Here is a 72,089-nt window from a genome sequence, read left to right on the forward strand (position 1 = left end):
CGAAACAAGTGAGCCGGTCAGCCCAAAGAGGACACCTGCAGAAGACCCAGGGGAGACTGGTGGAGGCAAAAGTCTTCCCCCCGATCCCCGCCCACCAGCGCTTCTTACGGCTGACTGAGGCTGTGTGACCGAGTGGAAGGCGGCGGTGACAGCGGCTTTTAATTATCCGGGACTCGACGCCGCCTGAGTGTAACGATTTATTTTAATTGACCCTCTGAGGACCACTTCAGCCCCAAGCCACGGCAAGCCACGTGAACACAATAATAATAATAATTGAGTTAAATCTGTGATAAGTGAATAAACATCGGACATTTCTACAGCTTGCCGATGAAAAGAAAAAAACAAGTGAAGGCGCAGGTTACTTCTGGCGTTGGTGAGGCGGAAGGAACAAGGTTGTGAGTGGGGAGGAAGTTTTGTCTAGCGGAGCCAAGAGATAAGATCCTTTGGCTTTATCCTATTCCGTGGTGATGACGCCCCTGACCCTGCCCAAACATGAGGGTATTTATTCAAACAAGCGGATAATAATTGTCCAGATATTTCTTTTTTACAGCAAAGGCGTCAGTTCAAGGGCATAAAAAAAAAAATATATATATGAAAAAAAAGCCCGCTAATCATTGCTCCCAAAAAGAGTTAGAGGAGTATATTATTATTATTATTATCACACAATAAGTTTTAAAACATTTAGGTCTATAGGCTTATGTACAACAACAACAACGGCAAAATTTGAGTCCCACTTTAGTTTATTAGCTTCTGATGGTCATGAAAAAAGATTAAGACTGCCACTGAAGTCTTAACGCGATACGTTCTCCCTCTCAAACTAAACAAGGCGCACTCATGAATACCTCACACGCAATTAAAACACACACACACACACACACACACACACACACACACACACACACACACACACACACACACACACACACCACCACCACCACACACACACACACACACACACACACACACACACACACACACACACACACACACACACACACACACTCACACCACCCACCTCACTCTCATACTCACACACTGTCACTGTCACCTCACTCACTCACTCATTCACTCTCACACTCACTCTCTTCTCTCTCTTACCCCCCCCCCCCCACTGTCAACAGAAAAATACTTAGAATCAAACAATAAACTCATCTCCAGTCCTCCACTTCTCACCTTAAAAGTCATGAGAAAGAAATCTGAGGTCCTTTGTCTAGCTCGCGCGGCGCCTCCACCAGCCACCTCTAACTAAAGGTGTGCTACAAACCTCCGCATAAAAGTTCCACGTAGGCGGCGCCGACTAAGTCACCTGGCCATGGTATTTAACTTTTCGCGACACTCCAGACAGGAATTTCTCGCCTTTCCGCCGGCCTCGCTATCCAACTGACAGGCTCGCTTGTTTTTTTTTCTCATGCGTTCATATTTTCTCATCCCCTTTCTCACTTTTCCCTCGCCCTTTCCTCACTATTTTATTCATTCTTTTACTCACTGATTCCTCCTTTATTTCCCTCTGCATAATCTCCCTTCCTATTTATACCTTACTCCCTCCCTCTCCTACCTATTCTCCCTTCCTTCTTCCGTTCGTCCCTCCCTCATTTTTTTCCTTCATTCTCTTCCTCACTTCCTTGCTGATTTTCCTCATTTTCTTTTTCTTCCTCACTTTCTTTCTTCATTCCGTGTTACCTTATATTCTCTCCCTCATTTCCTCACTTATTTTCTTCATCCTCTGTTTCCTCATTCTCTCCCTCGGTTTCTTACTCATTTTCTTCTTTCTCTGTTTCCTCATTGCCTCCCACACATATTTTCTTCATTCTCTGTTGCCTCTTATTCACTCCCTCCCTTCCTCATTTATTTCCTTCTCTCTCTGTTACCTCATTCTTTTCCTCCCTTCCACATTTATTTCCTTCATTTTCTGTTATCTCATTCTCTCACTTCCTCACTTATTTTCTTCATTCTGTGTCACCTCATTCTCTCCCTCACTTCTTTTTTTCATTCTCCGTTGCCTCGTTCCTTCTCTCACTTCCTCCCCGGTCTTTCCTCACTAACTTATTAATTCACTAACTCACTGACTCATTTATTTCCTTTTGCATTATTTCCTTTCCTCTCCTTTGATTCCTTCCTTCCTTCCTTCCTTTCCTTCCTTCCTTCATTCATTCATTCATTTCTTTCCTCCCTCTCTCGCTTCCTTTCTTCCTTTCCTTTCCTTTTCTCCCTCTCTCCCTTCTTTCCTTTCCTTTTCTTTCCTTCCTCCCTTCTTCCCTCGCTTCCTTCCTTCCTTCTTTCCTTTCTTTCTTTCTTTCTTTCTTTCTTTCTTTCTTCCTTCCTTTCTTCCCCTCTCATTCACCCAATGCTTTTCTTTATATATATTATTTTCATCCCTCCGCACATACCTCTCTCACGCACTCACTCTCTTCTATCCTTCTCTCCCTCTCCCTTCAAACAATCCGTCCCTCCCTTCCTCTCTACCCCCACTCAACCCCCCCCACCCCCACCCCTGCCCTGCATGACCCGCCCGGCACTCTTAACGCGGCGCCGGGACGGGTTTCTGTTTGTCTCTTCATCATCTGGAAATTAATATTCAACCTCAACAATGGCGGTGTTTGCGTGACGCTAAAGGGAAGCGACCCGCCCATCACGGCCCCGACACACACACACACACACACACACACACACACACACACAAACAAAAACACAAAAAAAAAACAGAAAGAATGAAAGAAACAAAGAGACAATGAGAGAGAGAGAGAGAGAGAGAGAGAGAGAGAGAGAGAGAGAGAGAGAGAGAGAGAGAGAGAGAGAGAGAGAGAGAGAGAGAGAGAGAGAGAGAGAGAATACACAATACATGTCACTGCCTCAGGGTCCTTTTAAAGACAGAAGCACACGTCACAACTTTCCTGGAGGGGGTGCAAGCAGAAAGCGGACTTCACCAAGACACCTCGACACGTCAGTGGCCCCCCGGAGCACGTGACAGCCGCCCGCACCAAGCCGGACAAAGCAACACTCACCTTCACTGTCAAGTTGGTCTCCCTCATCCGCTGAATCGTCGCCTGGATGCCCTGCAGCTGGCGGATGTTCTCGTCTGTGGGGACAACACCAAAGCGTCAGCAAAATAATACTGGACACACACACGGTTGGCAACACATAACAAGTAAACTAAATTAAAATATTCCACACACACACACAATGCACCGCCAAAACAGTGGCCAAAACTACAACAAACTCGTCTTTTGCGGGTCCTTCACACGCCCACACACCCGAAACGTGGGCTCGCACCTACCAACACACACCCATGCACAAACCTACCTACCTACCCACTCAGCCACCGCTCACCCACACACTCACCCCCTCCACACACACCGAAAAACGATTAGATAACCATTATGACGATGGTGATGTGATGCCAGGGAGGCGGTGGCAGAGTGGAAAGCGTGGAATTTTTCAGTCACCGCCCACATGCACTGCCCACACGCTGTCCTGCAAACCACCCATCAACCTGGACTCTTAGATTCTCTCTCTAAAGAGAGGCTCAAAGATGAGCTCCAGGGGGCAGTATAAGCTAAGCAAGATGGCGCCACTATACACACTAGCCTGCGCCATAACGGGCTGGGGCCGACCATCAGGTCCCATCAAAAAAGCTTACCGGCGCCATAAGCCGCAACGTAAAAATTAAAAAATAATAATAATAATAAAAAAGTAGTAGTGGCAGTAGAAGACGAGGAGAAGAAGAAGAAGAAGAAGAAGAAGAAGAAGAAGAAGAAGAAGAAGAAGAAGAAGAAGAAGAAGAAGAAGAAGAAGAAGAAGAAGACGAGAAGAAAAAGAAAAAAGAAGATGATGAAGAAGAAGAAGAAGAAGAAGAAGAAGAAGAAGAAAACAACAAGAAAACATCATCTAAACACCACCACCACAACCACCACCACCACCACCACCACCACCAACAACAACAACAACAACAACAACAACAACAACAACAACCAGGAAAAAGAAAAGAAGAAAAAATGATCGAGGGCCAGGACGTAGACGAAGACGAGGACAAGAAAACGAACCTCGAGCACACACACACACACAGCAAACGGGTGACTCCAAACACACGACCAAGGACACGGGAGACAAAAACGAAGTAAAAAAAAAAAAAATAGAGAAAGCTGCAGTGACGTAATGAGCCGAGGAACACAAGGAAGGAAAGTGACCTGAAAGTGTCCTGGCGCCCTCGATGTACCCGCCGTCTTTATTGCAGCGGCTCGAGACGAACATCACAAAAGTGTCTGCCGCGATGGAAGCAGAGCCGGAGGGTGAAGTGGCAGTGGGGGAAAGAAGGGAGGGGAGAGGCAGTGAAAGGTGTTGTAGCCAAGTTCACGTTCAGAGATGAGCAACACGAGGCAGAAAGACACCTTGAAGACAACATAAAGACAAGACAAAGAATATGCATGATTCACTTAAAGCAGCAAATGCCGGTGCAGTGAGGGGAGGGTATGAGGCTCAGGGGTGGGTGGGTGGGAGGGTGCTCGGTGTGGCGAGGCAGGCGGCGGGTCAAGGTCCGGGGCGGGGGATTACGGCATGCTTGCTGTTTGGGAAGGCCATTGTCACCGCTGAGCCCAAGGACGTCTGTGGCGACACCCTCAGCACAAGCAGGCATGGGAGGCCGGAGGAGGCTGCAGAAGGACACAGAACAAACTATTGACCGCGGGGGCACGATATGCGCCAATATCTCCTTGCTCCTGCTGCAGTTAAAGGGAATGTACCCACCGTGTGTCGGAAGTACCCGGACCTCGGCAAAATCTGAAGGCAGTTGTTGTCGTTGCTGCCTTGTTTGCTAACCCCCTCCCCTGCCTCTCCCTCTACCCCTGCTTCACACTCCGGGCTGGTGACCGTCGCCTTGCCACGAGGACGTAAGAAAGCGAGGAACGGGGCTGGCACGGGAGGGAGGGAATGGAGCCTTTGCCCAGAGGGGCTGGCTTGGCAGGCGCTGTGTGGCAACTACACCGTAAAATCTGAGCTTAAAAGTGTCGGAAAGACTGCCTCGACGCCGGTGTCTCTGCCAAACATTCGTTATTAGAAAAAGAGGAAATTGCGAAGTCCCTGAAAGAAACATCAAAGTAGTTCTCATGGCAGGCTGTCAAACGAATATCTATTTTCACAAATCTCTGCCGCATCATCTCTTGGCAAGAATGATTTATTCTGTCGCATTTCCCCAACAATAGCGCCGCCAAATACTGTGAACACATACTCGCGTCTTTTTGACATGACTTAAGAAATTCGATAAGAGGATTAAGCAGCAGGAAATGATGCCACGCGACAACACAACACATGAGCTTTGCCACGTGGAGTCGTCGGTCGAGGGGCAGGGAGGCTTGGGGGAGGGGGGAGCAACGTGAAGCAAAAACCGACACACACACACACACACACACATACACACACACACACACACACACACACGCGCGCGCGCGCGCGCGTTGCTCAAGAAAGTTTTGCCTTGAGGATGCTTGACATGAAAACTCATTTACGGAACGGCCTTTTGACTTCATTTACTGAACGCTCCTGTGATGTAACCAAGGCTAATCATACACATTCAGTAGCTTAAATAGACGTTGTGGCGCCATTCACTGATAATACGCGTCAGCACCACAAAGAGGCGCACTTTGGCGGAAGTTTGGAAGAAGCAAAAGTATGTTAACTATTCTTACGTGAATGCTGTACACGCAGACTCATCGTTGCCACTAAAAAAGCGTGGTATTTTTCCTCATGTGGTCGGATAAGCTGCCCTGCCTTGCCCTGACAAATTACTCAAAGCGTTTTCATCATTGCGTAACTTTTGCTTCATTATTGAAACTTTAAAAACAGCATGCGAGACAAAATGGTAATTGTTTGACTCACACATTTGTGTATGTGTCGAAGTGCATTCCCGTACACTACCGGCCATCCGTACAAATAACAACAAAATGTAAAAGCCAATACCACTCCCATAACAGAAAAGTTAGTTGTTGTTTTGGCTGAGCCCAAAAAGGCGGCCTTCCAACGCTGGGGCTGAGTGGGTGACCCTGACGGCGGCGAGCACTGACCTGCCGCCGCCACGGACACAATCGACAAGAGGGCGGAGATTAATGCTTTTCACCAAGGAGATGCCTCCCATTACAACTTGCCGCACACTCAGTCGCGGCCGTCCCTCGCCAGGCAGCGTCACCTGATAGGTAATTACAGTAATTTCTCTGGGAGGAAGTTTAAGGAACATCAACCTCCAGGAGTAAGGGCAGACCGGCGGCCCCTCGCTGAGCATGTTTAGTGTGCAGCTTTACAAGTTGGCCGAGAAGAGACACCACTCCACGCCGCCGCAAACCATCGCCATTACCGCCGCCAAGAGGTAATGGCCGCCACGGGTCTGAGTCTGCCGATCGCCTGCCTCGCCTCGCGTCCGCTACACTACGCAACATACGTAGTATGTGCTCATCCATTTTTCTTTCATCGTCCTAAATGAAAAGTTTAATTTAGACTTCAAAAGTAGAGCATCAACTCGCATCTAAGGGAGATTTTCGTTTCATCTTTTGTTTTGTATTTGTCTGAAACAAGAGATACACGCGGTCCCCGGGCGGCTGTATAAGTGTGTATGTGCACAGACAAACAAGAGCACCCCACCGCAGCTGTAGCTGTAGGCCTCGGATGCCAACCAGGATGGTGTGGGGGTGTTGCAGGAGTGTAGCAGGGCGTCCACAAATTATTATCCTGAGTCATGACACCACACTAAACCCATTACACACTAAACCCATTACACTAAACACATTACACACAAAAAAAAGTACGTTCATTACGTCTTTTAGATACGACATTAAAAATTAATATTCATTTTTTTCATGGTCGCAGCCACACACTCAACGCTGCAACCACACAAAACCACCCCGCAAACCCTGCCAGGCCGCCCAACAACCTCAAATATTTAAATGTGTATATAAGTTCCCAAAATATAGCGGGACTTTGAAGCATCGTCGTAATTACCTTTTGAGTTATGCCTCGCTGGCCACAGGCTGTTGGGGCGAAGGGAGGGGGGTCGGTCGGCCTTGGCCCCACTACACCTGCTCGGGAAGTCCTGATTATAGAATCTCCATCTAATTAACTTTGTCAATACTGCAACGCAAAGCAACAAACTCTGCCAGGGGCTGAGGGAGTGGCCGGGGTGCAGCGGCCGCCCCCACAGGCCAGGCAACCCTCGCCCAGGACCATCGTCATCGTCATCGCCCGCAAGTACCGGAGGCTGTTCAAATGAAGTGCTCCTGTAGGCCTCCTGACTGGCTTGATTCCTCTCCCGCTCTCATGCAGTTTGTCTGTTAATCAAACATGAACTCGTGATGTCCGTTTGTACATTATTTGCCATCGCTCACGGCTTATACAAGGCTGAGCTGTGCTTGGCGCCACAGACTCAGCAGTGATTAGAAAACTCAAACAAGTTTATAAAACCTCGGTAAAACTAAATATTAAGAAAAATGACGAGTATGTTTGAAAAAAAAACATCTACCAAATGTTTAAAACACTTTTACGAATCATAGCCATTCGCAAATTATTGAAACATTACTGGAATAACCATTTTATCTTATAAAGAGCCTCCTGAACGCTATGGAACAGCAAAATTAAAGACTGGATATAATACATGCGTTGAACAATAATATACAAGTTCATATCGCATCCCCTCCAGAGCAGCGTACATGCAGCAGGACGGGGGCACGCTGGCGCTGCCTGCTGGTGTGCGTGTAGCGCCAGAGATTCATGCTTTCAGGATGCTCATCGTGGCTTCTTTCATTCTATTACTAATAAAGACGCAGATCATCATATAACGGCAAAGTCAGATGAGTATGAGCAGAGAGAGAAGAAAAAGCTCATAATGATAACAAGAAGAATTAGCGAGCTTATTACTCATCCTGCTAACATGCGATTAATATATTGATGGAGAGTAAATATGTTGTGGACGGCGGATGCATCTGGGGAATCCGCAGGCTAGCGGGAGGTGGAGGTGGTGGAGTAGGGAGCTCCTGGGCCGCTCACCCGCGGGTTTTAACAAACATCGATTTTACGGCCAGCGGGAGAGGAACCAGAGTGGAAGGGGAGGCCAACAAGGGAAGGACCTGCACCAACACCCCCAGCTTAGCCCGGCAACCGCAGGAAGCTCAGCAACACACCCGCCGACGGCCCAGCAACACTATTACCCCCTTCTCCTGTAAGCCCCCTAACACGAGAGTGAGTAGCGGTGCGGGCAACAAGATAGCAACACAGACGCCAGCAACACCAAGCAGCAGCAACATCAACAAACACGACCACCCACCAGCCTCGAGTGTGTGTGTGTGTGTGTGTGTGTGTGTGCGCGTGTGTGTGTGTGTGCGTGTGTGTGTGTGTGTGTGTGTGTGTGTGTGAGTGCGTGCTAGTGTAATATAAATTTCGTAATACCTCGTTAATTACCCCCCATGTGTTTCCTCTAATACCACACTTCATTATTTCCCCGCCTGTCCGCACGTCTGCCCGCCTCCCACATGCACTCAATACGCCTTCCTACCTTACTTTCCTTTCTTTTCTTCTCCTCTTCATTCATTTTTAATTTCCTCACTTTTCCATCCACTGCTTTCCTTTCCCTTTCCTTCTTCCATCCCTCTGTTCTTCCTCATCTAATCAACCTTCATCTTACACCTTCCTTTCCCTTCCTTCTCCTTTCTTCCTTGTTTCTCGATTCGTTCACTTTGTCCCCTTCTCTACACCCCTTTTCCGCAAGCCTTCCTCATCTAGTTAGTCTTCCCAACTCTCACCTTCTTTTTCTTTCCTCCTCCTCCTCCTCATCATCATCATCATCATCATCATCATCATCATTTCATCATCGTTTAACGTCCATTTATTCCCTATGGTGGGGTCGGACGGGATATGAGCCTCCTCCTCCGCTACTCTTTTTTTACTTTTTCGCACAATTTATGTCTCCCTTCTTCTCTACACGATTTCCTTACCCGCTTTCTTCTTCTTCCTCTATTCCTTCCATCCTCACTTAATCCGCCTTCCTACCTACCTCTAACCCTCATTTCCTTTCTTCCTCCTTCCTGTGACCTCCTTCACTCTCCCCTTTATCCTTTTTCTTGCTTTACTTGTACTTCTTCGTCCCTTCCTTCTTCCTCCTTCGTTCCATCCTTCCCTCCTTTCTTTCCTGTCTCCTTCCCTTCCTCCCTCTTCTTCTCTATCTCCTGTTCCTTCTACTTTTACGTCTTCTCCCTCTCCCTCTCTCTCTCTCTCTCTCTCTCTCTCTCTCTCTCGGCGCCGTGGAGACAAACACCTCTCAATGACTCAATCATCAGCCTCGCCTATGCGGGTATTAGGTGAAAATTTGATTTCCGAGAAGCGTAATCAAAGGAAGGAAGGAGGAGAAGGAAGAGGAGGAGGAGGAGGAGGGGGAGGAGGAGGAGGAAGAGGAGGAGGAGGAGGAGGAGGAGGAGGAGGAGGAGGAGGAGGAGGAGGAGGAGAACGACGACGAGGAGAAGCAAAACATGAAAAGGAGGAGGAAGAGGAAGTAGAAAAAAAAGGCAAAGGAAGAGAAGGTGGAGCAAGAAAAACAAAAGAAAAACGAGAAAGAGAAGGAGGAAGAAGAAGAAAGAGAAGAACAAGAACAAGAACAAGAACGCCTAGTGACCTACCCATATAATACAAAAAGAGGGTTCCCTGCCTTAGAGTCCTGCCTTACCCAACACAGCTTAGCCACAAGTACGCGTCTGAGGAGTCAAAAGGATGGAAGGAAGGTTTACCCCCTCCCTCCCCAGCCACCATCAGCTTACGTAACCCCCCCCCTCCCCTCAGCTGCCAGAAATACGTTACATCAAATCTGTCGCGGAGGACGAATGTAACAAATTTCGTTGGAACGTGAAAGTTTTCCAAGCTTAACATTATCATAAGTAGCAGGGAAAAGAGGAGGAGGAGGAGGAGGAGGAGGAGGAGGAAACATGGAAACATGGACCAGTAGCAGGCAGCAGAAAGCCTGTTGGCTCATTACTAGGTTGCCTGCGTTCAGTGATTTAATCAATCCGTTTGCCAAAGGAGTGGCTTGCAGGGAAGGATTAAAGCACTTGTGTACCTACTCTTGGGAACGTTCAGTTCACTCCCGATGCAGCAAAGTGGCGATCAATGCGTTTCTTGAAGGAGTTGATGGTTTCTGCGCTTACCACTTCTGCAGGAAGGCTGTTCCAGTGGCGGGAGGAAGAGGAGGAGGAGGAGGAGGAGGAGGAGGAGCGAAAAGACGGGTATAGAGAAATGGAAGAGGAAATAGACTGGAGTGGAATAGCAAAGGAAAAAAAGAGGAAGGGGAAGGGGAGAATGAGAACAAGGATGAGGAAAAATAAAAGATGACTACGATAATGGAGAGGACCACAACGATGATGACAGTAATGAAGAAGATCAGAACAACAACAACAACAATACACACACACACACACACACACACACACACACACACACACACACACACACACACACACCTGACACTCCTCTCCCACCCCCCACACACCTGCCGAGATCAATATTCCCTTCGTAGTAATGAAGAAGACGTGGCTGGTTCTTCTTCGCCTTCGTGGACGTAGAGGCGCCCCCTAGAGGTCCCCCCCCACGCCCCCCTTCCTTCTCTTATCACACACTCATCAACATGTCCATTAGAGGAATTGCCTGCCCAGGAGGGAGTGTAATGAGGCGGCCGCGTGTATCACCTGAGGATGGGGTGCGTATGGAGAGGAGCCTCGGCAGGTGTTCTTTCCGCTGAGGTGAGGTTATGTGGGAAGGGAAGGAAAGTCACCTGATCTAACGTAACCTAACCTAATGCAGCCTTGTTTTATCTTACTTAACTTAATCTTTTAATCTCTGCTGTGCATGATGAGAGGAGGGTGAGGAGGGACATGGAGAGGAACATTGGCAGGTGTTTCTTTCGGGTGAGGTGAGGTTTTATGGGGGAAGTAAAGTGATCTGACCTGACTTAATTTATTCTAGCTTTGTTTTATCTGAGGATGCAGAGCGTGGTGAGAGGAGGGTGAGGAGTGAGACGGTGAGGAGTACTTTGCAGGTGTTTTTCCAAGTGAGGTGAGGTGTAATGAAAAGGAAAGTGACCTAACCTAACTTTGTCTAAAGCGGCTCGCACACATTCCCGGTCCCGGTCCCGATAAGCCAGTCGGCGGTTGACCGGCTGTAAGATCGGGGATGGTCGGCGACAGACCGCCGGTGCACCGCCGGTAGACCCTGATGACCGTAGACGCCGCCGACCACAGACGACCAACTTCAAAATTTTCAAAGATATCGGGGATACTTCCGGTCGACTGGCGGTATCGAAAAATACCGGCGGCTGACCAGCGGTAGACCGGCGGTCAACCGCCAGCAACCGACTGCAGATCGGCGGTAGACCGCGAGTGAACACAGTGTTTGACCTGGAGATTAGGGAGGAGTGGCATGCGACTGGGCGGTCAGACCCCATTAAAACAACACTTGGTGCGACACATTTCAGTACATCCTGGAACATGTCCCTGTCCACCCACATTAGTTTTTTTCTTCTCTGCATCCATGTTCTCACCCACGTTGCCCCACGTCTCTTCTTTATTCTTTTCAATCGTCTATATTCTAGCATCAACAAAATTTGGTCACTATCCACGTCAAAAGTAAGGAGTTTAATCCCATGTTCACGAGAGCTGAGGAAAACCATGGCGAGGTCAGACACATGAATGATCAAAACCACCTGGAAGGGCGTTTATTATACACACCGATCCTATACACCCGATCTACAGCCGGTCAACCGCCGACTGGCTTATCGGGAGTGATCGGGACCGGGACCGGGAATGTGTGCGAGCCGCTTTACCTTACCTAACTTGATGGGAGAAGGTTTAGGAGGGAGATGGAAAGGAACATTGATTGGCAGGTGTTCTTCCAGGTGATGTGAGGTGTAATAAAGAAAGTGACCTGACTTAACCTAATCTAGCTTTGCGTTACCTTACCAAACTTTCCCCCCCCCCCCAACCCCCACCCGTGCGACACACTGCGAGTCCTACCACCCACTCCCTTTCCTTGCAGCGTCGCGTCCTCTCCCCGAGTTTCGCTTTGAATACACCTTCAATTGTTTCCTTTACGCCCGCAAGGCATTTCTCCCTCCCATTCTCTCTTCTTCACTTCTTTCCTTGACTTTCAACCTCACCCTCTCCTCTTCGCCCTCTACTTCTCTCCTCTCCTCCATCTCTTCTTCCCTCCATCCATCTCTTTCTTCCTGCCTTTCTGCCTCACCCTATCCTCCCCTCCTTCTACTCCCCTTTCTACATCTGTGCCTCCCTCCCTCCCTTTCTTCTTGACCTTCTCTCTCCCCCCTCTCCTTTCTTTCCTCTACTTCTCCCCTCCTCCATCTCTTCTTTCCTCCATCCATCCCTTTCTTCCTGCCTTTCTGCCTCACCCTATCCTCCCCTCCTTCTACTCCCCTTTCTACATCTGTGCCTCCCTCCCTCCCTTCCTTTCTTCTTGACTTTCTCTCTCCCCTTCTCCTTTCTTTCCTCTACTTCTCCCCTCCTACAGCTCCTCTTCCCTCCCTCCCTTTCTTCCTGCCTTTCTGCTTCACCTCTCCGTCCCTCTCTACTTCTCCCATACTGCCTACTCCCGAACTCTCTTCCTCCCACCCTACCTCTCTCCCTCCCTCTCATATTCCTCTCCTTCCATTTCTCAAGCCTCTCCTCCCTCCCTACCGCCTCAGCCTTTCTCGCGCTCACTTCATTAGGCTACTCACTTTACTATACGCCCTCTGTGGGTAAATATGAAAGGAGGAGGAGGAGAAACGTGCCACCGGGCCAGTAAACAGGTAATAAGCGGTGTGGGTATGGAACATTAATGGCGGCTACCTTCCCTTCCCTCCTTCCCTTCCCTTGTCTTTCCTTCCTTTCCCTTCCCTTGCTTTTCTTTTCCTTTCATTTACATTTTCTTTCCTTTCTTTTCCTTTCAATGTCTTCCCTTTCCTTTTCTTTTCTTTTCTTGCATTTCAGTTCATTTCATTTCCCTTTCTTTCCTTACCTTACTTTCCCTTTCCTTTCCTTAATTTCCTTTTCCTTTAATTTCCCTTCCCTTCCTTTTCCTTCCCTTTCCATTTTCTTCCCTTCCATTTCCTTTTCCTTTCCTTCCCTTTCCTTTCCCTTACTTTCCTTTCCTTTCCCTCCTCATCTTTTCCTTTCTTTTCCTTTTCTTTCCTTTCCAATTCATTCCTTTCGTTTCCGTTCCTTTTCTTGTCTTTCCTTGCCTCTTCATTCCTCTTCATTTTACGACTTTTCCCTCCCTTCCCTTCCTAAGTCTCTTCGCTACCTTTCTTTTCCTTCTTCACTCCTCCACTCTGCTCCCTCCTACGCCTTTCCCTTCGCTATCGTTCTCCGTCCTCTTCTTACCTTCTGTTATTTGGGGCTTAAATGTTATATGATTTCAGATTTCATAAGGACATCAGTAAAAGCAAAAAAATAAAGGAAGGAAAGGAAGAGAAGGGAAGGGAAGGGAAGGGAAGGGAAGGGAAAGGAAAGGAGAGGAAAGGAAAGGAAAGGAGAGGAGAGGAAAGGAAAGGAAAGGAAGGGAAGGGAAGGGAAAGGAAAGGGAAGGGAAGAAAATGGAACGGGAAAGAAAAGGAAGGCAAGGGAAATTAAAAGAAAGGAAAGGGAAAGTATGGAAAGGAAAGGGAAAGGATGGAAAGGAAAGGAACGGAAGGGAAATGATATTAAATGAACGGAAAGGAAAGGAAAAAAAGAATAGGAAAGGAAAGGGAAGGAACTGAAAGGAAAGGAAAGAAAATGTAAAGAAAAGGAAAGGAAAAGCAAGTGAAAGGAAGGCAAGGCAAGGGAAGGAGGGAAGGGAAGGTAGACGCCGGGTGATGAGTGCCAACACGAGATCCTTTCAGGGCTGGATGAATTCATGAAGAGCGAGGATAACGATGTTAGATTCACTGTTGGCGCCTTGTGTTTCAGACTTGCAGACTCCGCTACCCGAATTATTAAACATCTCCTTCGCCGAAAATTGTCTTCGTGTAGGATGGAGTATTATTAAAAATTCCACGAGCCTCCTTCTGCAGCGCATGAATTCCTAACGCTGGGCCGAGAACACCCTCTCCATGCGCGCTCTTCCCGGAAATTGTGGACTTTCATTAATAATATTCCAGCTTGTTTCTCCCCCACTCTCTTCCTTTTCCTTCCCTTCTTTTCATCCCAACCATTCCTCCCTTCTTTATATTTTCCGACTCTTTCATTTCTCTTCACCTCACTCCCCCTTCTTTATTTTCCTTCCCTCTGTTTCATCCCTACCCTCTTCCTCTCTTCCTTTTCCTTCCCTTCTTTTCATCCCTACCCTCCCTTCCTTATATTTTCCGATTCAATCATTTCTTTATCTCACTTCCTCTTCTTTACTTCCCTTCCCTTCTTTTTCATCCTTACCCTCTTCCTCTCTTCCTTTTCCTTAGCTTCTTTTCATCCATACCCTCCCTTCCTTATATTTTCCGATTCAATCATTTCTTTACCTCACTTCCTCTTCTTTACTTCCCTTCCCTTCTTTTTCATCCTTACCCTCCCTTCCCTCTCTTTTCCAACTCTTTCGTTCCTTTTCCATTTTATTTTATTTTTCTGCCTCTCCCTATCCAGCTAATCTCCTTTCATAATACAAGTACCCTTTTTTTTCTACTCTACATACACCTTGAGTTGAGTTTCCATTTGTTTCATTTACTCCTCATTCTCTGTACCTGCAATTTTGTGCGTATCTTGCTACCAACATTTTACCTTCCCTATATCATCTCTGTTTACTGATGTTCTCCTCACACTGAGCTTAAGACGTAGTGTGTGTGTGTGTGTGTGTGTGTGTGTGTGTGTGTGTGTGTGTGTGTGTGTGTGTGTGTGTGTGTGTGTGTGTGTGTGTGTGTGTGTGTGTGTGAGGATGAAGACAAGCTTGATGCACAGGCAGAACAGGGGACGGGTAGGTGGGAGGGAGCAGGCAGGGCAGGAGCAACGCAGGTAAGGCGGACAAATGACAGGTGCAACAGGGTAAAGGTCGCCCAAACAAAGGTCTACCTGCCGGGCCTCCCACCTGTCATGACCCACATATTGATTTCCAGTAATTAAAAGGAGGAAGAGCAGGAGGAGCAGGAGGAGAAAGAGGAGGAGGAGGAGGAAAAGGAGGGGGAGGGGGAGGAGAAGGAGGAGGAGGCACTCTTCCTTCCAGCCTCTTGACTCACCTGTAGGAGTACGTAATAAGGAAGGGGAGACTATAGGATGACATGGACAGCAGGTCTCAGGTAGGTATATATTTTCCCCCAACTAATTAACCGGTTCAATATTTACCGTATCCATCACTCCACAAATAAATAACCATCTAACTCACTAAATCACTTGCTCTCAAACAAACACAGTAAAAATTAAATATACGTTCGGTAATCTCAACTTTTCATGTATTGTTTTGGTATGGCAAGTGGAGGTATTTAATTGGTTTCGCATACCACAAAAAAACAAAATAATAGCACTACAAAAAATTAATATAGGTAAATAAATAAGTAAATAAATGTAAATAAATAAAGAGTAAATGGCAGAACTATAATTATCACCCTTCCTCGTTCTACTCTTCCTCACCCTTTTTAACTTTCTGACCCTTCCTTACCCTTCTTCACCCTTCTTCACCCTTCCTCACTCTTCCTTACTCTTCTTCACCCTTCCTTACTCTTCTTCACCCTTCCTTACTCTTCTTCACCCTTCTTCACCCTTCCTCACCCTTCTTCACCCTTCTCCACGCTACTTTACTCTTCTTCACCCTTCGTTACCCTTCCTCACCCTTCTTTTCCTCACCTTCTTTTCTCTTTCTCACACTTCCACACCCTTCTCACCCTATTTACTCTTCCTCACCCTTCCACACCCTTCCTCATCCTTCCAAACCTCTCCTTACTTCTCCTCGCCCTTCACACTCCTGTAATTACCTAACCGTCAAGTCCTAACGAAAGCCGGAGTCATTAGAAGCGTCCAGCCACTCTTGCACGGGGGTTCGATTCCCTTCCGCCTCTCCATACTCCAGCAATATTACTTCCAAACATCACCGCAATCCACGCACGGGAAAAAGAGCAGAACAAACAAACGTATGAATCCATCTTCCCCAACTAAATTGCTACCGTTGCCGAGCGTAACTGATGCAATGTGTGTTCTGGAATATTTATTTTATTCCTATTGTATAACAGCCTGTTCCAGCCGGGCCAGAGTGACCTGCCTCAGCTGGTGTGTGTGTGTGTGTGTGTGTGTGTGTGTGTGTGTGTGTGTGTGTGTGTGTGTGTGTGTGTGTGTGTGCGCGTCAAGGGCGTACAGAACAGCGTCCCCCCAACCCCACCCTTTGCAGCCTCCATCCGTCATCATTTGTTGAAGACGATAGTGATGTTAATGACGAAGATGGTGATGGTGGTGGTGGTGGTGGTGGTGACAAGGGTGATATCAAATCCACGCCTAGCAAGAAATCACTGCACCATCACTGCAAACCTAACTTTGCCACGAGGGACAAGGCTGGCCATGGTGAGCTAAGGAGAAAGGAGGTGGGGAAGTGATGACCAAAGTGACGTAGCATCAGAAAAGAAAAAAAAAAGTGGGAAATTTTCCTACAAATGTGACGACGTATATAAGGAAAGAACTGTCGGAGGAATAGGTGTAGAAAGAATACTAAATAGAAAACCCGAGCCCGCCGTGTAACGGACGAGGAGAGGATGATGGTGCAGGAAGTGGAGCCTGGTAACGACAACCATGACGACGTGAACGGGAAAGAGGAGGCCGCCGCGGGGGAAAAGGAAGAAAACTAAACTGGGGAAGCGAGTCTGCCCTGCGACGTGTGGGAGAGGGCGGCAGGGGAGCCGTTTTGGACGGGCGGAGGAGAGGTGAGGAAGGGGGGAAGGGAAGGTGCTAAGCTGAGGCTTCCGGCAGTTCTTCTTTAGTCGGCCGCTGCCCCACGCCGCCGCCCGCCCACCAGGGAGCATCGGCGGGTCACCACGGGCACCGCCACGCAGAACGTGCCTCCCGCGAGACGTGGTGGAAGGGAACAGCTTTCAGGGGTAGTTTACACGGGATGAAAAAGTATATATGAAGGATATATATATATATATATATATATATATATATATATATATATATATATATATATATATATATATATATATATATATATATATATATATATATATATATATATATATATATATATATACTGTAGCCCTACGGTGATTCTGACTAAATGGAAATCTTTAACCTACAAGAAGGGAGAACAACTGTCTATAGCAGTCTTGGAGTTGGGAAAATCACTATACCCTGCAAGACTGGAATGGTTGCCTTGACATGTGTTGATATGAATGAGATGATGCAGTTACCTCATGTGGACTCCCCTCCCTCTCATGCTATATAGTAATAGGTAACAACTTTAGTTTTTTACGCCACTAAGACAAAGTATACAAGAAGGAAGGACTGCCCTGAACGATGGCGATACAAATAACGCGAGAAGCAGTTAACAGCAGCGCCCGCCCCTTCCTCCGTCACGGTCAGCCGGTGAGGCACGTACCTACACTCGAAAGAAAATAAAAATAAAAAGAGGAGGAAAAATGCTGATTATAATACCAATCCTTTGACTATGAATGAGTTAATAATCAGAAGACGGAGAATCTAATTACCTGGCTCGGCAAATTAAGGCACAATGCAGGCGGCAGTCCCCCAGATCTCCCCAACGTTGATAAGTGAGCACGTTACTCATGGCCTGCGCTGGGGGAGGTGAGAGCCGGGCCAACACTCCCCAGTCGGCACCCCTTACATGCTGCCCCCATACTTCTCTAACAGACGTTCCTCACTCCTTCCCCTTAACACGACACGCATAGCAGACAGCGGCCACTCCTCTCCTTACCCGTCACAGGTTACGTATTCAAAAATATCCTACACCAAGAAAACAAACACTTGAGAACGCAGCTTCCCGCATGAACCCACGAACACGAGTTATAATGAGCTGGAGCGCATTTTTTTAAGTTCTGCGTAATTTTTGTCTGCCTTTCATTAGCAGGGTCCCACAGTCCTTGCTATATCGAATTCAAAAGGAGTTTACTACCTTCAACATCAAGAGCCGCTACAACGACACACGAATATTGAATCTCTACGTATACAATCCTTGCGTTTCACACGGGCCAGATGAAGGTGTCGACCGAGATAGCGTGTAGGCATCAATAGGCAGAACACCGTCAGCCTTTTCCATTAGTCTGCCCTGCCATGCTTTTTTCTTTCTTATCTAGCTTCTTACCAACCTTTTTTCTGAATCAAGGGTATGGCAAGAAGAGGAAGTGGGTTAATGGAAAGGCTACAGTTGGGGGAAGAGAAAGACAAGAGGAATATACAGTTGTAGGGTGAAGGTTCCCTAATTGTTCTGATGTAGTTCTTGATCTCTTCCTTTTTCCCTCCCTTCATACAGGCACACACATAGTCCAGCTCACCGGTCAGTCTGCCCCCCCCCCCACCCCCACCTTCCCCCACACCTCCCACAACATCCACTCGCCAGGCACCGCCCATACGTATCCTTCGTTCTAATTTAAGGGGAATCTTTCCGACCCAAGAACCACACATTTCTCTTGGTTGTCTTTCTGCTCGACCATGCGAAGGAAAACAACTTGAGCCTCCCCTACCCCACCTCCTCCATTCCTCAAGACTAACGTTCATCCCTCTTTCCCTTCCTTCCTCTCTACCCCCTAACCTTAAATATTTCCTTACTAAGTTCCTTTATATATCCCTCTTTCCCTTAAGCCTATTCACATCACTCCCTCTTTCAAGATCTACCTAACGGCTGACCTACTTACCAACCTACCTTCCTACTAACTTACTTACCTACCTACCTAACAAATCCCCTATCGACTTAAATACTTATCTATACCTCCCTCACTCTCTACCTACTTACATTCCTGTCCACCCACCTCTCTAAACCTTCCAAGCATTCCTTCCTACCTACCAATTTACCTACCTCTTTCCTTACTTACATCCCCATCCCTACCTCCATCTCCCACCCTCAGCCTTCCTAGTCCCGCGGCGCCCACCCCCCCTCCCTCCTCCCCCAGCCGCTGGTTGTCGCCTTAAAATGATCAGGGTCAAGAGCCCGGCGGTGCCAACTCTCGACCATTACTCACCGAACGAGCGCTTACCGAACGACTTAATTGCGTTAGGCACTTAGGACGACTCTCTCTCTCTCTCTCTCTCTCTCTCTCTCTCTGTGAGAGAGAGAGAGAGAGAGAGAGAGAGAGAGAGAGAGAGAGAGAGAGAGAGGGGGGGATAGTGATGGAATCAAAGCTCACCTGGCCACGTCATTCCAGGTGACGGGCGCCCACACAGCCGGCGGCACCAAATTAAATAAAAATCAAATGCCTTCCTAATTATCGGCCTAATCTAAAGCTGATAATTAGCATCGACTGTACACTCAAACCTGGCTGGCGTGGCGCAACTCTCTCTCTCTCTCTCTCTCTCTCTCTCTCTCTCTCTCTCTCTCTCTCTCTCTCTCTCTCTCTCTCTCTCTCTCACACACAGCAGGATTTTATGGTATTTAGTTACTTTCATCACACCTTTCCTTCAAAATAATTAACATGTGTATGTACGTGTGTGTGTGTGTGTGTGTGTGTGGGTGTGGGTGTGTGTGTGTGTGTGTGTGTGTGTGTGTGTGTGTGTGTGTGTGTGTAAAACTAATTTATTCTACCTGAAGTTGGCCACTTCTCCCTGCCGTGAATTAAAATTACAGTCTTAACTTGGGTCGCTCCTGCGCAACACCCGTCTTCACTCTGGCCTTGCTTACAGCGTTGAGAGGTGCGGACGAGGACGAAGACGAAGAAGAGGAGGAATTAGGAAAAGAAAAGAAGAGAACACGAAGAAGCAAAAAATAGAATAAACAGCAAGACCTAGTACGAAAAAAATGAGACTAACAAGTAGCAAAGTATTAGACGAGGAAGACGAAGAAGAAGAAAAAGACGAAGAAAAAAAAGGAATAAAATATAAGTCGAAGAAACTATAAAAAGCAAACCATAACAAACCACGAACAGGTACGAAAAGAATGGAAATAATCAGCAAAAAAAAAAAAATAGCGAAGACGTAAAGAAACAGGGGGAAGAAAACAAAAATAAAAATGGATCAGACGAAGAATAAACTAGAAACGAAACCATAACTAAACAAGAAAAACTAAGGGGATGAATAATAATAAGAAAAAAAAAAGACGAATAAAAAAAGACGAAATCACAGCATAACAGGAACAAAAACAACATAAAGAGTCCCACGCAGCATCCAGCACCCTCATCCCGTGACAGGAGCATCACATCAGACTGGGAGACGAGCACAACAGGACAGGCAGACGGGGAAGCACAAGGAAGGGCGTGGGTGATGGGTGAGTGGGTGGGTGGGTCGATGCACGCTGCCGGGACGTTCTCTGTGCAAGGGAGAGCGACTGCGTGCGTGCGAGATAGATTGATAGATATACATAGATAGACAGGTATGGATAGATAGATAGTGAGTGAGTGCGTGAGCGAAACGAGGTGAAAAAGTTTGCGATATAGAAATATGATTAGATAAATAAATAGACATATAGGTTGTGAGCGTAGAGCGAGATGAAAAAAGGTTGCGAGATAGATAACAGGATGAGAGAATGACATATAGAGAGAGTGAGCGTAAAGAGAGGTAAAAGAGGTTGTCAGATAGATAAATAGAAAGATAGATAGGTACATAGATAGATAGATAGATAGATAGATAGATAGAGGAGGGTATCTGGACCCCTCTCCTCCCGAAATTGACCTCTCTTTCGGCCACCTCTATGGATTTTTTTTAGGAGCAGCAAGTAGCGGTTATTTTTGTATTATTGTTTCCTTTTTTATGCCCTTGAGTGTCTCCTTTGTTAGATAGACAGATAGACAGATAAAGGCAGATAGACAGTGACAGTTAAAATAAATGCTTGCGAGAAATAAGAGAGAGAGAAACACCGCGCATGAGACTTTCAGAGGCAAAAAAAAAACACACACACACGGACAGCGATACACAAATTAAGGAGAGTGGTGTGGCGATCGCAACGAGTTCATATAATTTGCATGGAAGGGGACCGGGCGAGGCGGGGCGTGCAGCTGCTTTGCGAGAAATGATTCGGCATATGATTAAAAACAGCTGCAAATGACATAGCTTATCGGGTTGAACTAACACCCATAATAGTAAAGCTAATGGTCGTACAGTTTACTTGGAAAGGGAGAGAGAGAGAGAGAGAGGCGGGTTGAAAAAAATATTGTATTGTGAGAAGTAATGGATTGCCGGATGATTTTTTTTTCTTTCAGTGATACACTAAAAGCCAGGCAGAACGGATCAACAGGGATACAAAGAGGGATAAAGCGGCTTGGTGGTGAATCACTCGTGCAGTTTCTATGTGAAGAGGGAGTGAGTGAAGCTTGACTGTGTAGGAAATAATATATGTCTAACACAGCAAATGATAGAAGCTTGAGTTTGTAGGAAATAATATAAAAGTCTAACACAGCAAATAACAGAAGCTTGAGTTTGTAGGGAATAAAATCGTCTGAAACAGAAAATGATAGAAGCTTGAGTTTGTAGGAAATAATATAAAAGTCTAACACAGCAAATAACAGAAGCTTGAGTTTGTAGGGAATAAAATAGTCTGAAATAGAAAATAATTTGAAATAATATAAAAGTCTAACACAGCAAATAACAGAAGCTTGAGTTTGTAGGGAATAAAATAAAGTCTAAAACAGCAAATTATAGAAGCTTGAGTTTGTAGGAAATAAAATAAAAAGTCTAACACAGCAAATGATGGAAGCTTGAGTTTGTAGGAAATAATGTATAGGAGGTCAACACTAGCGAATGATACTCCTAAGTGAAAGAAGCAAAGTGGAAAGATAGTAAAATATTCATAATACATACTTACGAAGAGCGTTGGCGAGGAAAAAAGAAAAAAAATGAGTCAGCGAGAAAGAAAAATATGGTAAAATAAAAATAACGAAGCTAAACGATAACCCGAAGCGAAAGATAAAAGAAAAAGGAACTCAGAGGATTACACAAACTACACCACGAGGAGTAATTACAAAATGTTTCTACGATGCACTTCGAAAAAAAGAACTGTGCGTGTGTGTGTGTGTGTGTGTGTGTGTGTGTGTGTGTGTGTGTGTGTGTGTGTGTGTGTGTGTGTGTGTGTGTGTGTGCTGTGTGGGTGTGTGTGCTGTGTGGGTGTGGCTGAGTAAAGAAAAATGAGTGTGCAAGAAACAATGGAAAGGACGCATGAGGGAAAGCCGCGCAAAAGTTATGAAGAGGCAACGCAAAACTGACAGGGAACCAGAATTGGGCGGAGGGAGTGTTGTGTACGCGCCCAAGATTCGCTGACTTGCATCCCTTTGTGGTGTTGCAGTCGAATAGATTGCGGCTCGCGGCTAAAGAGGAGGAGGAGGAGGAGGAGGAGGAGGAGGAGGAGGAGGAGGGAAGTCAGTCACGTCCCACCGCCTCTATCTAGTCTGACGGGACAAACAAATGTGGTTGGATAGGAAGGTGAGCGATGATATGGGTGTAACCTTGACCGTCGTGTGCGTGTGTGTGTGTGTGTGTGTGTGTGTGTGTGTGTGTGTGTGTGTGTGTGTGTGTGTTTACGGTGCATGGAAAAAAAATCGTGACCTGAATACCGCTATGCACTGACTGACGTATGGTTTGCACAGAGCGGCTTAATCCATGCTGGCAGTGCTGGGCGGCGGCTCCACACACATCCCCACGGTCACCTGTCCACCACGATTACCGTCAAAAGCAGATGTGGGAGTGTATGAATGTGTCTCTATTATTCGGTGATACACGGATACCACGAGTCTTTTTGTGTGTGTGTGTGTGTGTTTGTGCGGGTTTGTGCTTTTTGGTTCGTGTTTGTTATTTGTGGTATATTTTGTTTGTGTTTGTGTCTTTGTTCTTTTATTTTTTGTTTGTTATTTGTTTGCTTGTTTTTGTTGGTCTCCTTTGTGCTGCTTTTTTTGTTTGCTATTTGTATATTAGTTTGCTTGCTTCTGTTCTTTTATCTTTTTGTTTGCTTGTTATTTGTTTGTTTGTTTGTTTCCTTTTTTTTTGTATTAGTTTGCTCTCCTTTGCTTCTGTCCTCTGTTCTTATTTTATGTTTGTTTTTCTTACTTTTGTCTGTGTCGTTTGTGGTATTCTCTTTTCTTTATTTCTTTATTTGTATTAGTTTCCTTGTATTTTGGTATGCGTAATCTCCATCTGACGGCGTTTCCACCACACTGAGAAGCCACGACAGTATTTTCTAATCCACGAGCGCCGTAATGAACACAAGCTCTTCCCTTAACACGCGGGGAAGGGGCGAGCTGCGATATTAAAGACGCGGAGGTGACGAGGGAGGGAGAGGGACGCAAAGGGCACGTCAGTCTTGGCTGGCGACGACAAGGCGACACAGTGACAACAATAAAGGTGTGTGTGTGTGTGTGTGTGTGTGTGTGTGTGTGTGTGTGTGTGTGTGTGTGTTATTTTCTGGTGTCTGCTAACCTACCTATTAACCTACCTACCTACCTACGCACACACACACACACACACACACACAGTTCCGTTTTTCCGATAGTAGTTACGTTTCGCAAAACACATCATTAGTGGAGTAATTATTTCTGAAACCTGCTGCAATTAAGTACGAATATAACGATGCACAACACACAATAATTCTGCTTTTGTTCATAAAAGCTACGAGAATAAAAGAGAGAGAGAGAGAGAGAGAGAGACGGGGGGTGGGAGGGGGGGGGGGAGATTTTTCCGAATAACAAAGCAAAATAAACCACAAAGAACCTGCAACAAAAATATAATAATAATGGGAGATAAAATAAAATAATGGTCGGAGCAAGAACGACGCGACTCCCTAAAAACAGCGAACACTGGATGACGTAAACGGAAAAAAGGAGAACGAAAAAAGGCGGACGCACACAAGAGAAAAATATTGATCCAGGCGAAAAAATGAAGGAGAAATAGAGGGAGGAAAGAGAAAAAGGGAACCAGGAGGGCGAAGTAGAAGGGGAGGAGAAGGGGAGGAGGACGAGGAGGGGGAGGTGACGGGGTGGAGAGTTGTTGACACGTTTCATACATGTATACAATCACACATATCAGAGGAGAAGAACAAGAACAAGAACAAGAACAAGAACAAGAACAAGAACAAGAAGAAAATAAGAGGAAGACGAAGAAGAAGCAGAACCAGAAGAAGAAGAAGAAGAAGAAGAAGAAGAAGAAGAAGAAGAAAAAGAAGGGAAAAAAATGCCGCAGAAACAGAGGCAGCAGAAGAAGAAAAAAAAGAAAAGAAGAAAAGAAGAAGAAAGAGGAAAGAAAGAAGAAAAATGAAGATCAAGAGGAAAGAGGAGAAGGATGAAAATTGGCAGGGCTGAAAACTCGACCTCGCCTAACATACTTTGCAAGAGGAAGAGGCTTAATAAAAAAGGAAAGAAAGGAAGGAAGAGAGAGAGGGAGGAGCCGGTGTTATGGGATAAAGAGGAAAGACAATTATATAGGTCTGGAAAGGCGCCAAGCGGAGGAGGAGGAGGAGGAGGAGGAGGAGGAGGGAAGGAGCAGCAATGACCCTGGCGCCGATCCTGCAGGAGATGCTAGGAACACATATCCTTGCCACGCCTCCTTCACCCAATCCCCCCCCTCCACCACCACACACACACGCACGCACACACACACACACGCACATCCTTGACCCGCCGCAGCAGACGCCATTACCATAACTAACAATATTACCAGCCAGGCAGACACATCACCGCCATCACGACCACAACCACCACAACCACCACAACAACACCACTCTCATAACACCATTTGTCTCTCCTCCACCTTCACCATCATCAACACCATCACCATCATCACCCAGACTATATCATGAGCCAGTTATCTATCATTATCACAGCTGCACCATCATTGTCATCATCATTATTATCCCCTGCATTCATTATCGCTCACCACCTCCCTCCCCTCATCTCCTCTCCACCATCACCATCATCACCACCACTATCACTATCCAAACGCAACATCACACTAACAGCCGGTAATATTCAGCCCCTCCCATCATCATCACCATCATCATCCCACTCACTGTTCACATTTTGCCACCAGTCTTTCTCGTTCTCGTTCTCGTTCTTCTCCATTTTCTCCTTCTTCTCCTTTCTCAAGTTCTTCTTTTTCTCGTTCTTTTTTTTTCTCGTTCTTCTCCTTCCACCACCTCCTTCAGTCCTCCACCTCCACCTCCACTACCACCAACAACACCAAAACCAACACCATCACCACCAACACCACCATCATCACCACCAACAACAACAACGCCACAACCACCGACCCTTTCCATGAGAGAGAGAGAGAGAGAGAGAGAGAGAGAGAGAGAGAGAGAGAGAGAGAGAGAGAGAGAGAGAGAGAGAGAGAGAGAGAGAGAGAGAGAGAGAGAGAGAGAGAGAGAGAGAGAGAGAGAGAGAGAGAGAGAGAGAGAGAGAGAGAGAGAGAGAGAGAGAGAGAGAGAGAGAGAGAGAGAGAGAGAGAGAGAGAGAGAGAGAGAGAGAGAGAGAGAGAGAGAGAGAGAGAGAGAGAGAGAGAGAGAGAGAGAGAGAGAGAGAGAGAGAGAGAGAGAGAGAGAGAGAGAGAGAGAGAGAGAGAGAGAGAGAGAGAGAGAGAGAGAGAGAGAGAGAGAGAGAGAGAGAGAGAGAGAGAGAGAGAGAGAGAGAGAGAGAGAGAGAGAGAGAGAGAGAGAGAGAGAGAGAGAGAGAGAGAGAGAGTGAGAGAGAGAGAGAGAGAGAGAGAGAGAGAGAGAGAGAGAGAGAGAGAGAGAGAGAGAGAGAGAGAGAGAGAGAGAGAGAGAGAGAGAGAGAGAGAGAGAGGGGGGGGGAGTCTCCTTTGACATACTTGCAAAAAATACATCAACGTCTACAGAGGGTCTTCCTCGACCAAACAGACCCGTCCATCGGAGAGACACGGATCCTGTATACGTGTTAGTAGTGTTCTGTGCCGCTGCGAGGGGGTAAGGGGCAATCATAAGGCGGAGGAAAGGGGCAAGCCTCATATCTTTGCTCCCCCTTCCTCTTCCTATATCACAAGGTCCATTATTGAGATTATTGAGTGTTTTGCGATATGGGGCAACAGTGAGAAATAATGGGGCGCTTCCTACGTTTATAGCCCTTCCCCTACCCATATCACAACGTCCGCTAGTGTTTCTTCGCGGGGAGAGAATAAGAGGGGGGATGGGAGTGCTTTTTACCACCATAAAGTTCTTTAGTGAAGAAGTAAAGGGAGGTGCGAGGAGCTTCTTACCTCCTCGGGCTCCCCTCCCCACATCACAATATCCGTCAGAGAAGGGACAAGGGGAAGGAAGGTGAGGGGAGCGTCATACCGCTGCTCCCTCTTCCTTACCTTCTATTCCAAACCTTCAATAGGCTTGCCGGCGGCCGGACATGAGAGGCTGACACACTTCCTTGCAAAAATCGCGAACATTTTCTTTCCATTAACATCGAAATGAAAATTATTCTCTCGCAGGAAATGAGGTGCTTGTTCCCCTCGCGGCCCCGCCGCGTCGCGTGCGTCACACCACCGGGGGCGGCGGAACGGCAAGCTCGGCGCCAGGCACGACCACCCACGCCTTGCCATGCCACACCGCCCGCCGCCGGCACAGATAAGCCTCACGCCCATGCACTTCCCACACAGATCCGCCTCGCGAGCGACAATCGTGCAACAAAACACACCTTTAATACCTGGTGTAATTTCCTCTCTGAACCTGAACAACCGATGTGGACAGAAACATACAGCTACTTCACAGACTACGCAGACCCCCTCACGCCTAGACACTTCCCACACAGATTCCACCTCGGAGCAACACGACACTTTGCCAAAAGCACACAGCTTTAAGTCCTTGCGTGATTCCCCTTACACTTGCATACCCGGCGTGGACAAAAATATGTACTACACAGACACACCCCACGCCCTCTCCCCACACAGAGTCCACCTCGGCAACGATCGTGCAAAGAAACACACCTTTAAGCCTTGCCGTGATTCCCCTTTCGCCTAAATACCCGGCGGGGACGATAATATGTGCTACACCGGCTCAGCGCTACCGCAGTACACATGGGGCGAAGTGCAACGCCTGGAAAAACTACTGTACCTTGGTCCTGCAGTAAGAGCGCCGGCAGAGGTAGAGAGAAGGGCGACGCGTCCTCTCACGGTGGAGGCTGTGCTGTGAGGCCGCGGAGGTCAACCCCAGAGTCAGCGACGCACAAAATCCAGCCCAGAGGAGAGGACTACTCAAGACTTGTGGAGTGAGTGAGCCGAGCCACGGAGCCACCAAGAGCCACCAAGCACTACTCGAGACAGGAGAGGTAGCCGCTACTCCGCCGCTCGGGTAATAACTCCTCCACTCAGGTGACAACACTAACTTGCACGGCACTCCTCGCCCCTCCGACACTCTCCACCTGCACAGACCAGCTCTGCGGCGCGAGGCCCGGGTGCCAGCCAGGTAGGGCGGTATCCCCTTTAAGGACGGACGGGCACGCCAGCAGGCAAAATATGAGACACCAACAGTTCGCGCTCGTAATTAAAGGCTCCGGAGAACACGTACCTGGGGAGCCTGGCACGGGGGACGCTTGGGGGAGGAAATAATCTGCCTGTGAAGACGCTGTGTGTGTGTGTGTGTGTGTGTGTGTGTGTGTGTGTGTGTGTGTGTGTGTGTGTGTGTGTGAGAGAGAGAGAGAGAGAGAGAGAGAGAGAGAGAGAGAGAGAGAGAGAGAGAGAGAGAGAGAGAGAGAGAGAGAGAGAGAGAGAGAGAGAGAGAGAGAGAGAGAGAAAATGTGTGAGGTGAGGTCGGTATATGAAAGAAAACCTACTGCAAAGCAAGGTAAGAAGAGTGCATGAAACAGTGAAAGAATAGAAAAGGAAAATGCAAAAAAAGGACGCTTCTAATACAATAAAAACGAAGTGGAATAAGACACAGTAGGTATTGTTGAAAGCGGGGCAAGAATGTTAACTTAAAGTGTGAGTGTGTGTGTGTGTGTGTGTGTGTGTGTGTGTGTGTGTGTGTGTGTGTGTGTGTGTGTGTGTGTGTGTGTGTGTGTGTGTGTGTGTGTAATGAGTGTTGTTCGTTCGTTAGAGTTGTTTTGAGGTCAACGAGAAAGCGGAAGCCTTCACTGGGTAAGGAAACGTGCAGAAGAGAGTAGCGAAGGCGAAATGGAAAGGTGTGTGTCGGAGGGCGTGAGGCTGACAAAGGCCGGGAGGGGGGAACAGAACACAGGGCAGCCCACGAAGTCTTAAGGAGGCAAGGGCGTATGAATACCTGGCTTTCCGTGCTGCACACAAAAGGGGAGAATATTTTTTTTTAATTAATGGCGGGCGGAAAGGTCCTGGCGTGTCTAGGCTCAAAATGAAAAGACAAGCGAGTCCTTCTAATTTGTCCCGCGCCTCGCAGCCCGCCCCCCTGACCCACCTGTTGTGACTCCATGCGTATACTCTGCCCTAATTAACTACCTTTCCTCCGCTTTGGCCTCCCTAACGCGCCCCTCCTCGCATCCTCATCACATAGTTTTCTCATTTTTCGTCATTACCTCACCCAACTGAGCGTCTGGCGGCCCCACCACGTTCCCCTACTCCTCCTCCTTCCACCTCTTCTATTCACCCCGTTCCGTAACCCCCTCCCCCCACACACTGTCCACACCCTCGAGCCAGCCAGCCAGCCGCCCAACTAGCCTGATCAGCCGGCAAAGTTTCCTCATAACACACGCCTGACTTATCACTCTGAAGACCATCTCGATATTGCTGGAGTGAATCGAGCTCAGTGTTAGGTTTAGCATCTATGGTTCGAAGCTCTACCACCACCACCACTACCACCACCATAGCGGACAGGCCATGCCATGTAGGTGGACAGTGGGCAGATAAAGACGAAAGGAAAATGAAACTGGATGGAAGGTGTGGGAGTGAGAATAGAAGGTAAACTTATGTCAAAGTAGAAGTGAGATACCTGACCCCTGCATTCACCTGGCATCCCTGTAACTTTACCTGAGGCTCCGGGGATACGCTCACTCCCCTACGCCCCCCCCCCCCCCCGCCGCATCCATACAACAGGCTTTTGACACTACATAGTTTTCCACCACACACATGACCGCCGCCTGACCCCAACCGAGGAAGCCAACGTAATTACATTATACTGATGAACTAATTCGATCACGGGTAATATGGCTTGATATCATTATGGAGATGAAAAATTATCCAATAGTGTCCTGTCAACATTATATCCCACCTGAGAGAGAGAGAGAGAGAGAGAGAGAGAGAGAGAGAGAGAGAGAGAGAGAGAGAGAGAGAGAGAGAGAGAGAGAGAGAGAGAGAGAGAGAGAGAGAGAGAGAGAGAGAGAGAGAGAGAGAGAGAGAGAGAGAGAGAGACCCCCACACACACACACACACACACACACACACACACACACACACACTTTCACCCACCCACACTCGCACCCACCAATCAACCCACACACTCATACACACACACACACAGGTAAGGAACACACAGGTAGGCAAGGCAAGTACTGCGACCACCCAACACCTGGACCGTGAAGTTAATAATACTACACCTTGTTATGGCTCTACTACGCCCTCAGGCACAGCCCCTTCAAGGATACCATTAGAGTGCCCTCACACCCTTCCTTTCCCTCGTTCCCGTGCCCCTTTCCCCCTACCTAGCCCTCCTAAAGTGTCCTTACGCCTTTCCTCCTTCCTACACATGCTCTCTTCCCCTTTCCTTTCCCTAGAGTGCCCTTCCGCCCTTTCCACCTACCGTTGCCCTCCCACCGCCGCTGCCTAGAGAGTCCTCCAGAAGCCGAGTACCTACGCCCACAGGGATACAACTCTCATAACTCGACGCAGGACTATACACGAAGGAAGAGGCGAAAAAAAAAGAGTGGGAGGTTTTCTTTCTTCGTGTGGGTATGTAAGAAAGTGACGGCAGGAAATGGCTAACTATATTATTATGATGAAACACTAAGCATGAGATTTTTTTTAGGGTAAAGGAAGACACAGATAAGAGACCGTAAGCAGAAGTCCAAGGAGAGAAATGGGGAAGGACTTAGAAGAAAAATAAAACAAAACAATTAAGAGAGAGAGAGAGAGAGAGAGAGAGAGAGAGAGAGAGAGAGAGAGAGAGAGAGAGAGAGAGAGAGAGAGAGAGAGAGAGAGAGAGAGAGAGAGAGAGAGAGAGAGAGAGAGAGAGAGAGAGAGAGAGAGAAGGGGGGGAGGGGGGCTAATGGAGTCTTGAGTGAAGGAGGGAGGAGGTGACGTAACAAAGAGAGAGAGAGAGAGAGAGAGAGAGAGAGAGAGAGAGAGAGAGAGAGAGAGAGAGAGAGAGAGAGAGAGAGAGAGAGAGAGAGAGAGAGAGAGAGAGAGAGAGAGAGAGAGAGAAACTTGTACAAGAAAAAAAGGGGATTATAATTATAGTAGAAACAAATGAAGAAAATCTAATGTCGATAAAAAGAGGAAGAAAAAGAAGAAGGGAAAGATTGTAACTAGATAGATACAAACATTCATACAAAGACACAGATACGAACCGGACAAACAAATACACAAACAACAGAGAGAGAAAGGGAGGGGAAGAATGGGGAGGGAGGATTGAATTAGGTGAAAGGGACGCACGGAAAAAAAGAGAGAGAGAGAGAGAGAGAGAGAGAGAGAGAGAGAGAGAGAGAGAGAGAGAGAGAGAGAGAGAGAGAGAGAGAGAGAGAGAGAGAGAGAAAGGCGCGTGACGGGAAAGAAAGAGAAAGAGAAAACCCAACGAAAAAACAAAAACGAAGCTTTCGGGGAGTTTAAAGAAAACGGAAGTGAGAGAAAAAAATTGTGCCCAGGCATGACATGAAAGAGATAAAAAAAAATATAACAAAAAACGCATTCCGGATTTTTCATGCGAGTTGTGTTCAAAGGATAGAGAGAGATGGATAAATAGAGTGAGAAAAAGTGTGTGTGTGTGTGTGTGTGTGTGTGTGTGTGTGTGTGTGTGTGTGTGTGTGTGTGTGTGTGTATGTGTGTGTGTGTGTGTGTGTGTGTGTGTGTGTGTGTGTGTGAACGCCGAAAGGGTTATAAGAGAGAACAACAAAATAATGGGTGAAGTCTTGCATAAGTGGAAGGGGTGAGAGAGAGGAGGGAAAAGAAAATAGGAAGAGGGAGCGGAAATAAGAGTAGAGAGGAAATAATAGGGAGAAGGGAGAATGAATAAGATAGGGGGACCATTTACCTGACGAGCATACCTGAATTATTAACGGGGTGGGGTGGAGGGAGTGACGGAGAGAAGAGGAGGGGGCGAAATGAGATCACAGGTGAGGGTGGTGGGTGTAATGAGTCAGGGAGAAAGGTTGGGGGGGGGTAGGGGCGGGGGAGGGGGCGAAACGTGAATCAAAGAGAACGAGACTGGAGGAAGAGGTGCGGGAGGGACACTCTTGCCTGATATGGTTATGGGGCGAAGGGTGAGGGTGACGAGATCGTAACTTGGGTGTTGATTGGTGCTCAGAATCATGGAAGAGTGTGTGTGTGTGTGTGTGGGAGGGGGGGGGGGGAGAAAGGGGGGGCTGAAAAACGGTATGGAGGTGTGAAGTGGTGTGGCAGGGGGAGGGGGTGGAGGAGAGGGTTTTTTTTTAATTGTTTTGTTTTTGTTTTTTTACATCAGAGGACACGGCTCAAGGACAATAAAAAGAGTACAAAAAAAAAAAAACGCTACTCGCCGCTCCAAGAGTGTAAGACTGTAGGTGAAAGGAGTAATAGGGTGTATCTTTTGTGGGGTAAACTGTTGTAGGGTAAAACTTGTAGGGTAAGAGTGTTAAAACATGTGTAAGATTGTTGAGGTATGTTTGAGAGTTGAGTGAAACTGTTGAGGGTGAAGGTATAAAAGGGTGAAACTTGAGGTATATGTGAAGATTGATAGTGAAACTCTTGGAGGGTATCAGGACACCTCTCCTCCCGAAATTGACCTATCTTTCGGCCACTCCTCTAACTCTTTTTAGGAGCAGTGAGTAGCGGGCTTTTTTTTTCATTGATTGTTTCCTTTTATTTATGCCCTTGAACTGACTCCTTTGCTGTAAATAAATAAAAAATAGGGTGAAACTGTTGAGGTAGAAGCGTAAGGTGTGGGGTGGGAAGTGAGATGGATGTAGATGGCAAAAAGACAACGGAGGTGTGGAATGGTGTTGAGGAGGGGAGGAGGGCGGAGGTGGGATGTGGTGTCAGGGTGTGGAATGAAGGAAATGGGGGTGTGATATGACGCAGAGGTGTGGGGGTGGGGGTGGGGGAGGATAAGTGAATGTTGGATAAGAGGAGAAACACAAGGATACGGGAGGGGACCACGAGAGCCCAGACGGTCGACACATGGCAGCCCCTGAGAATGATATATTAACCAACTCTCTTCCCCGTCCATAAATCTATCTAACCTCCATTAAAACGTTCAATCGTGTTTGCATCATCTTTATAATTATCCGAGGGCGAGGGTTGGCAATGAGGGTGTGATGGGGTGCGCGTTGGGGAGGGGTGGAGTGAGCGGTATAGGTCTGGTATGAAGGTAATTGGTCTTTGTGTAGGTCGGAAGGAAAGGAAGAGAGGAGTACGCGAGGTCAAAAAATTAAGGGCCGGAGGGATGGAGCATGGGGGGAGAAGGGGGAGAGGGCAAAAGAGGGGTGACCTAGATCGGACCTATAGCAGAGGTCTTTAATAAGCGAACTAAAGAGGGGAAAAGAAAGAAGGGGAGGCTGATGAGGAGGGAAGAGAATAAAGGGGAGAATAATATTGGAGAGAGAGGGAAACATTCCACTCGACGTCAGCCTTTCAACGCGTGCTTTGTGGTGGCAGCCAGGCGTCACTCCCCACCCCCTCCCCCTCCCCCTCCACACCCCTCGTCCATACAATGCCACGTTGCGCCGCAGCCGATACACCCCGCCCCCCTCCTACCCGCACCGCAGCCTGGGATGAGGTGGGGAGTGATGGCCTCGACGTACAGTGAAGGGCAGGTGACGGGCACAATTTAAACTCAAAGAAAAAACAAATACGTAGCTTTATATATTTGTGTGACTATGTACATGGTGTTATATTCTAGCATAACTTTGAAAAAAAAATTCACACATGTGTATATACAAGGGGACGGAGGTTTTTTATGTTGGTATGACTTGCTCCGAAGTTTGCACCGCAGGCAACATTTGTTTTTTGTGTGGACGAGACCCGCGCTCGCCCTTTACCCCAGCCATGTACACGGCCACACAATACCAAAAATAGCGAGTGCCTAATCCCTACGGGAGCAGTGCTAAACCCATGGACACAAAGCCCCACCGCTGCAACAAAACCATCAGGGTGTTGGTACAGAGAAGCATTATCCGGAAAAAGTTTCACTATCATATTATAGACTCGCCCTACTGTTATTACATTTGCGAAGCTAAAACCAACAACAAAAGGCAGCAAAATTTGCCTACAAACTACTAACAAAATTATCAAATGTTCATGGTAGTGAGGTGGTGGCAGTCAGCCGCCACAAAAGCAGCGGCGCGGCGACATTGGACCCAAGGTATAGCAAGGCCGCAGGCGGAGGCGCTGCTCGAGGATACCGAACTGCTTAAACTTACTTCTTAAACACAATGCTCGGCTGACTGTGACGGCAAAAACCTGACGTGCAGCAGAGCAAAACACAAGAGCGTGTACTCACCGAGCACCGTGAAGGGCTTGTGGGCGATGGGCGAGTGCGGCGTGATGCTGATGGTGGGGATGGGCGGAATGAAGGCGTCCGCGGGCCCCACACTCACGCCCATGCCCAGGCTCTCCGCCGTGATAGAGTCCATGGTGGGGATCTCCGCCATGCGCACGAGGCGGCGCGGCGGGCCATGGGCGTGGGCGTGGATGGGCAACACGCTGGCCACCATGGGCTGTTGCTGCTGCTGGTGGTGATGGTGCTGCTGCTGGTGCTGCATCGTGAGTTGTGGCTTAGGCTTCTGCTGTGCCTGCTGCTGATGTGGCTGTGGTTGTTGCTGCTGATTGAACAGCAGAAGCTGGTGGTGATGGTGGTGGTGGTGGTGATGAGAGGACGTGGCTGGCCCCTCCCTGCCCACCAGAGGCGCCCCCGCCGACCCCGGCAGGTAGTTGGTGACGATGTCCTCTTCACTGTCGTCCCCACTCTCTGCGCCCTCGTCTGCCGGCACAGGACACTCATTAGTGGAGTCATATCAAGAAATAGAGTTAAAGGGCATCAGTCAAAAGCAAGGCTCAGTGTTTGTTCCGTCACAAGGGAAATGCAGCGATATTGACAAACCTGACGCACATCTCTGAGCTCTCGAACGCATCCCTGCACCAGGTCTGTAACCACACACACACACACACACACACACACACACACACACACACCAAAAGAAATAAAAGGATAAGTAATAGGTTGAACAGAAATATGTGTGTGTGAGGCTTGGAGGCACGGATGGAAGGATGGATAATGAACGGAGCTGAAGAATGCGTGAGATGGGCATGTTTGGGGGCGAGAGTTCGGGGGTATGGGTGGAAGGTGAAGGATAAGTGTGAAGTGGATGTGGCTTGTATGGGTGCGGCTTGGGGGTACGGGTGAGAGAATGGAGAATGAGTTGAGATTATAGGTGGCTGCGTGAGGTGAATGCAAGCTGTGGAGATTGAGGTGTGGTGAGGTTGTATGTACGAGGTGAGTGTCGCAGTAAAAAGTACATTAATGTCTGAAGTACTTAAACACTAATTTCAGTAGATAACACATTTGAAATAATGGGAAAAATCATAAATGTCTCAAATCATATGACTCAGTTTTTGTACGAGTTATGCCTGAAGTGGTGCCGTTTTCTCTGGGAGGCGCATCTTATGAGAGAAAACAGGAACGTGCTTGCCGAATAAAGGGCACACGAAGGAAAACCAGAAGGAGGGAGGAAAACGGACTCCTACAGTAAACTGGTATTTTTGTTGCACTTGAAATAGAAGACACACTTTCGGCAGACACTTCCCTTCATTATTATTACCTTGTTCATCCACACCGACATTAATGAAGAAAAGTAACCCATAGCTATCTCGTGACATTTACTATATATACAAGAGGATGAAATATGGTCATTCGTGGACTGTGTACATAAAAGAGAAAAAACGAATTTTCTACCCTTTATTGCTAGGTGATATAATGCAGCTTATGTGAGCATGTTTTTGTTCTTATAACCACCATCACCTCTACCACATCTACTACTTCTACCACCAACATCACGACTACTACTACTGCTACTACTTCTACTAACTACTACTACTACTAACTACTACTACTACTTCTACTACTACTACTACTACTACTACTACTCTGTTTCATTTCATCTGTCCATCAACAAAGCGGGAATTTTGACATGTGGCACCTACGAATTTCTAGTTCCTGAATACGTGAAAATCAACTGTTGTGATTGATATTTAAGCTAATTTTTCAGGCAATCACGAATTACAATGAGCAGATCCCACATATGCATTCGCGAGTGGACAGATGGAATGAAACAGACTATATTACTGCTACAACTACTTCAACGGAATAGTACTGATACTGTTGCTGGTACACACACACACACACACACACACACACACACACACACACACACACACACACACGAGGGAGGGAGGGACAAATTAACCTAAGAAAACATGAGTTAATCCACTAATTAAGGAAACACACAAAACGAAAACTGCGTAAACAAATCCGCTGAGTTAAATTGCAGGTAAGGCGTTTACAGCTGCCGCGCTGAAAGAAAAATGAGGGCGTTGTGGAAATGCTGGCGTGTGTTAATGTGTCTGAATGCTTGTGTGTGTAACGTTTGCGCTGAATTTAATGTTTAACGCGGTGTGTGTGTGTGTGTGTGTGTGTGTGTGTGTGTGTGTGTGTGTGTGTGTGTGTGTGTGTGTGTGTGTGTGTTTAGGGATGAGTATTTGTTAACCGAATTTTCAATGTATGTTATGGTCTCTCTCTCTCTCTCTCTCTCTCTCTCTCTCTCTCTCTCTCTCTCTCTACTTTCTCTCTACTTTCGCTCTCCTTTCTCTCCCTCTCCCTCTGTATCAATCTATCTCTATCTTTCTAATCTGTATCAATCTATCTCTATCTTTCTAATCTATATCAACCTCTCTATCTACATCTATCTATATCAACGTCTCTATTTACCTCTATCAATAACTCTATATCTCTAGTATCACTATATCCCTATTTATCTCTATATCACTATCTATCTCTATCTATCTGTCTCTATCTGTCTATCCATCTATCTATCTGTGTGTCTGTGTTTCCGCCCACCTGAGGAGAAGGGCGTGGGGCTCAGGCGGTGCATGGACAGCAGCTTGTTGTCCTTGGCTCCCTCCATGCCGCCGTCGCCTTACAGCATCCCACGATCTGCAACAAAGAAAGCAAGGGTTAGGGAAAGGTTGCGTGTGGACGTACCGCGAGGACATGAAGCAACAATACAAGACAACGGTTAAGAAAAAGCGAGTATGCATGTGTGGTCGGCTCGCGAGACCATGCAGCAACAATACAATCTACAACACAGAACAAAGAGAAGGTCAGTGTCAGTTTGGCGGGAACATGCCAGAACAACACGAACAACTCACTCTTTTATCGCATGGCAACACGGCAAGGTAAAAGTTATAAAAAAAATATTGGGAGAATGTCGAAGAGGAACCAGCACGTCGTGTATTCAATTATTCTTATATTCACTTATATTTCATTGCGCCTCTTATCTTTCATCAATAATTCACTTACTGATATTTTCCGACACAAAAGTTATCCACCGTTTTTTAAGAATTTCCTTTTCGTTTACTCCTCGGTCTCTGACATTCTACCCGGCTCATGCCAAACCTTTTCTCGGTTCCCGCTCCAGCACAGCAAATACTGGCGTCACTCCAGCAGGAAGACAACAGGTCAGCAGACTGGCATGACACATAACCTGGCAATAAAGTCGCGGTAAAATACTGCTTATATTTTACGTGTCATTTGATAATGCATGGCTGCTGCGAGCGGCAGAAAAATATATGACAGCCTCCCCAGCGCATGATGAAGGCGTGGGAGCGACGCAAAGGTGAAAGTCAGGGAACAGACAGACAATAATGAGTGACGCCCCGGGTCAGCGTGGGAGTTCTGAGGGGCGCGGAGACAAAGATGATGGACTGGGTAATTTCCTTTCGTAATTGCTGTATGTCATCACTTTCTTCGTCTTCTTGCCCCTCAGTTTTCCTTTCATTTCCAGCCGCTGCGTCACTCCCTCCCTCGGGCATGTACAGTTCTCCCAACATAATCAGTCACTAAATATTACAGTCGCCCATTAATCACTTACTGCAATTCTAGCCGTTATTTACTGACTAATTGAAAAGGAAAGCAACATGGCCTCCAGCAAGCCCCTATCAGAGAGAACAAAGGACGGAGACAAAACTCGTGTCAACACCGGGAGCAGCCGGACACGCGAGAGGATATATAATTACATTGTTTTGCGGCGAGACACACGCCCTCGTAGTCTGCCTCCATCACGGGCGACTGTCACGCCTTACAACGCATAGGTGAGTGTGAACCATGACCCTGATTCACGTCTAGAGCTGCGGGGCGAGATTGAAACATCCGCCATGGACACATATCGCGGCTCAGAGCACGCGGAGGAAGGAGACTGTGAGCGATGATTCCCTCAAGGCCCGGCAAGGAGATTATGGGCGGACTAGCGGTGAGAGGCTCCGGGCTGGGCTTCCGCAACAGTGTGTGAGGCGAGGGATGCAGTCTGCCGCCGAGGTTTCTCAGCAATAGTCACCTTCACTTGGCACAAAGCGTCCATGTAAAGCCGCGGAGCCTCCACCCCTGACCCCCTTCCTCAACGACGAGGATTGGACGTTCAGCCAGACACGAGTTTCAGCGCAGCGTCACGGCAAGTCACTCATCATCATCAGCATCATCAGCGTCAGTCACCACACACCCGGCGACCAGATGATGACCGCTCGGGGATCATGAGTTTACCGTCAAAGAGGATTTCAGTTAATCATGAATAATTGAATGGTTAACTAATGAACGGCAAACTGTAAAAGTCATTCCTAATTTTTCAACGCTAAATAATATTCTTCCAGTCGTCACTACTGAATTTATGATGAAGCCTGAAATATGGAGGCACGGACAGTTGGCGACAGACTCGGAATACTGTCAAACGACCACAACATAATGAGTACTCTCTCTCTCTCTCTCTCTCTCTCTCTCTCTCTCTCTCTCTCTCTCTCTCTCTCTCTCTCTCTCTCTCTCTCTCTCTCTCTCTCTCTCTCTCTCTCTCTCTCTCTCTCTCTCTCTCTCTCTCTCTCTGCAGGCCAATGAATCACACCTGTCGGGAGCACCTGTCCTGAAACACTCTAAATTCTTGCGCGGACGGAATGAGAAATAAGATTAATTAGGTGGCGGCTTTCACGGGGACGAAAGGGGTTAGAGGGATGGGGGAGAGAAAGGGCAGTGAGGGTGATGCTTTGCTGAGGCAGGAGAGAAGGGACTATAGGGTTGAGGAGGACAAAAGACTAGAGGAGGCAGTGACAAGAAGTGTGAGGTCGGTATTCCCTTCCGCCTCTCACATCTATACAATTTCCGAAGGCCGAAAAGTGAAGGATTCGGATTCTAATGCATGTCTTTTTAGATTTATGGTACATAGGCATAACCAGACTACCACCGGGCTTGTACAACTATACCCCTGAAAATTACCACAACTCCTACGAAAGCCTTGTCGAACGTGTGTTTAGGCGATGAAATGTTTAAAAATCAGGCCCATAGTGGTGCTGGAGTCAGAGAACAAGGAGGGAGGTGATGGAACAAGGAACTAGAGAAAGAGGAAAGGAGAAGGTGCTGGGAAGGGACCAGACTCGATTGGGGGAGAAAAAGAGATCTGAGTAAGGATGAGCCTGTGCCGGAAGACCGTGGTAAGACCGGGGTCAGACAAAGAACAAGAGGGATGAATATAAAAGAAAAGAAACCGGAGAAAAATGACAGAGCTGCGCTAGTGCGACTCTGGGGCGAGGGAGCAATGACTTGAAAAAAAGGGGGATTAAGATGGAGAGAAGCCAGTACCGGGGAGCGACGTGAAGGGCAAGGAACAGGACAAAGAAGAGAGCAGAGAAATGTGTGCCGCGGAGACAAAGGAAAGAGGGGAGACTGAGGGAGTTTTAATGGAGCGAAAGGAAAGTAACCCAACCGAAAACAACAGATATGGACTGACAGATACGAGAGTCCGCTGGAGAAGGAGTAGCAAAAGGTGGTGGGAAGACATAGGAGACAAGGTGGTGCTGAGGGAGGAAGGGAGAGAAAAGAAACTGACCCAACCCATCAGGTCAGTAACATAACAACAGAAAAGGAAGAAAGATAATGGCAGAAGGAGCTGCTGCGAGGTCAACAGGACACAAGGGGACACTGAGGGAAGTTTAAGGAGAAGGGAAGAGAGGGAAAGAGACCACAACACTGTCAGAAACGATACGACAATAACGGACGAAAACATGAGCGAGAAAAAGAAAAAAAAAGAGGAAAGAGGAAAGAGGAGGAGGAGACCACAACACTGCCCCAAACGACACGACAATAACGGACGAAAACAAGAGCGAGAAAGAGAAAGGAAGAGCAGAAAAGAGAAAGGAAACAGGAGGAAAGTGACCACAACACTGCCCAGAGCGACACAGCAATAACAGACAAAAACAAAAGCGAAAGAGGGGAGGAAAGAGTAAAAAAACACGCACTGGGAAGAATATAGACAACAAAATATAGCGTTGAGGGAAGTTTAGATGAAGGGGAAGAGGAGCTAGACTGTCCCCGCCATGTACCCCCTATCAGTGCCTCAAACAACCACGACCCAGCACATGACAATAACAGTCCAACACAGACAGGACATGACAAGACCTCCCCCAGCCAGATGCACTGCGAGTATTAATGTGCAGAGCAAGGGCGGCGAGGGGGAGAAGACGTGAGAGACTGAGAGAGAGAGAGAGAGAGAGAGAGAGAGAGAGAGAGAGAGAGAGAGAGAGAGAGAGAGAGAGAGAGAGAGAGAGAGAGAGAGAGAGAGAGAGAGAGAGAGAGAGAGAGAGAGAGAGGAGAGGAAAGGAAAGGAAAGGAGAGAGAGAGAGAGAGAGAGAGAGAGAGAGAGAGAGAGAGAGAGAGAGAGAGAGAGAGAGAGAGAGAGAGAGAGAGAGAGAGAGAGAGAGAGAGAGAGAGAGAGAGAGAGAGAGAGAGAGAGAGAGAGAGAGAGAGAGAGAGAGAGAGAGAATTACTATATACAGCCCGTGAAGAGGTACTTTGTAATATTGGAAGGAGAGAAAACGGGGCGGTAAAAATAAAATCCAATATATATAACCCGTCAATCTGAAGGGGAATGGCATAGAGGTAAGGGCGAGGGACAGACAGACAAGACAGAGACAGACAGAGGGGGAAGCATATAACAGCAAGTCGGCCTCCCAATCAGTAAGGAGCGTTCTCACCTGCATGGACGTGTTTCACCGCTTTGAGCATTAGATAACAACACGTCGATGCGAACTAAACACACGCATTTAACTCAGTAGTAAAGAGGTTCGCGTAATATCCGAGCTACACAGGTATTCAAGAAGCCATGAAGACGCTATGCCGGGTAATATTCAAGGTAGGGAGGCAGGTAGTAAGAGGCAACAGAGTACGAAGGGAGAGAGGGAAAGAGGATAGAAGCATAAAAGTTAGAAGAAGCGAGAAATGAATGGAAAAAAAGAGCGGAAGAGACGAGACGAGACGAGGAAACGAGACAAGAAGAGAAGAGCAGAGAAGAGAATGGAATGGAAGAGGAGAGAATAGAATATCGAGTCGAAAGGTCAATTAGGGAAAGGGTGGAGGGGGAAGAGAGAGAGAGAGAGAGAGAGAGAGAGAGAGAGAGAGAGAGAGAGAGAGAGAGAGAGAGAGAGCGAGATAGAGAGAGAGAGAGAGAGAGAGAGAGAGAGAGAGAGAGAGAGAGAGAGAGAGAGAGAGAGAAAGGATGGCAAACAGTGTGAAAGAGGAACCAGAAGAGGCAAATAAAGGGAGGAAGGGGACGAGGAAGAGAGAAGACAAACAGAGAGAGAGAGAGAGAGAGAGAGAGAGAGAGAGAGAGAGAGAGAGAGAGAGAGAGAGAGAGAGAGAGAGAGAGAGAGAGAGAGAGAGAGAGAGAGAGAGAGAGAGAGAGAGAGAGAGTAAGGAGACAAAAGGGAGGAAGAAGACATTCGAATCAGTAAAAAGAAAAAAAAAAGGGACACAAGAAAACAACTGGAAAAAAAAAAGCGAAGAGAAACAAACAACGAGGAAGAGAGAAACAGGAAACGAAGGAGACAAAGAAGAAAGGAAGACAAACATACCAAGAAGACATAACCCAGAAGAGCAAGCCATTAATTAAAACTAGTGAAAAAGAGGAAAGAAATAACGGTAAAGAAGGAAAAAAGGGAGAGACAGAGGGAAAAAGAGACAGTGGGAGCAATAAAAGAGGAGGCGAGGAAAGGAAGTAAAGGACAGGACAAGCAAAAGCCGGATGACAAACGGAGAGAAATAAAGACCAATAAGCGAGGAGGAGGAGGAAGGGAATGGCTGCTCAGGGCCGAGAAAGAGAGAATGAGGAGGTAGCGGAATGGGCAGTAAAGAAAGTTGGGAGGAGGAGGAAACACGGAAACATAGAAATACAGGCAACAGAAAGCCTTTTGCCTCATTACGAGGTTGCACTTTCTGGTGATTTAATCCGCAGAACACTTGTAGATGGAGCAGAGGTAGAGGGAAGGAGGGATGGAAAAGGGGAGGGATATAGGGTACAGGAGGAAGAGGAAGGGTAGTGAAGGAAAGGAAGAAACGGGATGGGGAGTACAGAAGGAAGGAGAGGAAGGGAGAAGAGGGAGGGAAGAAGAGGGATGAGGGGTATAGAAAAAAAAGAAGAGGGAGGGAGGAAGGGAAGTAAAGAGAGCTAATGATCTTGTTTATAGGGCGCACAACATCGCCGTTCTCCCAACCAATCAACGGCGAAATACCGACTTTTGCGTCATTATGGAGTGCAGGAGCCGTTCAAAAAGCGCTAATGGTCGTCGCCGCGTCTTAATGGGGGCTATTAATGAGCCGCCCAGTCGTCCCCGCACACGTTCCTCCTCTCGTTAATGTGTGGTACTTAGGAACTCACTCACTCACTCGCTCACAGACTCCCTCACTCACTCTCAAGGCGAAGTGTGTGAGGGGACAAGGGAACGTGTGTGTGTGTGTGTGTGTGTGTGTGTGTGTGTGTGTGTGTGTGTGTGTGTGTGTGTGTGTGTGTGTGTGTGTGTGTGTGTGTGTGTGTGTGTTGGAATATATGCAATGTAGAAATGGGATGACATAAAAGTTTGCAGAACATATCCGAATTTTTTTAGTATATTTAATTGTGTGTGTGTGTGTGTGTGTGTGTGTGTGTGTGTGTGTGTGTGTGTGTGTGTGTCCCCTCTACATCAAGGCTTGACACACACACACACACACACACACACACACACACACACAGCCAACAGACAGGGCCTCGCGCGGCGCCCGTCTGGCCGTAAATTATTAAAAATTCCGTTTCGGCGCCGCGCTTCGGAACGCTCGGCGGCGGCGGCTGGCACCTCGCCCCCTCATGACCGTCCCGCGCTGGCCGTCCATTGCCAGGAGGACGCAGTGCCTTCAGACCAACGGAAACTTAGTGCCGGCGTAAACAACTCTGCCGAAACTCCATAGCGTCCTCATTCTCATCCTCATCGTTGTCATCATTATCATATTTTCCAGCCATTTTTTTTTCTTTTTTTTACGGCTCAGGAGACAGTTCAAGGACGTAAAGAAAAATATACTGCAGGAAAACGAAGAGGCAAGAGTGTGTGTTTGTAGCTTCCTGGCCTCCTGTAGTCTCCTTATATCCTTGTGCATTTTGTTGTATATTTGCCAGCTGATACACTTTTGCGTCACTGTGTATACTAACTTATTTATTTTTGGTGTATGCTTCTAAAATTGTGTAACGAAACTGCAATGCTGAAAAACCCAGTCTCTTTTTGGATAAACATAAACCAATACTCAGCAAACATACACACACAGAACAAATACAGGAACTAAATCAAGTCACTCTCGTGCAAGCTACCAATATTTGATCGTTATAAATGAAGACCTAACAATGAGCTATTCACTGCCGATCCTGCCCTGCCATGGATACAAGGCTCTAATAGAGTTAGCGCCGCGTCCACTCTGTCCTCCCTCCCACCGCTCGTCCACCCACTAGCCCGTCCGCTCCCCCTCTCGCCCACCCACTAGCACGCCCGCTCACCCGTCCACTCACAAGCCCTCCAGCTCGCCCATCCGCCTGCTGTCTCATTTCCTCGCCAGCATGCCCACCCGCCCCCACATCCTTCCGTCCGCTGGCTCACTCGTTAGCCCGCCTGCCCATCAGCCCACTCATCCCCCCGTCCACTTGCTCACTTCCTTGCCCAGCCCGCCCACCCGCTGACACTTTCTAGTCCAACAGAAAAACCTCCCGAAAAACAGGGCGACGCAATATCCCTTTTTCGGGTTGGATAGAATTAGGTAATTAACGGGACCAATTTGCGTGCAGGTGAAGTGGTTTTAATTATGTCACGAAGCAGGAAGTCACACACACACACATACACACACACACACACCATTTCTCCCTCACACTCGATATTTTTCCGTTTTCTTTACGCCCCATATCCCGTTTTCGTTAGTGTCACTTCGATGCATGCAGGTCACTCTCATTTATTTTCATCATATAACTTCACTTTGTTGGCGCCCTTACCACATGGATGCACTTCCCCTAATAACACACACACACACACACACACACACACACACACACACACACACACACTTTTCTCTCCTCTTCCTCTTCAGTTCAACATATTCGCTCCCAACGATTTTTTTTCCCTTCCTGTGCAAACCTTTCATATACAATTCCTCCTTCAACTCTCCTTTACTGCTACGTCTATCTCCTCCATCTATCCAAATTTATAGTCATTCACTCTTCCTTTATTTTTCTTAAGTCACTATTCTTCTGATCCTTATTTGTATCATGGATTTGACTTTATTTTCTACTCTTAAGTGTCCATCTATCTGTCCGTTCAAGTCCCTGCAATCTACATCACCCAGACTCATCCACGCCTCCCGTTCTTCTCCCTCTCCTCACCCATTCCCACTGGTCTCGTTCTTTACCCTCCCAGCAGAACGTGTGGATGTCAGCACTCAGCAGACGTCCATCGCCAGCAAGGCCCAACCACAATCGACGTTTCCTTTTAACCTCCTGCTCCTTTTCCCCTTTCTGCCTCACCCTCGCAATACGAAATACGTGTTAGGATTTTGTTTTGTGTGTGTGTGTGTGTGTGTGTGTGTGTTGTTTTTCATCATATATATTTTTGTCTCCCAATATCCGAAGAGTAAACATACAAATTCCTCCTCCTCCTCCTCCTCCTGCTCCTCTTTGACCTCGTCGTTCGTTCTCGTCTTCGTCCTCGTTCTCCTCCTCCTTCTCCTCCTCCGCCACACAAACTCTGCAGCTCCGCACTACAATTTTTAATCTTAAGCGGAGCCACTGATGCGAGTAATGCCTCTTTGTGCCGCTACATAATGAGGATCAGCAAATACTTCAAAGTCCCTGGCGTGAGGCCCGTAACGTGTCGCCGCTTGTAGGAAAAGGCTTGACAAACGAGGAAAAAGTGCTCCGTCCAGCCATAAAATAGAGCCTCAGTGTGTGGGGGAAGGGGGGAAGAGGGGGGCAGATAGTAAGGAACTGCTCGCTTTGCCGTGAAAAAAATGGTTAAGCAAATACAACCCGGGCCTGAAAAATGAGGGGAAAAACGTTCCTCGGGATGCATCGCTCCGTGACATAATTAGGACGGCAAATATGAAGATCAAATTATCAAGTCCTCGAGTCAGGAATTTGGGTCTAGGTCGCAAATATGCTGCGATCATTAACCTCTGTATGTCGCCCCCGCCCCGCCCCGACTCGACCCACCCCACCCCGCCCCTCTCCGCCTTCCCCAGTCCCACGCCCACCGTCCCAATCCTGCCAATCTCCGCCTTCACCAGACCGAACCCACTTGCCCCCACTCCCCGCCCACGCCCATCTTCGCCTCCCTCAGAGCAAACCCACTCGCCCCCCGTCCCAGTCCAGCCCTGTCCCGGCCCTCTCCACCTTACCCAGACCCAACCCACTCGCCCCCCCGTTCCCGTCCTGACCCCGCCCCTCACCTCTCCGCCCAGACCCAACGTATTCGCACCCAAGCTCTAAACCAATCAACCCGACTCGACCCATGCCCGTCTTTCACCTGCCAAGGAATGTAATAATAATAATAATAATAATAATAATAATAATAATAATAATAATAATAATAATAATAATAATAATAATAATAATAAAATAACAATAATATAAAAAGGAGGAGGAAAAGTTGAAAAAGATGAAAAAGAAGAAGAAAAAGAAGAAGTTAAAGAAGAAGAAGAAGAAGAAGAAGAAGAAGAAATGCGTAAAAATAGATACCTTAATAATAATAACAATAATAAGATTAATAATGATAACAACTAACATATAATACTACTAGCCTACTTCCACAATTACTACTACTTCTACTACCACTACTGCTACTACTACTACTACTACTACTACTACTTACGATAATAATAATAATAATAATAATAATAATAATAATAATAATAATAATGACAATAACAATAATAATTATAAATAATAATTTTATTATTATTTTTGTCATCATCATCATCATCATCATCATCATTTTCATTATTATAAAAATAATACTGCTTCCCTAACAAAAATGCACAGCACGGCTGAGGAAACAAAAAAAAATATTATTTATGTTGAAATTTCCGAGTTTTTTTTTCTTTTTTTGCTCTTGCCACGGACGGGCCGGTATTGTGGATGTTGTAAATATTCATTTCTTTATGAATTATTACACACACACACACACACACACACACACACACACACACACACACACACATGGGAGCTCTGATATACAGTGGTCTGCACGCTCGACTCACAACCGAGAGGTCCTGGGTTCGATTCTCATAGAGAGTGGAGACGAATGGGCAGTCTCCTTTAATTTGTAGTCACAATCCACTCAGCAGTGAATGTCTACCGGGTGTCAGTAGGGGGCTGTGTCCCACCTCCCGGGTATGTGTGCTTGACCCCTTCCTAAAGATCCGTCACCAGAGCTCTAAATCTCCTTCAGGGAGATATAATGGCTGGCAATCGCGGGTTCAGACCGTGATCTGACCATGGTGAATCACACACAAAAACAAAAGAATCAACGAAAAGTCTTCACTGTGCTCATAAGTATTTTCAGGTGGTTAGCGTGTCTAGCTACGAATCCGCGGGCACGGGTTCACATCCCGGCCTGGGCAGTCGGCGTGCAGCCCAGCCAGCTGTTTATCTTTCCTTTCGGGATGGTCAATAAATGGGTTCCTGGGAACCCGAAGGGAAGGTTAGCTGTGACAACCCAGATGTTTCACTGGGCCTGTGTCGAGTTAATGGTATCTCTCCCACCACAGGCTCAAGGGGCCAACGGGATGGAATTGAGCACCGCCGCCACGCGCAGCTAGGCAGCGTATGCTCCCAACTATGCCTATGAATCATGCTTACGGAAAGGCGAGAATTAACTATGAGTGATCAGGTTGAGACATTAGTTCCCAGTTTCTATAGTGTATTTTAATTTTGCAGTAGCCTCCCCACCCCAAACCCCCTACCGGCCGCCACACCAGTGCTGGGGTGTACAAGACTTGCCGCGATGCCCCCAGTGAGTCCTTCTAAAGTCTCGTACTGTTCACGGACATGCTGGTGCGACACAGCCATCAACACTATCCTCGGATAGTACGAAAGATCTGTATTCACTACCACACGCACGAACTTGCTCCATGGGTGATATCATTCCCGGCGGTGGGTGGCGCGCCTGTCAGGCCTGGCCGTCACGTGGCTTTCCTTCTTTTGGAAACAGTGACAAGTCTTTATGAATATGTATACAGAGAACGAACGGGAACCAACTTTTCCCATACTCCCCACCCAGCCTCGCCGCTGCTTGCCACGCTACCACAGAAGCAGCAGCAACGGTGACTCGGGGAGCCCTGCGGTCTGGAATCAGCAGACGAGCCGCCTTGTTGTTCGGTCCAGCAAACGCTCGTGGGCGGCAGGTGAGTGCAGGCGCTGTGCGGCGCAACAGGTCACCGGGAGGAGAGGCACGGGACGGGAGTGGGGAGGGGGGCGGCAAGGAAATTGCCTTCCTAAATAAAACGTGACTCTCGCTCAGCTGCAGTCCGGAGTCCGTTCCAACCTAATTTAAGTTAATTCGGTCGGCCAGGCGAGGCGAGGCGAGGCGAGGCGAGGCAAGGGGAAGTTAGACGCGGACCTGTGTTCGCTTCCAGGCACGCAGCCCTTGACACTTTAAATTTTCGGCTGCTTAAAGACAGCCTGTAAGAACCTCCACTAAGAGGAAAATTCTCACAAATTCTTGAAAAGGTGGAAAAAATGCACGAAATCAATAGATGAGAATTCACGACCTAATGCTTCTACTTGCTTGGACAAACAGAAACGCAGAAAGAAAAGTGTCGTGGGGGTCCTTAAGGAGAACATCCCTTAAAGTATAACTGAAAAACTGCGTGGCGTCCACCACCTGTTCATGGTGTCCTATGTACGTACACCTGTCCCCTGCTGGCGCTGCTCTGCCCGACCTTACAAGGCAGACGCTGGTGTCGCTGTGGTTACCTGCCGCGGGGAGGGAGGAAGGGGACGGCTCGGAATACTGGTCATGGGAAGTGGGGGAGAAAATGCAAGGGAAAAGAGAATAAACGAAGGCAAAAAACAAGAGAAAAATATAACAAAAACATTCACAATAGAAGTCTTTAACTCCCTACGGGCGCCGTGGTGGATCTACCTGGTGGATGCTTCCCTGTATCAGCGAGAGAGCGAGCGAGCGAGCGCGCACGCGCGCACACACACACACACACACACACACACACACACACACACACACACACACACACACACACAGCCGTCTCGAGGCCCAGGGTGGAAGGCGAGGCGTGGCAGCGGCAGCGGCCGGGAACCAAGATGACAGGAAGGAAAGACAAGAACGGCAGATGATGATGGAAGCGCCGGGGAACAAAAGATGTGAGGGGAATAGAGAACGTGTAAATATGAGGAACAATGGTGATCTCAGTATGAACTAGACGTGAGCTCTTCATAAAACTTCCCCTTTTCTCTCTCTTCTTTCCCTCCACCCTCTTCCTACCCCCCACCTACCCCCGCCCCACCAGCGTACGTTACATCACAACCGGCCTCACCTGTCTGTTTGGGCTCCACCGGCAGCGGGAACTGTGCTTACAAAGGTACGTTCCGGCTTTAATTCCTGCTTCGATGATTTCTTTCACGCTTTCTCTGGTGCTGGAAACATTTAAGAGCCGTTATTTCATTTTTAAAGTAACGGACGGACGGACTGACGGGGGGGCAGGCACACACACACACACACACACACACACACACACACACACACACACACACACACACACACACACACACACACACACCTAACACTGACAAAAGAAAAAAAACTGAATAAAGGAATCATACCACGAGATCCAATGACGTCGCAATACTCTCCTTTTGATAGAGTTTTTCAAAGGAAGATGGGGCTCATTGGAATGAAGGCAGGAGATCTAAGAGGCTTTAAGTAACGCACAGAGGAACTATTAATACTGGAGACGCTGCCCGGCAAGAGATGAAGGAAGGAAAGGGTCGGAGAAAAGTGGGAGAGAGGCAACACAGACCTTCGATTATAGCATTATCCTTCTGACGTCAGAGAAGTGTGGGAACGCAAGACTCGGAGACACGTGTGCGGCGCCCCAGCCCGGCCAGGAACAGGGGGGAGGCCTCCGAGGTACTGCGTTGGACGTCTGCCTTTTAACACCTGGTAACGATCACACTACCTTCTGGGACGCTAAGGCACTGTATGAAGGTCTTAAGTACCGGTGTTTTCCTAGGTAGCGTACGGCTCTTCCTCGTACTCCTCCTCCTCCTTCTCTTTCTTTCCTCCACGTCCACCTCCTCCTCCTCCTCCTCCTCCCCTTCTTCTTCTTCTTCTTCTTCTTCTTCTTCTTCTTCTTCTTCTTCTTCTTCTTCTTCTTCTTCTTCTTCCTCCTCCTCTTTTCCGTTTCTTTCTTTCTCTCTTCTCCCTCTTCCTCTTCCTCGTTATCCAGATCGTAAAGTTGCTGCATAAAAGAGCCATACTCTCCTTAATAAAAAAAAAGCTCCTATTACTTTCCAAAAACAAAGCTGATTAATTTCTTTGACCTCCGCTTCTATGTTTTCAGGAAGTAATTAGACTACGAGCAAGAGCGTGCCTCAGACCGTTGCTGTTCCTGTTGCTGCTGTCTGTGACAACAAAAAGAGAAAAACAGGGGGGGGGGGGGTCAACAGGAGAGAGAGAGAGAGAGAGAGAGAGAGAGAGAGAGAGAGAGAGAGAGAGAGAGAGAGAGAGAGAGAGAGAGAGAGAGAGAGAGAGAGAGAGAGAGAGAGAGAGAGAGAGAGAGAGAGAGAGAGGAAACAGAAAGAATATCTCCCCACTATATATCTCATTCAATTTCTCTCCTTTTCGCCTCGTCTTTCCTCCATCTTTCTTCCCGTCCCTATTCCATCATTCTTCCCTCCCTCATCTCTCCATTTCTCTTCCTCTTTCCTCCATCACTCCTTTTCTTCATTCGCGACCCCTAACCCCACCCAATGACTGCTTCGTAAACATGACAGGAAAACAAGTAAAGCTGTAAACACGCACCACGCCACTCCTTTGACCTTTATTCAGGAGCAGTAAGTAGCGTGCTTTTTTTATATATTTTTCTTTACCCCCTTGAACTGTCTACTTAGCTGTAAAAAAAAAAAAAAAAATCCATGCCATAATGCTACAATATTCCATAAGCTGCAATAGGCAAGAAAGCTGAAATAAACGAGAAAGCTACAATACAAAGAAGAGTTCCAATACGCAAAGAGCAAAAAATCTACAATCCACCAAAAAGCTACAATACAACAAAATCTACAACACATCATAATACGAAAACACGCCAGCAGGAAAACCGCAATAAACCAAAGCGTTGCAATGCGCCAGAAACCTGCAGACACACAAACCACGCCGAGAATTGCATCCAGAAAACGGGAAAGAAAACAAATTAATCACGAGGTGGAGGCAGCGCGGCGTGAAGCACCTGAGGGAGGAACAGTCTGGCGGAACAGCAGGAGACGACGGAGCAGCAGCAGCAGCAGGAGACGACGGGGAAGTTGATTTTGCCTCACCAGGGAAGCAACGGTCAACTGTTTTCCGGATAAGAGGAGAGCAAGGTGAAAATAAGGAAACAGCAAGAACATAGGAAAACAAGAGAGATATAGCATCAAAAATACAAAAAGAGAAAAACAAGAAGAGGAAAGGTTAACAGGAGAAAGCGAGAAGAAAAGGAAACTGGCATAACATTAGAAAACGAGAAAGGAATAACACCAAATATACAAAACGAAGAGGAAACTAAGAAAAAGAAGAAAATAAGAGAAATGACGCCAAGAATACAACAAAAAAAGAGGATAACAAGAGAAGGAACGGTCAACAGAAGAGAGCGAGAAGAAAGTGAGGAAACAAAAAGAGGAAAACAAAGAAAGGAACGGTCAATAGGAGACAGCGAGAGGAAAAGAAGGAAATAGAACGAACATCAGAAAACGAAAAAGAAACGACACCAAGACTGCAAAATCACTCACCAGGGAAGGGACGGTCAACACTTTTCCGGACAAGAAGGCAAAGAGAGAAGAAAGGAAACATCAAAAATAAAAAAAAGAGAAAAGCAGGGGGGGGGAGGAAAGGTCAACAAGAGAGCGAGAAGAAAAAGGAAACAGAAAAAACATCAGAAAATAAGGAAGCTTTAATACCAAAACTAAAAAAAAAAAAGAGAAATATGAGAAAAGAAAATATGAAAGAAATTATAACATAAACGCAACAAGAAAAGGGAAGCAAGATAATGAAGAAAAGAAGAAAAATAACACAAAATACAATAATGGACAAAAATACGAGAAAAAAACAGGAAAACAAGAAGAAAAGGAGAAAAAGAAATAACAAACCACAAGAAAAACAACAAAAATAACTCTGGAAAACAAAGAAAACCCACAACCACTAAAAGAAAAAAGAAAACAAAGGAAAACACGAAGAAAAGAAAAACACAGCAAAGAAAACTAGAAAGAAAACGGAGGAACACAAGAAATAAAAAGACGTGCAGCGTTGGGACTGAAAACATAACAACAAAAAACAACAATAAAATAGAAAGAAAACCGGAGAAAAAGACGACGAAGAAAATAAAAGGCAGAGAAACCAGAAAGAAAACGAGAGAAATAAAAGGAAAGGAGACATGTGCAGCCCGGGGACGGAGCTCATTGATGGTCTTATGAGCTTTCTGGCCGAACTTGAGCCAACATTGCGGGGATCGATCGGGCGCACTGGACGTTGAGGCTATCAGTAAAATTGTCTTGTCCTGACTTCAAGATACCCTGGAGTCGGTCTGTTGGGAGTAGCTGAGAGGCTTCAGCGCTACACTCTTTAATGGTTCGTCCTTGCTCGTCTTTCCAGTACAGGGGGGATGCGGTACTTCTCGTTTAAGAATATGGGCCATAAAGTCGTGAAATTCAGATAGCCTAGCCAATCCTTTTAGAAGATCTGCCGCGTAATGGTATCAAACTACTACCAGCGTCATAAAACTACCCCTGGAAATGCCCCAAACACCTACGAATCCTCTGTCAAATGTCTGTGCCTGAATGCCGAAGTGTTTAAGAATAGGACCAATAAAGCCGTAAAATTCAGATCTTCTTAAACATTTCGGCATACAGGCACACACATTTGACAGCCAGGGCTTTCGTCATTATTTCGGTAGTGGACAGGATATTTGATAAGGACACACACACACACACACACACACACACACACACACACACACACACACATATCTACGCCGCATCCGTATCTTAACCCTCCCTCCCTCACCACCACCACCACCACCACCACCATCTCCTTGACGTAGCTCTTCTTATACATAAATGTCACACGAATATCATCATCACCATCATCAAAATCTTTTCACGGCTGCCGGCACACCCCTGTCCCTGCCTCCCCTCCCCTCACCCCATCTCTCTTCCTCTGCGCACGAACCCCGACACCACCACCACCACCACACCTCATACCCTCACCTCCTCTTCCTCCTCCTCGCCTTCCCCTTCATTTCGTCCCTCCATTCCTCTATATATACATCCTTCCCTTCTACGTCCCAGGTCTTCCCTCACTCCATCACCTTTCTACACCTCCCTTCCGAAAAAAAAAGGCAAAAAACAAGGATAAAAAAGAAATATATAAAAAAAACGAGACCGTCACTGCCAACTATGAAAAGGAAATACATATAAAAAAAAAACGTAAAAGAAGCAGATAAACAAAAATAATGAACCTCCTCACTATGGACGCTGAAAAAGGGAACACGTGGGAAAAAAATGTGTGTGGGAATGGAATGGAAAAAAAAGGTCGAAAAAAAAAGAAAGAGGGAAAAAAAATCCGTCCGTCAAGTTAAGATTCCGAATGCGACACGGAAGGAAGAGTGGCAGCAACGCCCCCCCCCCCCCCGGCACTCCTTCCCCGTCCACGCCTGTCAGCACCAGAAAAAGACACCTGATGTAAAAATAAAAGCCGAAGTCGTGTTAGGCGGCCAGGCGCGGAGATTCTATATACCTTTGTTTCTCTCACATCAGATTATCCTTTTTCAGGGTGGTGTTGGCGGTGCTGTTGTTGTTATTGATGGTGGCGGTGGTGGTGGTCAGCAGGTGTGTTGTGGTGGTGGTGGTGGTGGAGTGGGGGGGTACAACAAAGGGCACCACTTAGGACGCCCCGCATGACTTCCAGCAAAAGCACTGCTCCCTGATTCACATTTGAAATACTTGCACTGCACTCAACCACCTGCTGAGGAACATGGCAAGAAGCACTCACACAAACGAGGTTCAGCTGGGGGAGAGGAACAATACGGTCCCGCACAACGTTAACTTTCAAATAAACTGCGACACGGAATTCTGTGTTTCTCAGCACTCGACCAGCTAGAGGCGGAGTGGCTTCACCTGTTGCACACACACACACACACACACACACACACACACACACACAACACACACACACACACCAGCCGCTCTTATGCCATGCCGCTGGGGCTACAAAGATTTGAGATGACAAGTCACACGCCTAAAGCCACGCAACTTTAAACAATGTGAAAACAACTTGGCAATGTGATATGATCGAGTCTCCTAACCTCTACTACTTCCCCCTTATGAGAAAAAAAATACGCACTTAAATTGAGGTTTTCTTTACTCCTTAACAAGACCCGCTCGCCTGGCTTTTCCTGTCCCTTCCGCTGTCTAAGGGATGTGGTCTGCACAGTCAACAATAAAAAAAAGCATCAATACCAAGCTCCTCATAATCATAAATGGATGCAAATAAGTACTCATGACTTCAGAACCACGACAGAAAAGTGAATTCCTCACATCACTAACTAAAGGCTTACAACAGATTAATTTGGAAAATCGCTTTTATTTGCCGTGATCCGATGATGGAGTTGGATTGTTGTCTTAATGCTTCAAGGATCGATCCAGTAATTCTCCTCTTGCCTATCCGTCCTTCTGCCTGATTCGCTTGCCTGCCTGCCTGCCTTCCCTTTTCCTCCCTTGTCTTGCCATGTCTTGCCTTCCTACATGCCTCCTTCCTGCCTATGTGTCTGCCTTGTCTATCTGCCTGCCTACATACTTGCATACAATGAACATTACTTCGCCATTCTCAGCACCCTCCTCTCCCTCGTCTCTTATTAATTCCTTGCATACATTCACCACTTCGCCCTAACACTCTCTCTCCCCCTCCGACCCTCTACCACCACATCGTTTTCCACATCGCACACGGCTGCCTGGTCTCCCATTGCCTCCCGTTGCCTGCGGAAATCAACTACTGGCGTGAGGGGGGACTTAAAAAAAAAAAAAAAAAAGCTGCTGTCCACTCTTCTTTTTTTTTTTTTTTTACAGTAAAGGAAGCAGCTCAAGGGCGAAAATAAATCACAAAAAAAAACCACGAGGAAAGGAAAAGGGCTAAACAGGGAATGTGGTACTAACGGGAAAGACTATGATTGGGTGTTCTAAGGAGGGCTATTGGACGTGTGCAAGGGGTGAGGGGGAGGTAGGGGGGGTAGGGGGGGAATACTCATCAACCCCGTTCACTTTAAGGTGGCGGATGCTTCATAATTCCTTAGCCAACTGTGAATAATCGCCCATCCGCGGCCCCGCCCCCTAACGCACATATACAGGGAGATAACAAGCATCCTCTAAGTCATCGCGGCCACTCTCTCCACTTCTGCGGGTGTCGTGAGGCCCGGAGCTTAGCGCGCATTAGGCCTGAGTCTGACGGATTAGGGTTCACATGTCACGCTGCACGCTTTTAATGGAGGGTGCAGAATACACGACACTCGCAACGACACTAATCGCTCCTATTTTCAGAGACGCGCAATTTGTCCGCCTGCTAATTTATCGTGTAGGATTCTTCTTCTTTTAGGATCGCCAAGCACAGGAACTTTGAGAGCAATGCGTCACGCTTGGCTAATTCCTAGACGCTTGCACCTACACCTCATGCAAACTTTTCACCGGTATTAATAAACATTAGAAACAAAAAAGGTGAAGCATAGTTTTGGCCTTGCGTTCACGCCGTGCCATTATGCAATATTAAGCTTGGCTAATTCCGTGACGCGCGCACCTACACTTTATGCAAACTTTTGACAGGTATAAATAAACATTAGAAACAAAATAATGAAAGAACAGTTTTAGCCTTGAGTCCATGCCACGCCATTATGCAGCAGAAACTCAACTGAAAGGCGATTGACGTAAACACATCTCAAATACAGCAGTACCGGCGTTGGGTATTACCACACTGACGAATTGAGAGTGACTTGTTGACCGGAATATAGCCGCCACCTCCATCCCACGTCCACACTCATCTAATTCTCCCTGAAACCCACGCCCACCTTAACACACCTTCCACTTTAAGTCCACACAAAAACAAGGCTCCACTAAAATGTTCGATCCCTCCACATATGTCGACGGGATGAGGGACAGGATGGAGGCGCGCGAGGAGACGGAACTGCAGGAGGAGAGAGAGAACCATGACAGGCATAGAGAAAGGGCGAGACTTGAGGTAGAAGTTTATGAGGAGAGGAAATCGCAAGAGCCAGGAAACAGGTGGAGGTTAGAGTGAGAGGAGGGACGCATCAGGCAGGTGGGTGAAGGGGAGGCTCGTAAAGGTGAAGAGGGGAAGCAGGTGCAGATGAAGTGAGACAAGGGAAAGCTGCAGGAAAGCGGAGAAACACGAACTAAATAGACAGGTGAGTGAGCACAGGTATGTGACAAGAATGGATGGAGGCTGGCAATGCAACTGAGCGAGAACAGGGTAAAGAGAAGGGTAACAGGACAAAAGGTGTGAAGGAGCACGAAGGGGTGACCGAAGAAGGAAGAGTAGAGAATGGTAATACGGGTGCAGAGGAGATTAAACATGGAAACATGGAAATGCAGGCAGCAGAAAGCCTATTGGCTCATTACGAGATTGCCCGCTTTGGTGAATTAATCTGCTCGACAGCCACTTGGGGCCTGGGGAGCAGATGAAAGCACCTCGGTATTCAGTTTACTCCTGACGCAGCGAAATGACGGTCGATTCGATACTTGAAGGAGTTGATGGTATTCCCATTTACGACTTCTGAGGGAAGATTGTTCCAGTGGCGGAAAAGAAACTCCTTCCAATGTCTGTGTTACATCGACTCGACTGAATGGGTAAACCGTTATTTCTAGTTCCTGAGTTGGTTTGCAGTATGAAAATAGTTAACTAACAAAAACAAAACTCTATATGACTGAATAACTGAGGGACTAAATAATAAACTGAAAAACTGACTACCTATATACCATACTAACTCACGGAATAACGAACCGACAGAATAAATAAATAAACAAATAAACATACAAATAAAACAAACTAATACACAAATCACGCCACTTTCAAACACTAAGTGGGGAGGGAGGAAAGGAGGGAGGAAGGGAGAGGAGGGGAGGAGTACGGCAAGTCAAGCCGTGATGACAGACTGCGGTATCAATCACAGAGCGGTCAGTGCAGCGCGCGGCACGGCCCGTCACACACTATCAGGCCTCCCATTCAACACGGCCATAAATCCCCCGTGTCCAGGCCAGGTGGCAGGGCGTCCAAGCCTATGGAGTGACGTCGGTGTAGGGGAGACTATAAATAAAATGTAGGGCTCTGTTTTCTTTTTCCTGTTTGCCTTGTTTTTCCCCTTCTACGGCTCCTGTTACCACCACCACTACTACTACTACTACTTAACAAAAATAATAATAATAATAATAATAATAATAATAAGAAGAAGAAGAAGAAGAAGAAGAAATGAAGAAGAAAATGAAGAAATGAAGAAGAAGAGAAGAAAAAGAAAAAGACGAACAGGAACAACAAAAAGATGGAGAAAAAAAGGAAGAGGCAAAAATAAAAAACACTTGGAGCTACTACTACTACTACTACTACTACTACTACTACTACTACTACTACTACTACTACTACTACTCACACCAACCCTTCTAGTCCAGCAGCGCCACCTATCGCCCGCGCCCCGCACCACTGGCTCACCTGGAAAGACAAAATACAAAACATTAGACTCGCCGTCCGTCGCCCCGCTCCCCGCCCCGCACGTCCACGGATATATTGCCTCCAACTACTTACTCCCTCGTGTTGATGTTCCCTTCCCTCCCTGCGCGGCACAAAATATCTATATACATTAAATTCGCCGATATCCCGATACGCTACAAATATTTATCGCGGAAAATTAAGGACGAGAAAATACGGGATCAGGAAGCGATATTTAACGTGGAGCGTAAAGAGACATTATTGCCCTAGCTGGCTGGCTGGCTGGCTGAGTAATTTATTGGCTGATTGGCTGGTTCCCTTTCATCCTATATGATAAAACAAACATAGGGGTCTGTCGCTGCACACACACACACACACACACACACACACACACACACACACACACACACAGGCCGAGAGGATCCATATAACCGTCCCTTGCAGCCAGCCAGCGCCGCCCCGGAAGCTCATCGACAACTTGCAAGAAACTCGTCAAGAGGCGCCTCGACCCGACATCCGACACCCAGACTTTCGCCCTCCCTCCCCCCTCCCCGGAAACGCCCGCTTCGCCTCGGCTTCCTCCTTCTTCTTCCTCCCTTCTTGCGCTTCACCCTTTTCCTCCTTTTGCTCCTGCCTAAAACGCCTCACCCTTCTCTTCTTTTTTTCTGCCTCCATCATCATCTTCGCGTCATAACACCCCAAAGCATTACCTTGATGACCGACTGCAACACTGCACATTCTCGTCTATTCCGTTCACCTTGCGTCTCCTAATTAAGTACTTGACTGGGACAGAACTCGTGTGTGTGTGTGAGTGTGTGTGTGTGTGTGTGTGTGTTCTGATTTTGGTGGTTATGTGTCCCGACTTAACCGATCCATCCTTCCCCTGCACCCCCTTCACCTCACCCAGCCATGTTCTGCTGATCCAAGCCCGACCCACCACATCATCCCCCCCCCCCCAGCACCACCCCAACACATGCTACGGGGCACAATATAGCCCAATATGGAAATAACAACGACCAAATTGATTATTCTTCCATCATATGTAGTTCTCTCTCACTCTCTCGCCCACACAAACAAATTAGCAAACATATACACACACAACCCCCCCGCCCCCCAACCCACACACACGTTTCATACAATCCCTTCAAACACACACCTGCCTCGTCTCCATACACCTTCCCGGTCAATGAATACCAATGTCAGACTGACGGGCGTTGCAGGGAGAGACGCGGCGGTCCTATTGGCTTCAGATACTTGTAAGGATAATGTATGCAGGGCTCGGTGCCGACTATGCATAACGGATGAGGCGTCTTAGGACCCTCTGGGGCGGTAATAGTACACGACTAGCAAAGGTGATGACGGATATAAAGGGAGGAGAGTAAGGTCGGTATTATAAGACACCTTCGCTTCTCACATCAGCTATTTCTAAAGGTCAAAGAGGGGGTCAGTCGGGTTCTAATGAGGGTTTCTTAAGGTTCACGGTACAGAGGAAGGGTCAAACTATCACCAGGGTCATAAAACTACTCCTGGAAATGCCCCAAGCTCCTACGAAAGCCATGTCAAATAGGTGTTCTTGGCCCACGAAATGTCTTATGATACGACCCTAAAAGTTGCCTGGGGACGACATCAGAACAACTGACGAACTTACACCATAGAACTATCCACCCCTACTGTACTTCCGTCTCCCCCAGACTGGTGAAGGTGATGGAGGCTATAAAAAACTGAGGGTAGGAGGGAGTGTGTTTTTTTACAGCCCAAGAAACAGGTCAAGCGCAACAAAAAAAGGTGTAAAAAAAAAGCCCGCTAGTATCGCTGTTCTCACCAAGACAAAAGTAGTACGCGGCCAAGAGAGAGGTCAGTGGGAGAGGTTTGTGAGACTACTTCAGAACAAGTAAGGAACCTACACCATACAACCATACACTCCAACTGCCTTCCCTTTTCACCCCCCCCACCCCACCCCACCCCCTGTACCGTCTCCACTAACCTAATTCTTCTCCTTCCTATACCTTGGTGCGTTAGCGGTGGTTCGGGGACTACACGAGAACAAATAAGGAACCTACATCATACAACTATACTCTCCTAATGTCTTTCCTTCTTCTCCATGTCTGTACTTTCCCCATTAACCAACTTCCTCTTCTCACTATACCCTCGATTAAAGAAAAGACGCAAGGAGGAGTCTTTGCATTAAGGAAAGAGCCGAGGAGGTGTCGAGTTAGGAGGTGAGACACGGTACAGTTCGGGAAAATGGCACCACTTCCAATTCCGCGCGCAGTTCGTTGCGGAAACAGTTTACCGGACGCGTCCAATATCCGGGGTAGGTACTTTCTGGGCAATAAAACAGCCCGATGTGCGTTCCAGAGGGATGGGCGAACTTGGGGGCCGAAGAAAGAAGAGGGATGGATGGATAGAGACATAGATAGATAGATAGATGGTTGGTTAGCTGATTGGATAGAAAAATTGATAGACAAATGGATGGACAAACCAGAGAGCCGAAGAAATGAAGGGATGGATGGATAGACACAGTTAGATAGATAGATAGATAGATGGATGGGTGGTTAGGTGAATGGATAGAAAATATAGATAAATGGTTGAATGGTTAGGTGATAGAAAGACAGATAGATGGATTGATGGATGGGTGGACAAACCGAAACCACCATCCTGCCTGACGTACAGAATAATGAATACGAAAATGTAATAAATAAAATAATCGTACGCGTGATCAGATTAATAGAGGTGACCAAATAAACAAACGCCTAAACTAAGAAACAAATATAAGGAAAGAAAAAATGTAAAAAAAATGTACAATTAGAAAACATGAAAAAATAGACGTAAATAGATAAATTGATAAATCAGACACGCCTTCCTCGCCCCTCCCCAACACACACACACACACACACACACACACACACACACACTGGCAGCCTCCCCCTAGGAAACGCAGCAACCCTCCCCTCCTTGAGACATTTTAAACATGCACCAACACGCTTTACCGATATCCTTGTTGATATTTATGTAGTTGTTATTCCAGCATTCCAGGACGAAGAGGCGTTGCGGAGCCATAAACAGGAAGTCGTTATCGTTATCATCATAATTATCATCATCATCATCATCATCATTAGGAATTGCTGGTAGACCGCAAGACAAGACTTTCACAACGTCCTCCACCTCTTCCTCCTGTCTGATGTCAGCGTACCTCCTCCATCCTCGTCCGGAAGAAGCTCTAGTTTCGTCTGCCCACTTGGTTCTCTGTCTGCAATTTCTGGGTTGCTGTTCAGCTGTTATGAACTACACGTATATTTCTTGCTCTCAATTGACGTTAGAATATCTTCCACTTTACTTAACTCATGATGCTCGCTCTCTATAACTCTTTTGGGGCACTTTTTGGGTTTCTCTCTAGATCTACAATGAGGCACGTTGTTCAAAACGTGGTACAGAAATGCTCCACCTCTAAAAGAGTTAAAGAAATGTGACACCAGATACTTGTAGAAATTCGAACCTCGTCCTCAGACACCAGTCGATGACACACACCATAGGCGGCCCTAACTGAGAGGAGCGACCCACGACCTCAAAGTTACGGCGGACGGGTGATGTCAAAGGCGGACAGAAGGGCCAATATTAGCCTGACTTGGGGAACACTGGACGCACGTAAAGTTAAATCAGTCAAATGCAAGAACTCTGTCAGGGACGACGCTCGCCGTGATAGAGATTAATTAGTGTCCAACAGGAGTCCTAATGACCGCCCTTGATCCCGGCGCTTCGAGAGACGGGGGCAGGTGCCGGGGCCCAGGGGGGCAGCCTCCCCCTGTATGGATCTATCGGGATTGTAATAGGAACTAGATTACGAAACTGTTTGTTCGCCACTTTACCCGAGCCAGGGCCTTGCAGCTCTGAGTCAATAGTTCACTACGATCCTCGAGGCCATCACGGTGGACAGGCTCGTCCCCGCGCCGGACAGCCTCGCCGCCCCGCTCCCCTGGCGCGAGCGGCAACAATAAATCAGTAAAAACGATCGGAATAATATGTATCGGAGCACTTCATATAACGTGCCAAGTCAGAACAGAACTTTCGTAACTTTCCGCAATAAATTTCAGAAAACCATTCCGGAGAGTGTGACCCGCCATTGCCTCCGCTTTTCTGCAGAAGTTGTCGCCAAAGTTACGGTGCTGACCGACTCATAGCCTTCCATTGTCTCCGTGGAGGCTACACCAGACAGGGCAGCGTGTCAAGCTGAAAACACTACCCATGGTGCCATGCTCCCCCTTTCGTGCCCCAGCCTCGTGAGAACATGTTGGGCTTTTCCCTTGAGCGCCACACACGCAGGTAACTCTTACGTGACAGGAGGCAGTGCAGCAGACGCTGTGCAAGACTTTGAAACAGTAACGTCCACACAATGGAGCACGAGGAAACGACACGAATCAGCGCTTCCCCTGCACCACTGCACCTCGTCCGCCTCACGGGTACACGAGCATGATGCCCAGGCACTGCGGCGGCCCCACTCGAGCAGAAGACCAGAGATCTCAGCTTACACCCCTCAACGGCCCCCTCAGAGACCAGCCAAGCGATGTGTTGAAGCGATGCCGCGGACTCCCCTCCAGCCAGCTGTCACACATAAATACCCTTCCTGCTGTCACGACCACCACCACAAACACCACCATCACCCCATCACCGCCACCGCCTCACACCACCACCAAAACCAGCTGCAGTACACGGCCCCGTCACCGCCACAAAGGGACCATTAATTGGAAGACCCTACTCCCGCCACTCCTGCCCACCCTGAGCGGCATAGCTGTAGAAGCCTTCGTCTTAAATTCTCCCGGCCTCGCCTCACCTCGACTCCCCTAATTAAGCGTGCTGCGCACCTCATTACATGCAAAACCCCGGCTCTGCTCAGCTTCGGGTTTGCCGGCATCACGGAGGTGGAATAAACAACCGCGGCGTCTCCCGTGCATCTCGAAATCTTAATTAAATGCGCGTCAATGAGCGAGGCGTGGAGAACAGCGGGAAGGTGGGCGGCGCTATCTCCCACTTTATCTCGTTCTTAAGGAAAAGGAGAAGGGGAGGGACTGAACGGGAAAAGGTGAAGAAACTGAGGGAAGTATAAGAGAGAAACGGCAAGCGGTGCAACTTCTATTACCTCATCCACCCCGTCACCATTTCTTTCACCCTCGCCTGGCACCCTAGGGAAGGCACGTGGCTCTCTCCTATAAGTCGTCCGTTACAGCAATCGCCTGAGGAAACATGGCGTGGGGAAGGTTGGCTCAGGACAGAAGCGACTATAAACTTTTCTCTATCTCTCCAACAAAGTATCATCCGACTTTATACAATGATTTATCTCGTGTCGAGGGTGGGGAGTGGAGGAAAGGACAAGGTGATGGCGTGGAGGAGGGCAACTTGATGGGAAAATTGTTGAGATAAGGGACGTTTGGGCGGCCAGAATTTATTAGCACAGGGCAGCAGTGTTTATCAGCTCAACACTTCGCCTTTCCTGTGACAGTGAGACGTGCCTTAACCTCGGCCTTTCAGCCTTTGACCCAACAATCGAGTCGCAGCACAGCCCGGGAACACAGCCACTGCAATCATTTTCAGTAATTTCAGTTCACCAAATGATGAAAAACGAAACAGCGTGATGAAACATGAAGCAACAACAGGCCGGCCGCTGCAGACACCCGGCTTCCCCTGGGGGTAGGGATTACGGTCCTGATGCTGCTGCTGCTGCTGTTGTTGTTGCTGTTGTTGTTGTTGTTGTTTTTGTTGTTGTTGTTGTTGTTGTTGCTGTTGCCACCATCATCACTTCCACAATCCCTTTTATCTCCTTTTCTCTCCTACATAATACGATTCCATTAACTTTTTAGTCTCTCAGTCACTCACACACACACACACACACACACACACACACACACACACACACACCACAGAGGAGTGTAGCCTTAGAGTGAATGTAGAGTTGGCTGAGGCAAGAGCTTAACCAGCCACACTCCAACTTCCTCCTTTCTCCCTAGGCCTCGTCCTGAACGGTGTGGTGTGATGCCTCGTTCCCCGCTTCCTCCGTACGCCGAACCAACTCTCCTCTGCACAATTAGCGGCAGGAGTGGCAAATCGTCTTGCGTGGGAGTCGTGAGCTTGGCAGGTAGGGAACGACTGCACTCCAGGCTCACCAGCATTACCTACGACTCTGCTCACCAGCGTGTTATGGACCCGCTCAACACGAGTATATGACGTTGTCGATATGTATGCCGGCAGACCAAGTTTCGAATCTTAAAAATCACCTATGCTCCCTGTCTACCTCCCTCCCTGGACACATAATAGTGACTTGGAGAGGCGTGTCGATGCTTTTGGTACCAAGTGCCTTCGCATGATCACGGGGTATCGCTGGAATGACTTCGTGTCGAACCAGCGACTACTTCGAAAAACTGAATAGAGGGCCGTTACCAGCTTAGTCCGTGAACGCCAACTCCTTGGTCTGTCCCCTTTATCGTAAAAACACACGACTTAGCTACGACCATGTGTCACAACTACAATGGGCGGAGCAGAATCGCCTTTATGGGGACGTTAGCTCACACTCAGAGTCTGGATGGAGCTCAGGCGGCCCTTGAGCGAGAGGCCACATCGTACAAGGGCGGTGAGAGGGTCCTGAGGTACGTGGACACTTGGGGTACACGCGGGGCCGAGGGCTGCGTGTGAGATTGAGGGCACCGAGGACCTCTCTAAGCTATTCTCCTGCCAGCACGAGCAGGAGAGTAGCTTAACTTGGGTTCAAGTCCCTCCCCGTCCCTCGCGTCACCTCCGAACACCAGTACCCGGTAACAATCATCACCAACGTAACTAATGCCTTGCCAGCGTCACCGCCCTGCACAGCGCACCTCTCATATATCTCCCTCATACTAGTACAACGTCAGCGTCACTCTCCAACGCCCCTCACTCTCACACCACCTGCGCCTGACACACAAATTACCCCCTCCAAAACGACCCCGATACAGCTGAATAATTCTACCATCTCGTCGGCGAACCCTTCCCATTTCTCACAGGGAACAACGCTAAAATCACACAACGTCTTCCCCTCGCCTTCCCTTCCTGCCCCGCATCGACTGGCCGCCGACAACCTCCTTGGCGCCGCTCCCCGGGCGTAAATTACAGCGCCGAGGGGCCGCAGTCATTGCCGAGCTGGGTGGAAATGTTCCCTTCGTTGCTTACCCCTCATATACCTTCCCTCCACTGCACTCTTTTCTCTCCCTCCTTTCTTCATCCAGCGCTATATTGTTTCCTCTCCTTTCCCTTCCTACCACTCCTCAAAAAAGAAAAAAAAAGCACCCTTCTTTCCTCGCCCTTCGCTACACTGTTTTTCGTTCCTTACCTTCCTTCCATTCCACCATACACACTCTCGTAGCTCACCCCTCCTCCACCTTCCCTCCACTCCCCTTGAAAATGTTCCCTTTTTCCTTCATCCATCGCTATAGTGTATCCTCTTCTTCACTCTCGTTTTCTATTCTATTCTTTCCTTATCTTTTGCTTCACTGTTTTTCACTTTTTTCAGTCCTCTATACACGCCCTCAGTGCTCACTCCTCCTCCTTCCCTTCACTCCTCTATACACGCCCTCATTGCCCACTCCTCCTCCTTCCCTTCACTCCTCTATACACGCCCTCAATGCTCACTCCTCCTCCTTCCCTTCACTCCTCTATACACGCCCTCAGTGCTCACTCCTCCTCCTTCCCTTCACTCCTCTATACACGCCCTCAGTGCTCACTCCTCCTCCTTCCCTTCACTCCCCTTGAGAATGTTCCCCGCTTTCCTCATCCAGTGTTAAATTGTTTTCTCTCCTTCACCTTCCTTCCATTCCTCAAAAAAAAAAATAGGCTCCTTCCTTTCATCCTCTGCTACTCTCTTCCGTCCCTTACCTTCTTTTCACTCTTCCATACACGCCACACTTGGGCGGGAGATTTATGGAGGCGCAGGCTCCTTGTGTTCCCCGCCTCCGAGCCTTAAGAGGAAGGCATTTACAAATTTAAAATAAAACGAGGCTTTCCTCTCACTCCCTCGGTGTATATCCGTGCGTTATGGCCCCCAGCCGGCCTGACGACCTGATGGACCCAGCGCGAGGCTCGTAAAGGTCCTCCGGCCGAGAGACGCGAAAAAGGGAGCACTTTCTTGAGGTCCATTAATAGAAAGCCTCAGACACAATAGAGAGGAAAAATAGCAAGAAACAGGAGAGGAAAAGAAGCGGAAAAAGTCCAGATTCACCTACTTTTGGATTTTTTTTTTCTTTCTTTATTCTTGTCCCGGGTATACCCAAGAGAGCGGCGCTGATTCAAGTTTATTACGCCACGAGAAACACGGCCGGCAGGGGCAAATCCCAACGCCGCCCGAGGGAACGTAACGACTCCCTGGGGGCAACAAGGCGACATATGTTTCCCACAACACAAGACAACGCAGCGCAACACAACGCTCCATAATAAGATACAACATTATGCAACAAGCAACTCAACGCAACCCAACGCCACTTGCTGTCTGTCATGTGTTTAGAGTTACCCTTAACCTTACCTAACTATAACTTCAACAGTCTACCCTATTTGAGCACTCAGTAAATTATATACACGCGTCCTGATAACGAAACTTTCTATCGAACAAAGTGAGCTCTACCGTTGCTGGTTTTTATCATTATTGCATTGTTACGTGAAAGGATGCTCTTAACCTATCCTGACCATTATCTTGCCCCCCTAGATGTGTACTCAAGTCAAATATGTACCTTCAGTAACAAAACTTTCTTTCAAACAAAGTGAGCTCTGTCTTGGATGATTTTTACTATAATTTGATATCCGTCATAAGTTTAAAGAAACCCTTGACCTAATTATAATTCGAACACTTCATATTTGTGTACTCAATAAATTCATAGGTGATTTCGGAGTAATGAGGCTTCCTAGCTATTAAAGTGAGCTCTTTTTTTTTTGTTGATATTTACTATTAACTACACTGTCATGTGTTGGAAAACAGCCTTAAACCTAACCTGACTATAACCTGATCTTCAATAAATTTATAAATGCGGCACAGGGGCCTCCGCCTAAGGGTACTACTCATGGACTCACGAGTATTATTAGCGGAGAGCTTCGCGTTGGCGTGGCCCGGTAAGTCTGTAAGTGTGTCCAAACAGGATGAAATGAGTCCATGCTGGGGGGAGGCCGTGACGAGGCAGGTCCGACACAGTACCGCCAAGGCGGCCCAGGTGAGAATGATTGCCAATTACCTGAACGGCCCTCAGCGCACCCTGGAGCCGTTGAGGATTCAAATTTCCAAGTAATCTCTGAGAGGCGTGGGAGCGTTGGACCAACGGGACACAGACCTGCTCAGGGCGAGGGACCATCAAGGCCGCTTGAAGCCCGGGGTGTGGCGTCGCGTGGGCCGGGTTAGAGGCAAACAAACCTACCCAATGGACACTTTAATATGTCAGCTTTTCATGAAAATTCAGCGTATCCAATACACCCCTGATGAACGAATTTCGCGAGTAAAGGATTGCGACAAAGCAGCGCATACACAACTTTCCTTTCCGTTGGATCTCTGTACCATCGATATTCTCATTACAAGTTATTCTCTGGCTGCATCATCCATCACCGTAGCCCACAGACAGGATAAAGGTGGAAAGATGAAGAAAGGAAACACCGTGTTCGCCGAGTGTCTAAAATTTCCCCAGGCCAGTTCTGTTGATGCTGATTCCCTCGCTATCGCCGGGCTGGAACAGATAACCAAGGTCCACAGGATAACCCCGACATTTAGGTCGGCATTATAAGACACTTTCGCTTCTCACATCAGCTACTTCTAAAAGTCAAAGAGGGGGTCAGTAGGGTTCTAATGAGTGTTTCTTTAGGTTCATGGTACAGACGAAGGGTTAGACTACCACCAGGGTCATAAAACTTCTCCTGGAAATGCCCAAAACTCCTACGAAAGCCTTGTCAAATATGTGAACTTGGGCGACGAAATGTTTAGTAATACGACCCATATAGTCTCATCACCAGAATAAAACATAACTGTCAACACTACAACAGCCCCTAGTGAGCAGCACACCAACCCAGAGACACAAATCCCCCAGCCACCATTAGTCACACGCAGTAGGCCTGTCCACAAAGCACCGGAGCTACTCATGGATTAGGACCAGATTGCCGCAGATGGACACAGCAGCGGCCGTACTGTGTGTAATGCCATGCAAACAGATGTAAATTTTAACGCCTGGACCCTTCCGCCATCAATAGTGGGGTGCAGTAATTAGGGAAGTGCGGCCTGGAGCCCTTAATTAAGCGTCTCTGTGAGTGGCTTTACTGCGCCAGTGTGGTGAGGGAGCAGGACAGTGAAGCTCCGGCGTTCACTGCCGTCACTATCATCACTCGTTATTAGTCATCATCATCATCATCATCATCATCATCACGTAAAAACCTTCTACAGTGTCGCTCAACTTTATCTCATGTTCTTGAATGCTTTCCCGCTCCTGCAAAAGTCCCATCATTATCATCATTCATTATTAGACATTTTCTTCGGATTATAGTTAAGCCTTACCCATTGCGCTCCACTTCTCCCTCTCTGATGGTGTTTTTCCCCCCGCTTAGCAACGCTCTGAGTTCATCGTTCCACCTGGTTCTCTGTCGGGCCTGACTTGCACAATTCCTGGTTTGCCTTCATAATGACGGGTAGATATTGCAGCACTTTTTGCGTGCCTGTAATAAAGCGCCGGCAAGACCACAGTTTCAGCATACCAACGACGAAAAAAAAACACGAAATTCAGTTGAAATTAATTCTGTCATGGCCTCACCTGTCCCTAATCTCTCTCTCTCTCTCTCTCTCTCTCTCTCTCCTTCTCCTTCTCCTTCTCTCTCTTTCTCCCACCACCACTAGTTCCAAAGCGACCTTCCCAATCATGTTTCAGGCCCCATTTACCAACACAATTCTTCCTTCCTCCGCCCTTGCCGTGCCTCGCCTCACCTTTCACCCTAACACCTGCCGTTGCCTCGACCCTTCCCTCCCTACTCTCTCCCCTTCCCGTGCTGTACAGATCAATAAACACACCTAAGGGGAACACAAAAGCGGGCATTCGGTTTGTGGTTGTTGCAAGGACTAGGTCTCCGGAGCTGGCTAATCGCAGGCAGAGCAAGCAGAGCGAGGCCAATACCGGCAGCTGTGAAAGACTTTGTGTTTAAAATATCACTTGTGGGAGTCAGGTAACGTTGTCAATTAAAGGTGGAGAGTCTAAGTCAAGTTAAGGGATTATGGTATATGATCTAACCTGTGTTCTGCTCCGTATTCTTGGCTTAATATATTGGATAATTTGTAGGTATAAAGACGCTGTGCTTATAAGAGTAAAATAGTGTTGTCTACTATTATTAAAGGTGGAGCGCCTAGATCAAGTTGAGAGGCTATAATATATGTTTAAACCTATGTTCTGCTTATTAAGATATAGGAGTTGTGCTTTTAGGGTAAGAATGCGAGGTCTTGTCTACTTAACAATGACAGGACATGTATGACTGAGAGGTTTTGCAACGCTATGCCCGGCTACAAATCCTTGGCCTTTTGAATTTAAGAGTGATCTGATTTTAATTTTCTCGTCCCACATCAGTCATTAAAAAGTCGGCGCATGGACGTCACCTGCTCATGTTCGGTACAAATTTATCTCTCCACCTGATTCTCGGTGTGCCCTGACCTGGCCTATCAAGGTTGCCACACTTTTATAACGCTCGTCCATCTGTTATCAGATTTACGAAGTCTAAACTGATAACAAAAAAGGGTATTATGGTTTGCACTAATGGATGATTGACTTTGTATCCTTCTGGCTTTTACATTTAAGCGTGGAGTGGCATAAAGGTTAAAAAGGCACCGTGATTTGCAATGTAATAAAGAAGCCAAATAGCAAAATAAACAAAGTATGTAACAATTAATAAAGCAATAAACTCCTGGCAGCGAAATCATCCTGCCGCGAAACATTAATTACTGCAAACGATGAAATGCCGGAAATAAGACAACAGAAATGAAAACAAAAACAAATGAAAATAATAATGAAAGAATTAAGAGATCAAGGGCACGCACACGGCCGGGCTTAATTAATGGGACAACGATAACCAGCAGCGGCGACACCGAAGACGCATTAACGCAACAAACGAGTCATTACAAGAACATTTGTGGCGCGCGGCATTAGCAGGAAGCCCGGCGAATGAAGGCGGCGCGGCGGCGAAGTTTGCAGGGTGAGATACCAAGCGCCATTAATAAGAGCTTCAGGCCGGGTAATAAGAGATTTAAGGGGCACGCGCGCACGCTGATATTGCAGGGCTGATGTTGGCGCGTGGAAAGCCTGAGTGAGCGGGTTGGTGCGTGTTAGTGAGCAAATGAAGGCCGAGTTAACGGAGGGGAAGGGGGGGAGGGGGGGAGAGGGGGAGCAAAGAACGGAGGGGAAGGGGGGGAGGGGGGGGGGAAGAGGACCAAAGAACCTAAATATGGCGGAGTAAAAGTTAAATAGCGTTCATGTCATCCTCTAAAGACTACTGATGGATGATAATGAACGGCTCCTATATAGTTCACCTGATCCACCTTCCCTTGTGATATATTTCTTACCAAGCGTCTCAGTGATGGCTAACTAAAGGGGCTATTACACTGGGGAAATTTTCCGTGGATCTTCAGTCAAACCACGATTTCCACTGGCGTGGTTCTCATATTTCCGTGGTTTTCTGACGTGTCCATGATCTTCCAAAGCTACGGTAGAGTTCCTTGAATAACGGCGGTATTACTCACCATCATCATCAGCAGCAGCAATAACAAGAAAGAAATGAGAACCACGCAAGCGGATATCGTGGTTTGACTGAAGATCCACGGGAAATTTACCCAGTGTAATAGCCCCTTTACACCGCGTCACCTCATTAGAATACTAACGGCAAATGACGAACTGATTTTACTTTGGAGCAAACCTCAATCCCCTGTGCTGTTTTGTGCAGGTACAAGTCAATACGTCTGCACACCTAAGGAATTATTGAGGTGGAACTCTGCACTGGTCGAGCCATCACCACGATTGACATTGCATCAAGTGGAGGCGAACTGAAACTGAACTGCATACGAGGGAAACGCAACAGTTCCCTCTAGGCTCCCTCGGTAATCCTGCCACACATGATCATACGGTGTCAATATATATGTGTATGCCCTTTTTTTATTTTTTCTTTTTTTTACAGCAAAGGAGACAGATCAAGAGCTTAAAAAAATAATAATAAAAAAAAAATCCCGCTACTTAATGCCCCTAAAAAGATTGGAGAGGAGTGGCCGAAAGAGAAGTCAATTTCGGGAGGCATTGCGCGGGTAGGTTATCTTGTGGGCAATGGTTATCTGTTCCAGCCTGGCGCAAGTGCAGGAGAATTATTATATATATATTTTTTTTAAGTGCTGCTGACATACATCTTGCAGCAGCGGCCATAAAAATCACCAAGTAGCCATTTCAAGTCAGCTATGGTGACGTGTGTAACTTATAATATGTAAACAAGTCACTTCTAAACAAAACTGCTCTCGAACTCCTACATAGGAAAGACAAATGTTCACAGAGGCGCGTGATGGGGTAACTCGGGCCGTCACCCCACAACGACAACTGGCACGATTTCCTGCGGTGGTCTTCAAACATATCTCACTTCCACTTAGTTTTAATTTCTAGCATTATCTCTTTTACCCAGCATAATCAAGGCTGCGGTGTCTGCGCGTAGTGACCAGACAAAAATGAGCCTCGCAATCACACCACGACCAACACAGCCACTGGACGCCCCACCTTGTACTCAAGCAGTGTTAAACTCTTCACCAATAAAAACGAGCTTTAGATATGCCGTAAGATACATTCGTTAAGCCGTTGTAAAAAACGCAACACGACCTTAATTGCGTTATAACGGATGTGTGATTAGATATGAAACAAAGGAACTTAAAATGCGAGTAACGTAAATGTTTGACAGAGAGTCTGGTCTGCAATAGGAAGGAAGCATCACTCACATTCATTTGAGATACCGCCGCCACCTTACAACGGCAGCCAAGCACAGCGTTATTGCGGGGAAAACACACGAATGCCCTGCTTAACACATACACAATTTCCGTGCTTAAGACAACAGACGCTTATCAGATTAAAGGACAAAAGCACACACGAGTCTCAGCTGCGTGGTGGAGGCTGTCAGGGAGTTGGCGAGGAAAGGTTTTACGCAGAACAGCTAAGGTCCCACGAGGAGACGCGAGGAAAATGCCGTAAAAAATATCACCGCGTTGAGTCTGTTATCAACTTAAAAGAGTATTATGCCTTGTGAACCTGCTAGATTTAATGTGTTGCGATACACGACAAAGAAATAACAGCGGCATCAAAATTCAAGTGAAAAATGATGTGGGATATTTTGTGTTTTTTTCTGCAGATTATTGTGAAGCCAGGAAACGAATGATCGACTTAAGCGCTTACAGAGATTCAACAAAAACGTATGATAATTTTTAGTGGTGACTCAGACAGAAATAAGTTGCTTTTTTTTCTTCTCTCTCTCACCTTCTCTTTCTCCAATTCCTATTCCTTCTTCTCTATTTTCTTTTTCTCAATCGTTCACAATGTTTTTGTTTGTTTTTACATTTCCGTTCCTCGCCCTCATTTCTCTCTCTCTCTCTCTCTCTCTCTCTCTCTCTCTCTCTCTCTCTCTCTCTCTCCTCCATTTTCTCCTCAATCGTTATTTTCATTTTTTTCCCTTCCTCGCCCTCCTTTTCCGTCTCTTCCCATTTCCCTCCTCCCTTTTCTGTCCTTCTTCCTCTCCCACCCTCTCCATGACTCCCCCCACTCTTTTTCACTTCCTTTCCCTTTTCTTCTCCCTCTCCCTCTCCACCTCTCTCCCTTTTCAGCTCTCCCCTCTCACAGCATCCTCCGCCACGCTCACCCTATTGTTGGGGTATACAAAAGCACCTCGCTAAGCTACCTCTATACCTTCCCCATTCCAGTCACAACGCTGCACCGCCCTCCACCGCCCGCCACACCCCCGCCGCCGCTGTATCCACCCCCATACAAAACACTAAACCTTATACACCAGCGGCAGACAAACAAAAAAAAAAAAATAATAAATAAATAAACAAACAAAGAACGAAAGAAAGAAAAAAAGACAAGGAAAGAGACAAAAGGAAAGAAAGAAATACACACAGAGACAAACAGACAGACAGACAGACAGACAGACGGACAGACACAGACTACTAAAGGGATACATAATATTAGTAACATTTCACGCATAAAGCAGATGAAGAAAGGAGAGCGAGAGAGAGAGAGAGAGAGAGAGAGAGAGAGAGAGAGAGAGAGAGAGAGAGAGAGAGAGAGAGAG

The 72,089-nt window shown here is 47.3% G+C and overlaps 1 protein-coding gene across 1 annotated transcript; it reads right to left on the reverse strand.

Annotated features, from left to right (window-relative positions):
• Positions 1 to 2,855: 2,855 nt before the first annotated feature.
• On the reverse strand, positions 2,856 to 56,729 carry LOC126995736 (mastermind-like domain-containing protein 1). Its single transcript, XM_050855590.1, has 4 exons — positions 56,707 to 56,729; positions 36,313 to 36,408; positions 33,700 to 34,179; positions 2,856 to 3,076 (listed from the first exon to the last, which is right to left on the reverse strand). Exons 2-4 carry the CDS (start codon positions 36,377 to 36,379, stop codon positions 2,862 to 2,864), a joined length of 762 nt encoding a protein of 253 aa, XP_050711547.1. The 5' UTR covers positions 36,380 to 36,408; positions 56,707 to 56,729; the 3' UTR covers positions 2,856 to 2,861.
• Between the last annotated feature and the right edge of the window lie 15,360 nt (positions 56,730 to 72,089).

Source organism: Eriocheir sinensis, chromosome 8 (genome assembly GCF_024679095.1).
Source record: "Eriocheir sinensis breed Jianghai 21 chromosome 8, ASM2467909v1, whole genome shotgun sequence".
Classification (NCBI taxonomy): Eukaryota; Metazoa; Arthropoda; class Malacostraca; order Decapoda; family Varunidae; genus Eriocheir; species Eriocheir sinensis.

Coding starts and splice junctions, on each gene's coding strand:
- LOC126995736 (XM_050855590.1), bottom strand. CDS start 36,379: ATGGAGGGAGCCAAGGACAACAAGCTGCTGTCCATGCACCGCCTGAGC. Junction 34,180..36,312: donor CCCCACGCCCTTCTCCTCAG/GTGGGCGGAAAC, acceptor CTGTGCCGGCAG/ACGAGGGCGCAGAGAGTGGG. Junction 3,077..33,699: donor CAAGCCCTTCACGGTGCTCG/GTGAGTACACGC, acceptor TTGTCCCCACAG/ACGAGAACATCCGCCAGCTG.